The 69,213-nt window shown below is 42.3% G+C and overlaps 5 protein-coding genes across 15 annotated transcripts in view; 2 read left to right on the forward strand and 3 right to left on the reverse strand.

The window, feature by feature from the left end:
• Positions 1-5,377: 5,377 nt before the first annotated feature.
• On the forward strand, positions 5,378-8,365 carry LOC125310650. 2 transcript variants are annotated; one of them, XM_048268270.1, is made up of 5 exons: positions 5,378-5,554; positions 6,011-6,372; positions 7,162-7,428; positions 7,530-7,679; positions 8,021-8,365. In XM_048268270.1, exons 2-5 carry the CDS (start codon positions 6,015-6,017, stop codon positions 8,185-8,187), a joined length of 942 nt encoding a protein of 313 aa, XP_048124227.1. In that variant the 5' UTR covers positions 5,378-5,554; positions 6,011-6,014; the 3' UTR covers positions 8,188-8,365. The 2 variants fall into 2 exon arrangements, with proteins under 2 accessions (XP_048124227.1, XP_048124228.1); XM_048268271.1 differs by having other exon boundaries at positions 5,379-5,554; positions 6,052-6,372.
• Positions 8,366-20,322: 11,957 nt separating this feature from the next.
• Positions 20,323-38,742, forward strand: LOC125310271 (protein SON). Of its 3 annotated transcripts, none has more exons than XM_048267535.1 (13): positions 20,323-20,434; positions 21,551-21,669; positions 21,789-21,978; positions 24,336-26,089; positions 26,262-26,887; positions 29,631-29,765; positions 30,371-30,619; positions 30,857-30,967; positions 31,254-31,370; positions 34,571-34,718; positions 35,791-35,856; positions 36,144-36,259; positions 38,031-38,742. In XM_048267535.1, exons 1-13 carry the CDS (start codon positions 20,352-20,354, stop codon positions 38,187-38,189), a joined length of 3,873 nt encoding a protein of 1,290 aa, XP_048123492.1. In that variant the 5' UTR covers positions 20,323-20,351; the 3' UTR covers positions 38,190-38,742. The 3 variants fall into 3 exon arrangements, 2 of the variants coding, with proteins under 2 accessions (XP_048123492.1, XP_048123493.1); XM_048267536.1 differs by having other exon boundaries at positions 21,816-21,978; XR_007196281.1 differs by lacking the exons at positions 35,791-35,856; positions 36,144-36,259; positions 38,031-38,742 and adding an exon at positions 33,324-33,412 and having other exon boundaries at positions 34,571-34,703.
• Positions 38,743-39,194: 452 nt separating this feature from the next.
• LOC125310272 lies at positions 39,195-46,500 on the reverse strand. Its single transcript, XM_048267537.1, has 7 exons — positions 46,386-46,500; positions 44,420-44,487; positions 43,742-44,065; positions 42,688-43,035; positions 41,566-41,664; positions 40,669-40,716; positions 39,195-40,342 (listed from the first exon to the last, which is right to left on the reverse strand). Exons 2-7 carry the CDS (start codon positions 44,463-44,465, stop codon positions 40,230-40,232), a joined length of 978 nt encoding a protein of 325 aa, XP_048123494.1. The 5' UTR covers positions 44,466-44,487; positions 46,386-46,500; the 3' UTR covers positions 39,195-40,229.
• A 3,769-nt stretch (positions 46,501-50,269) lies between these two features.
• Positions 50,270-58,248, reverse strand: LOC125310274 (protein downstream neighbor of son homolog). The gene is made up of 10 exons (XM_048267538.1): positions 57,687-58,248; positions 57,162-57,242; positions 56,791-56,997; positions 56,277-56,455; positions 55,049-55,227; positions 54,605-54,704; positions 54,220-54,357; positions 53,736-53,934; positions 51,668-51,883; positions 50,270-50,837 (listed from the first exon to the last, which is right to left on the reverse strand). Exons 1-10 carry the CDS (start codon positions 58,092-58,094, stop codon positions 50,703-50,705), a joined length of 1,842 nt encoding a protein of 613 aa, XP_048123495.1. The 5' UTR covers positions 58,095-58,248; the 3' UTR covers positions 50,270-50,702.
• Positions 58,249-61,788: 3,540 nt separating this feature from the next.
• Positions 61,789-69,213, reverse strand: part of runx1 (RUNX family transcription factor 1) — a 53,087-nt gene continuing 45,662 nt past the window's right edge. For 6 of the 8 annotated variants that reach the window (XM_048268067.1, XM_048268065.1, XM_048268069.1 and 3 more), the window contains 3 exons: positions 68,135-68,290; positions 63,312-63,437; positions 61,789-62,664 (listed from right to left, as the gene is read on the reverse strand). In XM_048268067.1, coding sequence (XP_048124024.1) covers positions 62,153-62,664; positions 63,312-63,437; positions 68,135-68,290 — 794 coding nt within the window. In that variant the 3' untranslated portion in view covers positions 61,789-62,152. The remainder of the gene's footprint in view (positions 62,665-63,311; positions 63,438-68,134; positions 68,291-69,213) is intronic. The other 2 variants (XM_048268070.1, XM_048268073.1) reach the window with 1 other exon arrangement.

Raw genomic sequence — 69,213 nt, forward strand, 5'->3', positions numbered from 1 at the left:
CGAATGTGTTCACACATTTTCATTGGGTTCACACATTTCTCACACCCTTTTGCAAAACAGTTAACACAGGTGTCATTCAAAAGCCCCAAACTCTATTGGTTTTCCCATGCTAAACAAAAGGAAAACATCTTTTCACAAGTGGTATATATTCCTTGCATAAGTCTGAATCTCTGATACACCTGTGTGAAACTCCTTTGCACAATTCTTCAATCAGCAATCATTCATTATACATAAGAGATGTCTGTTCTGTGTTGCTATTTAGGCAAGTATCATCTAATGCACATTTAGACAAAGTACTGTATTGCCTATTTGGTGGAGAAAAGGTGTTTACTGTAGGTCTATCTCGATGAAAAATGACCAAGTTGTAGTTCAATGAAATTTACTGTATCTTGCTATTTAGGTATCTAGGTATTTACTGTATGTCTTACATGTCAATGGCAGTTACATCTTGGGAGGAATGAATAAATTATTTTTTATTCAGTACATTTAGTCTTTTCACAGTTTTTTTTTCTGATACCAGAAAAATGAAAGCAATGGAACAGACATAGCAAAATGCTCATTTTGAGAACTAGATTTTGCATTTTGTTGTCCAGTGTGTAATGATTGATTAAAGAGTGTTTTTAATTGGCAAGAAGTTGTAGTGTTTGAAGGCAAGATTTGCTTTTTGCTGCATGTTTTAAGTGTTTTGAGAGAGTAACAGCCTTTTGCAAGCAAAATGTGTCATTTTGTCCAGAGTGCTTTTGTTCAGACACGGGTGTTAACTGTTTTGAGAGCGTGATTTCAGAGTTGACACAGGTATCAAAACGATCGAGAAAAACTGTAAGATGCATCATAGACAAGTATCTTCCATCAGCAAACCATCACATTAGCAAACTTTAGTGTTGTGGCTAACTAACTTAGTTCCTGTCAGTATGGTCAGAAAATAATGGGATGACAGTCGAAAGAGCCAGTTCCAGTGTTGTTATCAATTAATTATTGATTAACATCAATTACCATGTTTATGTTTCACAAATAATGTTACACCAACAATCAAACTAGCCTCCATCACTCAAACAATGCTAACGTTAACATTAGTTTACTTATGGATATGACATTAAGCTGGTGTAAGACTAGCATTACCTGCAGTAAAACCCAAGCATGTCCATCCAATAAACATGCAACTCTACCCCCACCCGGTCTAAGCTACAAAACATACCTTGTGTGGCAATTAAAGTTTCTATCTAAACATTCTCAGGTTTATTTCGGCATCAAGAAGAAATGGGAATTAGATTTCACGTGAAAATCCTTTTACCATGAATACACAAGCCACAGAGCTGTGAAACCGGCTGTTATAATTGCCGATACCGGTAGTATGTGCGATTGTATGTGCGTGCCTGTGTGTGTGTGCATGTGTGTGTGTGTGTGTGTGTGTGTGTGTGTGTGTGTGAGTGTGTGTGTTTATATGTGTGTTTTGTGTGTGTGTGTGTCTGTACGTATGGATGTGTGTGTGTGTGCATGCGTGTGCGTCTTTGCGTGTGGATGTGAGTCTGTGTGCGTGCGTGTGTGTGTGTATGCGTGCATGTGTGTGTTTATGTGTGTGTGTGTGTGTGTGTTGTGTGTGAGACAGTCCTGCCTTGTAGCTCATCTTATCCCCCATGGATGAAATTCCATGAAACTTGGCATGCCCCCAGTGGTTAATCATACACATGAGTTTTGGGTTGAGTGGCCCCCAGGGACCAAACAAAGATTTTCTGTAAAAATCTAGTGGGGCTACATGCCCACCAAGTTTCATGCTATGCTAGTGGCGGTCATATTGATCCGACTAAATGGCCGAATATTCTGTCTTTTTCTTTACTTCACTGAGCTGATGTGCTCAATTCTAGTATGATGATGCTTATACCTTTGACACCTTCTTCCTTCACTAAACAGCCAATAGCAACGAACAACTGAGTTTGCAGCATTGCAGCATTTGCAACATTATTTGCTTGGTTTGTTTTTTGTTATTAGCAAAAAGCTTTGAAAGACAGCCATGTGTGTTGCAATGAAGACTTAACAGCTGCATGGCCACGGAGCACATCTGATATTTAGTCTGATCTTTTCCGTATACAGTCACACAGGACCCATCTCAAGAAGCCAGGAAGATGACCACATATGTGTCACTGATTTGCGTGTCCCTATCCATGGGTGGAGTGCTTATCTTGCTAATTGCACTTTGGCGATGTGGCCTGATTTGTAAGGTGGGCTGCCATACTTATTTTTAGTATTTATTCAGCCTTGAAGGGTTATTGTTGTGGATATTTGTGCTTGAGTATATTTGTGTTTTAGAATGGTTTACATAAGATATGCTGGTCACATCCCCTAGACTCAATATACACACATTCTAAGATACGAACAACAATATAACAACAATTTCACATTGGACTGTATCTCATATGTATTTCAAAAAAACTTGTATTTAACCCTTGTGTTACCCTCAAATCTTACCGACATGCTTTATCCTTGGGGTCAATTTGACCCCAGCTAAACTAGATGTACCGCAGAGCGGTACAAAATATGACCGCCGCCCAGTCCAGCACATTTTTTCCACAAAAAGAAAAAGTGTGTGTGCGTGCTTGTGTGTGTGCCTGCGTATGTGCCTGTGCATGCAAGCGTACATATGTCTACTGTGTGAGTATGTGTCATACGTATGATTACTGTGAATGTATGTGTGTGTGTGTGTGTGTGTGTGTGTGTATCTGTTTGTGCACATGTGTGCACATGAAATGGGTTAATATGACCCCTGGAGGCAAACATACGGAAAAAAATGGTCATCCTAGGTCCTACAGTTCTCAAGATATTCACAGAGAAATGTGTCTGTCCTACCCTCCTTTCGGGGGGTCCAGTCCAGCGGGGGGGCTACAGATCAAAACGAAAAATGACTGTTCCATGCTATCCATGTGGGGGTACATGCCCACCAAGTTTTGTGTACCCCGGTCTTTCAATGTCCCGGGAATCCTTGTTGGTGTACATCACTAAATGTACACATAAATTATTTTATTGTAAGGCCCCCCATGAACGAAAGTACACAAAACTTGGCATGCATTCGGTGGGTGTCATAATGATCCTACACTTTTAATTTCGTGCAGTTTTGACCTTGTCAGCCAGAGATATTGTGATGAAAACACCTAATTTTTTGCTTTTTAATTTTTAACTAGGTGTCGCTATACATGAAATAAGTGGTAATGGGATGGGTTGACATGCCCCCTTAAGACCAACATACATAAAAAAGGTGGACCTCCTAGGCCCTACGGTTCTCGAGATATTCACAGAAAACTGTCTCCGGCCACCTACAGGCCAGTTGGTGTATAGTAACATAAATTAATTTATTGTGTGGCCCCCCATGAATGGAATTCCACAAAAATTGGCGTGCATACAGAGGGTGTCATAATGATCCTACATTTCCAATTTGGTGCAGTTTTGACTATGTTAGGTCACAGATACCTTCAATTACAACACCTCATTTTTACTTTTTTGTGTTTCACTAGGTGGCGCTATACATGAAATGAGTGGTTATGGAATGGGTTGACATGGCCCCTTGAGATCAACATACAAAAAAAAAAAAAGGTCCTCCTAAACCCTACGGTTTTCCTTTCAGGGGGGGCCAGTCCAGCGGGGGGGCTACAGATCTAAACAAAAAACGATGGTTCCATGCTATCCATGTGGGGTTACATGCCCACCAAGTTTTATGTACCCCGGTCTTTCAGTGTCCGGGAATCATTGGGAAATTTGGGCGAAAAAAAAGTAATAAAAAAAAAAAAAAAAAGCTGACTAAACCTATATGACCGCCGTTTCGCTGCGTGGCGGTCATAATAAACCCTCAGAAAATGATTATAATTCATATTGTTACCCAGTTTTTTTGTGATAGGTATTTAACAAGAGTGTAATAACCACCATCAAAAGCCCTACAAAACAATCCCACCCCCCCCCCCCCAACACCCCTTTACGAACCTTGGAACCCTGGCTGGCAATATTGCCCATCCAGTGTCAGCAGCCCAAAGGCTTGCTGTTGCTTCCCCTTTTGACTTATACAGTCCTGCCAAAATGACTTATATGCAATATGTACTTGTGTATGTAATAATGATAATAACAATATGTTCTCATGCTATTACAATAATAATATCCATAATGTGTTAAATATTCATGTATCTTATGTTTCATACAGCTGGGGTCAAACTGACCCCAAGGAACATCAATGTACAAAATATTTGTACAGGACATTGAAAACATATTATTGTACAAATTTCATGCTAACTCTGTTGTACCCTTCAATTGAGGAAAAGTCATGAAACATGAAGCAAAAAAAAAAAGTTAGCCCATTACTGGAAAGTTTCGGTGCTCTTCCGAGCTAAATGTGGTGCATGAACATTGCTGCTGTCGTTGGCATATGGCTAGTGTTGTCAGAGTTTTAACGTTATCTCCATCAACCGTGACACTAAGTTTACATGGATTTATAATGTTCCGTCTATTGACTTTGTTCAATATCGACTTTGACGATATTGTGATTATGTGGTTTATGGGCATTGTTAGCATCCCTTGTGTGACAGTTCTCTAGGCTATGTTTTTCTCATGGGGTTTAGGCTGCTCAAACACGGCAGCAGCCTTTTTTTGCAGGACATGTTGATCTCGCTGTTCTTTAGACCTACAGTAGAGCCTTTTCGCTTTTGAGCCCCGCTCTAACTGGCATGCGTAATATTTCGGCAAGGTAAAAGCAATGACAAATGCAGAGGCAGTGTTGCAAGGAGTGTATGAAACATGTTAAATATGCAAAGTACCACTGATTCTGTGCAAACACTGCCCCCCCTACTTGCCTACTTCAAGGATACAAGGATTTGTATTTGTCACATACAAAGAGACACTTTGTAAAACATAGTGAACTAGCATTTAGCTGCTCAACTTTCCTGTGCAGAGGTATCACTAACTATTAGTAGCACTAACTATAAAGTATAAAGAATAAAGATATCGTATTTTTTTTACTTGCATAAAACACTGTCCTGCGGTTTATACACAATATTTTTACACAAAATGAAATTACTGTAGAAGAATGTAAAAAATAAATTGAGTGAGAAGGGGGTAAAAGTGCAGTGTTTAAGTGTGGCAAGTCCATGTAATGTATCTCTGTTTTTCTCTGTAGAAACGCCTACCTGACCTAAAGGTCTCTGCACGGCCATGAGGAATAACACAGAATAACACTGTGAAAACTGTGAAAACTCTAAACAGCATGGGATAGAAGCGCGTCTACATCCCCTATTTAAATGTATAATTTTGTCCATAAGGGGGCAGCAGAGTACTAATATGTTGTCCAGAGCCGCACTGGGACTAGGCCTAGCATATCACGGGAGAAGTTTGAGCCAATCGAAATGCGTATTATTTTCACAACAGGAAAAACCCAGCAGATTGACCAAAAGGGGACTTCGGCACAATCAGAATGGCGGAGGACATCCATGCATTGACTTAAAATTCGTTCAAAATGTTTCGGAATATACCCATCATCAAAGCTACAATAGATCTGTGTAACTCGAGCTCGCAGATTATTCAGGTTTGTAGGCTTACTTCCGCGTTTGTTTCTTGTGTTTGTGTCTAACCAACCAACCAACGGTGGTGTGCTGTGCTGCTGTTGCTGCTTGTAGGCTACTGATATGCTAAAATTAGATTACCTTGCAGCTATAGCCGAGTTTGGGAATGTCATATATGCCCTTCATGTGCCATAGGAAACATCTTAAAGAGGTGGTAGCACATTAAATGTTTAGTCATTCTAAGTGCTGATTATAGGATACAACTGTAGCCTATTTTTCTTGTGATACACCGAGTTGTGACGTTGAAGGGGCGTGGCACCGTGTCATCCATGTTGTCTGATAACTAGATAGATGCCTCGAGGGATAAACTATTTTTTTTTTAATGTTATCTTTGTTAGACTAACTTTATTAAACTAAACTTTCACTGAATGTATGTCCCTAATGCCATTTTCACCTATACTATTTAAATCCTTCAAAAGGACTATGTTCCAAATGGACACCCTACTTTGTTTGTCAACAGTGTCTGACTCATTGAATATGGAAAGGGGGCCAGCAGATGGTGGACAAACAAAGGCTGGGTCCAGGGACTCCCTCTCTGCCCCCGACCCAAACCAGGAAGCAGAGCTGAGTAGCATGGCCATGGTGTGGTCCATCCAAGAGGCGGTGGAGCGGCAGACCCTGCAGATTGGCGTTTCGGCTTGCGGTGCCACAGCAGTGGTGGACGTCCTGCAGGCTCTGGGCACCACTGTGGCAGCTGAGTTGGTGGACGGCTGCGTTAGGACACGCCTGCGGCGGAATGAATCCCCTCTGCCAGACTACCTGCACTCACGGAGTGAAGCAGGTATGTGTAGGCACGTGAGGGCCCTTACACACACATACACACACACATACATACACACACACACACACACACACACACACCTGCATCTGCTTGAAAATTACATGGACACATGTAAACAAGTCTTTCGTTTATATATGGATTGACACCAAGCCCAAGTTACTGACTGTAAAGAAACCCAAGTACTGAAGTTAAAGCGTAACTCTTGCCAAAATGCTACCTAGGGTCAATTTTTTTGAATGTACCCGAGTCGACTTTCGTTTAAAAGCATAATTAGGACAGAAGCACCAATTTTAAGATTGACCGTATTGTCATCTATGATCGCATCTAAATCGCTATTTTTATAACACTAAGAAGGCTCGACACAACATGGAACTTTGCTCGAAGTATCACTAGGGTCTTTACACATGAACTCAAGCATTAAGAACATTGTTTGTGTACATAGAGTTTACTAAAAAGAAGGGTTTTGAACAACTCACTTGGTTTTTCCGCTCACCGCCATCTTGTCAAGAAGTGAGTTGTTCATGTTGTGTCGAACCTTCTTACTGTAGTGTTTTAAAAATAGCGATTTTGATGTGATCATAGTAGTGACTCTAGCACTCCCATTCAAAAGACCATTTGACCCGAAAACGACAATACTGTACCTTCCGTCATAATTTTGCTTTTAAACAAAGGTTTGACTCGGGTACATTCACAAAAAGACCCTAGGTTGCATTTTGGTGAGATTTACGATTTAAGCATGTCTATTTGATGTGTGTGTGCGTATGTATGTGTGTTTGTATTCTATCTCAGGTGCCACCCACCAGCAGCTGATAGCTGGCGCAGAGCAGGCCAGTGATGGCATGGTGCTGGGCCGATTCTTCTCCCTGCACCCCCAGCGCAAACTGAGACTGGCGCCCTGGCTGGCCAGTTGGATCCGCAGGGGCGCTGTGCCCGTGGCCACCATGAACATGCAGCGGGCAGTGCCCGCTGGAGAGGAGACACCTGATGCCTGGCACCACCAGCTGATATTCGGGGTGGGACCCAATGCTGTGTTTATGACCAATCCTCTAGATGTCGGTCAGTATGGGAAAGCATTGTTGAACACATGGTCAGTGCCACATTTTTGCCTTTTGTATTTGACTGTGTCTGTGTATATCTGCATGTGAATCCATTTTCAGTAAGTGAGGGGGAGGTGCATGAGCGTCTCTGCAGTGAGTCAGTCCTTCTGATTCGCAGAGAAGATGTGCTGCAGAGATTGACAAGTGATATCCCTCTGTCAGCAATCTCAGATCACCCTGACCCACGGTGGAAAGGTCTCGATGTGGAAGGTGGGTTTATACGCGTGTGTGTGTTTGGGGGTTGTTGTGGTGGCTCTCACTTATTTGACATCTCAACCAACATGAGACTGTTGTTCCAAATGCATTCTCTACCAATATGTAATCTGCAGTATTTTTGTCATTAAAACATCCGAAGCTAGGATGGGACACACAAAGAAAGGATATCTGAATCTTAGTGTCAGACTCTAGCATGTCTTTTGAGGCAATTGGGGGGAAATTGGGATCAAATAATCAAAGTATCAGTCACTGGCGACAATCACTGCATCTCTTAAGGTGTAGGGTAGATATTTATAGATAGATCACATCTCACTCTTTCCTTATTGTTTTCACAGGTCAGGTGAAGCAGATGGTCACTGAGGAAGATCTGAGTGATGAACACTCTAAAAGGACACATATTGTGATCCCTGCTGCTTACAAGTCTGGCATCACACTATTCGCCCTTAGAGACTCTGAAGTCGGGTGCAGTCTGCTCCAGGCCCCTGATCTCCCTATGCAATGATCGGACAATCTTGCTCTTCATTAAATGTGGCACAGTGATGACTTTACCTTTGTGACATTTACTATCTGTGACATTTCAATTTTTGCCAGTGATGTTAAGAGGTCAGTGGGGCTTGCTAAATGTGCCGTACATATACTGTGTTTGACATGCCATTAAAGAGAATGTTAATAATAACTTATTTACATCATGCAGTGGGGGCATTCTGTGTCAAATCAGACCAAATCCAGGAAAATGGTTGCTGAACCGTCTCAGATTTTGCTCTAAGTTTATCTGACCAATATTTAGGTCCTGTAAAATAATTTTGTTAAATGTCAATGTTTTCACCCTCAGACAAGTCTTATTTGAGGCCATGTTTGGGCATTCATATCTTGACAAGTTTTATTCCTAGCCTGCCCAACCTTCTCGGTATGATTGGAAAGTTTAAAGTTAAATGTTTGTACTTGCCCATTCGTTTTATAGAAGGCTCTCAACATGGCATCAATCATTATTTCGTCTGCAAATACAATACTTTAATAATGTTGAGCCAATATTTGAGGTCTTGGTAACAAATGTACATGAAGATATTAAGGATAAATCAAGGTATGATGTGTATATGACTAAAATAGTATGTGGGGTAGCTAGTAGGAACACAAAAATCAACATGGGAATAGCTCAGTATAGTCATTTTGTGTATAACATCTCAATTGTTTACCATGTTTCATTCATACATAAATACACTTAGTTGGTTACATTGTATACCTATGGGTTTTCATGCTTGGCCCTGAGACACACAAGGATTTTGACTATTTATTTATCTATGGTACAACGCTGGCACTTTAGTACACTGCCTATACACTGAGCTACCTTCACATACATTTTCAAGTGCCTAGCTACCCCAAATAGCATTTTAATCCTATATAAAATACTGAAAAACACAACCTCCCCTTGTTTAATCTTTAAGCCTATTATATGTGGAGAGTTCAACTATTGGTACAACATTAATAAACTAGTATATAAAGGGGAAAAAATGATTGATACTAAATGCATACAAAACAAGTTTATACCACCCTTAATGAAAATCAATGAGAATGGCGTACAAACTTTAAATGTTTCAGTCATACTGAGAACATGTTGTGTGTCTTCCACCCATAGACTGTAACTCCACCCTACAAAGCTGCATACAGTGTTTCCCATACATTGACTTATTTGTGGCGGCCCACCACAATTTCAACATTGACCACCACACAATGATTTTCCAGGGGCCTATTGCACAAAACTAGGACAAGGGATTAAGCCGGGGGGGGGGGGTTTCCATCAACCTCGCTAAAGGCCAACCCTGGCTTATTTCGATAAGTCTCGCTAATTTTAGTGAGAATTCCGTTCCATTAATGAGGTTAATGTGAATCCCAGCTTGGTAACCATGGGAATTTATGCCACAGAACTAACCTGCTCCGTAGGTTAACTTTCAAGCTAAATGAATCTGTGTTGCAGAAAAAAACAATCAGTCGGAAAACGAGTCCAAAAAGATGGTTCCGTTAACCTGTGCTCTCGTCACCTGTAGCCTACAACTTAAAAAATAGAAAAAAAAAATGAAATCGCACTATTGTTCATCTTAATAAATCCTCAAAAAAATGAAATCGCACTATTGTTCATCTTAATAAATCCTCTTTCGTAGGATTTACAAAACAAAATTAGGTGTCTAAGGTGAAATTGAGTTGGTTGTGTTATTTCAAATCAATAATGCGTTTTTGCTGATTAATTTAACATGTTTGCATTGAATCTACACAACTTTCTTGAACAAAACGCATTAGATTAGGAAATTTGTCCCTCTATGGTTGCCGTAGCATTATTTCACAATTTATGAGGACCATGGTGAGGACTCCGCCAGAGACGGTTGAGAAAGTGAAGGTCCGCCATTTTTTCCTCGCTTGCTCATGGAACATTTTTGGATCCTGTAATTGCAAGGTATGTATTTGTGGCTGTTCATAGTGTTTTTGTTTTGAGTTTAGCGAGTTTGTCGTAACAACAACTTGAATAATCATTTTAGCAGATCTTATGTGTAAGTGTAAATGTGTTACTAAACTCGAGCAGCTAATGTTAGCTACTAAATCTGTCATGGTGGCTGGCGAGCTAACGTTAAGTCATCTCAGGCTAGAATTCTATCATGTTTCCCGGGTTAGTTTTGCTCCCTACTGAAGATAGACAGGGGTGGTGTCTTGATGGGGTTATTTCATATAAATCACAATTGAATGTTCATAGAAGTGCCAAGGTCAGGATGACTTCATGTATTTAACTGCTAAGGTAAGCTAGCAGCTAACGTTAGCCCCATACAAACCCTGCCTGGGTTTATGTGAATACTAATAGTTGGATCAGTATTTGAAAAATTTAATGTTTAAATGTAGGTGCACCCCACTCTGTTTGACCAAATTATCCTTCTGTGTCATGAACAATTAGCTAGGGTTGATGCAGACTCTAAAGTCCGTCAAGAAACATTTGAATCATTTTAATGTTCATGTAGCAAACTCTGCCATCTTGCCTAGTCTCTCTGTAACATTAGCCACGTGTAGCTGCAATCTTTGAAGGACAGCAGTTGCAGGAACATCAGACTTGTCATTATTTTTGTATTGCTATCATAGGCTACTTGGCTCTCATCCGGCTTATATATCAGTTAAAAGAGCAAAGCAAATGGCAGTTTCTTGCATGGAAACTTGCCCATTTTAAGCACACACATTTGTTGTCAACCACTATATTCAGGAGGTAAATAATTTTAAATTTTACATGCTAGAGGCTGCCTACTCTTCAATGTTTGAATGATTTGTTAATCACAAACAAGTAATTAATTAAATCACAAACAAGCCAATCTAATTAAAGGTTTTCTTCCTAGTTCAATTTTATTAAAATTCTGAACTGATTCTGTGATCCAATATTATTATAGTTTTACACATTTTAGTGTAAATTTGTTGAGTTTGATATACTTTCTCATCTCCCCACAGGCCTTTATGTGGCAGTGCAAATGTGAAGCGCAAGACCGGAGTGTCATCAAGGTCTCATTTATTAAAGTATTACAGGTTAGCTCATGGTTACTTTGGTCGCAGACACCCATACCATATGCTAATTGTAATTCTTTCTGTATTTCCAAATGCTGGGTTGTATTGTTAGTTGATCTTTCTATCTCCTCTCCCCTCATAACGTTGTCAGAATGTCAGAACTCGACATCATCTGCACAAGGCTGTCTGCTGTGTGTGCGTAGGAAGGGAGGAGATCATAGCTGCCATTGACCAGGTTAGTGAGAAGTTGTTTTGTGCCTCCCACTTTGAAAACCTGTGATCCAATATTAGGCCATGAGCTATCGGACCTTGCCATGCACCTGCTTTTTTTTTTGAAAGGTCTTACCTTGCTGACATGACATGAATTTGAAAGTTAACATTGACATATTTGGGGTGCACTGCCTGTTTCAACCCCATGAATAGATTTACATTGAAGATCAGTGCATGGTAAGACATGGTAAACATTAAGATCTAAAAAATCTCTTAACATTTAACAAATGAAGGGGTTGCATGGTAAGACATGGTAAACATTAAGATGCTTAATTTGTAAATGTAAGTAAAGTAGTGTTCATTTCCCTATTTTGCAGAATTATACCATTGGCTTGTTGAGAGCTTGCAACCTGAAAGCACTTGTGTACTTAAATGAAGGATCTGAGAAACTCATTAAGGAATACCTGGTAAGTGTAAATGAATATCAAAAACAGTAAAGCATTACAGCAGCTGTCAGCTCGGTTGCATAACTGCAGGGGCTGGGTGGAACTGTGGCTATTAATGGTGCCTATAGGTTGGTAATCAGAGAGGGAGTAGCACTGGTACGTCTAGTGGAAAATGGGTATGAATGAATATGGCTTCTTATATTATTTTAGTACCCATGGACATTTCCTTTTTCATGTTTTGGTGCTTTTAATGTTTTGTTAAGGCTGTCTATATGCATGTTAAAGCAGAACAAGTCACCATCGGTCTGTTTGACCACGCATAAACCCTTTACAGACAAAGCTTCCTAGTCTGTGTTGGTAAAATACATAGACGTTAGAGGGATTTTGGAGAGCAGAGAGTCTAAAGCAATGGTTCTGAGTGAATTTCACCAGAAGTGTATCTCGTAAATTACCCCACTAATAATGTCCGGATTATTACCAAACTTCTACAGTAGTACAAAAAGGGTCTGTACTCATAAACAACACCTACTGCAACGCTACGTTGACGTCACTTCGTGATTTGGTAAAAGCCTGTAAAAGTCCTGGCAGAAAGCGATGCATAAGTTTTATAAATGCTTGTATTTTCAGGTCAACACTTATTGACCTGAAAATACAATTTAAAATATCATCCAGTTATCAATATATGACTATGGAGTGTTGAATTAACTAGCTTTTCTCTTACACTTGTGAGTTTTGCAAAGGACTTTTACAAGCTTTTCACAAATCACGGAAGTGATGTCGACGTAGCGGTAGCAGCAGAGAGTAGAAGCTATCAGGCAAGTGTTATTTAAATAAGCTCCAGGTGTAGGCTACTTACAAACTTTCCAATGCCTCGTTTAATGAGTACAGACTCTTTTTTGTACTACTGTAGAAGTTTAGTGATATTCCGGACATTATTAGTGGGGTAATTTACGAGATACACTTTTGGTTTTGGCAAGCCATTGGGCTGATACATAGACTGACAGCGCAAACTCGACCAGGAAAAACTCGACCAAGAGTTTTTCCTGGGGGTTTGGCGCTCGCGATGATCATGCAATGACCCAAGGGTGAAATTCACTCAGAACCATTGCTTTAATTTAAAGGAGATGGGAGATGCGAGGTTAATCCACTGAATTCAAACATATCTAAAAACATATACTTTTGTTTGTTTTTGGTCTGTGGTAAAGGACGCGGACTGATGCCCAGAGCCAGGAGAAAACCACCATCGGGATCTTTGTAATCAAACATGAGGGTGCCAATGCCTCCACTAGAAGATGTAGACATTATAGTTGAATCCCTAACAATGTAACAAAACTAAACATGCTGTGTTTAGCAGAGATATTTTTCTGTTCATTGCATTTCTATTTTACTAAAAAATGTCCCTGATGGATTGATGAGAATGGAGACAAAGGTTGCTGCTAAATAAATGCAGATTTGTTTTGAAGACCGTGTGTCTGTTTGCTATTTCAACACATTTGTTCAATTTTAGACATTTTATTTTATTTAGAAATGTTATGCAGAACAAATTCAACTTGTTTACTTTGGATTTACTTAAGAACTTTGTGTTTAGGATGAGTTTACTTAACAAAGTTGTCAAGTGTGGTTCCACGTAACTGTATCACTTAAACGTAACTTCAAAGTCAAAGTCAAAGTCAGCTTTATTGTCAATTTCTTCACATGTTCCAGACATACAAAGAGATCGAAATTACGTTTCTCACTATCCCACGGTGAAGACAAGACATATTTTACCAATTTAGGTCCACAGACAAACATAACATTCAAGTAAACAAAAAAGTAAGTAAATAAGAAAATAAGAGGGCACATATAATAATGAAAAAATAAGAGCAGCAAAATGTGGTTGAAATTGTGCATAGACAGTCAATAAAAATACTAGTGCAAATTCAGGCCAATAAAAGGCTTGGGTAGTTCTGTTTGACCTAAGTAAGAAGAAAGTGGCATAGTGGTGCAAGTTATGTAAGAGCAGCAGAAGTGTTGTGTTTCAGGACAACAACACCAGTTGTAAAGTGTAAAGTGTGCAAGTGTGCAAGTGGAGTAGTGCAGGCGGCCATTTTGGGTCCAATGTCCAGGATGTTATGTAGCTGAGGGTGGAGGGGGAGAGGAGGGAGAGTTCAGCATCCCACGGCTTGGTGTATGAAGCTGTTGGTGAGTCTGGTAGTGCGGGAGCGCAGGCTTCTGTACCTCTTCCCAGAGGGCAGTGGATCAAACAGATTGTGAGCGGGGTGACTTGCATCACTCACAATTTTGGTCGCTTTTGGCGGGTGAGGTGGGTGGTGTAAATGTCCTTCAGGGGGGGAGTGAAGCACCAATAATCCTTCCAGCTGTGTTCACTATGCGCTGCAGGGCTTTCCTGTTGTATTCAGTGCAGCTTCCGGCCCCACACAGCGATACAGCTGGAGAGGATGCTCGATGGTGCCTCGGTAGAATGTGGTCATGATAGCTGGTGGAGCACTTGCTCGCCTGAGTTTCCGCGAGGAAGTACAGGCGCTGAGCTCTTCGCCAGTGATGCAGTGTTGGTGGTCCAGGAGAGGTCTTCACTGATGTGCACCCCCAGGAATTTGGTGCTGCTCGCTCTCCACCACAGCACCGGCGATGGTCAGTGGCAGGTGTTGGGTGTGACTTCTCCGAAGTCAACAACAATCTCTTTGGTCTTGCTGACGCTCAGCAGGAGGTTGTTGTCCCTGCACCACGTGGTCAGATGGTCGACCTCCAACCTGTATTGAGTCTCGCCGCCCTTGGTGATGAGACCCACCAGAGTTGTGTCGCCAGCAAATTTCACTATGTGATTGTTGCTGTAGGTTGCAGTGCAGTCATGCGCCAGCAGGGTGAAGAGCAGCGGACTGAGCACGCAGCCTTGGGGCCCCTGTGCTCAGTGTGATGCTGCTTGAGGTATTGTTGCCAACACGCATTACTTGGGGCCTCTGACAGAGGAAGTCCAGTAGCCAGTTGCAGAGGTAGGTACTGAGTCCCAGTTTGTCAAGTTTGCAGATGAGTTGTTGTGGTATTATGGTGTTGAATGCAGAACTGAAGTCTATAAACAGCAATCTCACATATGAGTCTCTTTTTTCCAGGTGGGTGAGGGCTGGGTGGAGGGCAGAGCAGATTGCATCCTCTGTAGACCGCTTGGCTCGGTAACTTAATGTGGATGTGTGCTAGATATCTTTTTAACTTAAATTAATTGAACATAACAATGTGACTTTGATTGAACAGGACAGTATTAAGTTGAGTCAATGTAAGAATGCTGAATTAATTGAACATAAAAGCATTAAGTTGGTTGAACACAGCCATATTAAGTTGGTTCAATGTAAGAATACTAAATAAAAATAAAGGAATTCAATTACTTACCATCTACTTTATTCACTCTTGTTCAGTTAATGTTATTTATTTGAGTCGATTGTAAAGAATATAGTATCTTTAGAGTTATTTAATACAGTTTCGTGGAACCAATTGACAAAACATTTTTAATTAAATCCAACAAGATATTTTTTTGAGTGTAGGCCTAGAAATATTTTTTCAGACAGTGCACCAAGCATGGATTTACACATTCACTAGCTCCAAAAAATGTATGAAGATTATGCGATTAAAAATGTTTTAACTTCACATGCGTGTGGTTCTAGGAATCGTGCTACTCTGTGTCACGTATACGTTCGGTGGTGGTGTAACGTGCAGCGAGACGGCATAAGTAAGGATACATTCTTGCGTGTTCGCTGGTTCGCTTCCCATACGAAGTATTAAGGCTACATTGTTTATCACCTTGATAATGGCATTTTTAGTTATAATCTTTGATGAAAGACATATGTCTACTGCTGATAAAGGGTCATGCACATTTGGTAGGCTGTTCAGTGACAGCTTTGCCAGTGGGCTATATTATATCTGATACAAGCCAAAGGATAATTATTCTGTAGCCTAGGCAGCTAATAATTAAAACTGCTTCATGTGGCTATAGGCTATAATTTATGTTGATACTTATTTATTTTATGACCACCTACACCTATACAATAATTTGGAGCGAACACTTTTAATCTAAGAACGTAAGCTATAGATAGTTTTGAATATCCATATGCATATCCATACGTTGTTTTTGAGTTTATACTATTTATTAATTCACTCGTTTTGTTCAAGCATAGACTGTATAGTCTGTGTTCAAGAGTGAAGCCAATCAAACTCGCAATTGATTTCAAACCATACCATTGCGGTTTTAAATGTATGCTTTCATTATTCTCCAATTTCTGTAGGCAATCTATTTTTTTCTCTCGATGTTAAATTTGATGACTTTCGATGAAAATCCTGTAGATAGCGCTTGCCAAATCGAACAGAAATCGTCTATATTGTCTTAATTTTACGACATATATCCTCTTTTCGTCAATCTACTATTTTGGTCTACTGTTCTACCTCGTGCACGAGCAGAGATGAAGCTGAACTAAACCTCGCTTGAATAAACGAGGCCAAGATGCCGCTAACTTGAGTTAATGGAACGGCTTCAGCCCCAAGTGAAAGTCTACGCTAGTTCAAGCCAGGCTATTTCTGTTAAGCGCCATTAGCGAGGTTGATGGAATATCCCACGGGATATCTTGGTTATCCTGGCTCAATTTATCTGTGATCCAGTTGCACAAAAGCGGGATAGGGGGCAGCAGGATATGTTATGGTATAAATCACCATGGCGATTTAATCTATGGAGCTAGCCTGCTCCAGACCAGGCTAAATTCCAGGATCTATTTAATCTCAGCCCTTATCTCAGTCAGCAGTCACCACAGATGGACACCAATAGTTATTCCACTGCCCACTACACATTGTTATCACATATAACTAGACCCACTGTCATTATAATAAACGTTTGTGATCATTAATTAACTTTTACATATCGCCATTCCCGACCTGTCATGCGACAATGTGACGTCACGGGAGTGCCTAACCATTTTGCGAGTGGTGGTTGCGGCACTAGTCACAATATTCTCCTAAACAGAGGTGTTGCGGTTTGTTGCTGTTGTGAAAAGGCTATTCGCTACCTACTTCACACTGTAGAAGAAGCAATGAAGCCACTCTAGTTGCCATGGTGAATCTGTGATCGGTGGCGGGGTCTATTTGAGGGAGCCGTGAGCGCGCACTTATCCAGGATAGGTTTCACCTGGCTTGATGAATCCGTGTCTGCTCATCCTGGCTTGCTCGTTGTGCAACCAATTAAGCCTGTGCGCTCTTGTTTTGGATTCATTGAGCGCAGCTCAGTAACTTATCCCGGATGTCTTAATTCTGCTTTTGTGCAACAGGCCCCAGGTGGATATTCCATCAACCTCGCTAATGAATACTAACTAACCGGAGCAAGTATAATTCCGCCGCTGCTAAGAAACTAGTCCCTCAAAATGTAATGCGATCGTTGAAATGCAAGGATAGAATAACGTTAGAAATAACACTGTCAATACAGACATTTACATCGATAGTCTGGCGTTATAATTTATTTGCCTCAGGTGTACTTTGGAGTGGGTAAGACTGTCTTTAGTGGCAGGCTAGCACATACCGTTGACTTCATGTTTTAGCCTAGCACCTCTGAACTCTGCAATTAGAAGGACTGGATGAAACGTGCTGAAAACGGTCTCCACTGATAAATATCACACTTGCTTACTTGGAAATAAGGTCTTATGTCCAAAATCCTGAATCACCCCTTTAATGTCAAAAGCACAATTAAATAATTCACTGGACATCACTTGTAGCCTATTGACTGCTTTGAATGATGCTTTCTTAAACTAGCCTACCTTGTCACAGATTGAGTGGGCCATAGAATTCTTTGAGAATCCCAAATGTAATTTTCTATTTTAACACGGGTTCTGCAGCTGTGGGCCAAGTTAAACTTTTGCGCTCCATCATCGGAAGGGTGAATGTCGGAAGGCATGGGTAGCCTATTGGACACATTTCAGTGCACATTTGGAAAATTTAATAAGTGATGCTGACCTGCCAGTTGGTGAAACTACACATTAATGATCCTCGTGGGTTTGTGTCCAGGAAAACGAATGAAGTTAGCATGCATGGGGACTGCTTTAGCGCAAAGGCAAACTTTTACGCACCGACCGACAGCTTGTCGATATGCTCTGCGCCTCCAACACTACAAAAACTCCCAGTCGGAGAGCGTGTAGCCTAGCCTAAAAAAAATATTTTATCCCAAATGCCTTCAGCATTCTTAACCAACTTAGTGACAACATGCATAGCCTACCCGGCTGAGCTGTACAGCTATATTTAAACTTATTTATCAATTTTCTATAGGCTATGTTTCCCCTTTTTTGTACTGTACTTGTTTTAATTATATCTTCAATGTGTCTGAGATGTTGTTTGTCCATCTGTCTGGTGAGCCAAACACAAATGTCCACTATGGTGTAGGCATTAAATATTTATTTTATTCTATTCTAATCCACCATGTGCTTTTCAAGTAGCCTATGTTTAGGATTCAGCTGAAAAACTCTAGCGCTCTTGAAAAACTCGTTTGGAAAAGAATGGATAGGCTAGGCCTATCATGTGATGTCGTGGTCTTATCGCCCTCTCACGGTGAATTGCACGGATGAATATTCCATGATTTTGTGCTTCTTTGTCAATCGGACCTTCGTCAAAATGAAACGTCATTGTGTGACAAGTGTAAAAATAGCGGCCTGATTGAACATGCACTGAAATAACCGAACATAATTGAACATAACCTGAACAAAACCTGAACAAAACCTACCCCCTACCAGGTTAAGTTCAGAGCCTATGTTACCATAGTTACTTACATAGCCTGATCATTTTTGAGCTTTCTGGAACTGAAATCCCAGGTTTACCGTTTACTCTGGGTTTACATACCCAGTTCAGTTCAGAGCCTATGTTACCATAGTTACTTACATAGCCTGATCATATTTGAGCGTTCTGACTGGAACTGAAATCCCAGGTTTACCGCTAACTCTGTGTTAACATACCCAGTTAAGCCAGTAAACCTGCTTTCTGGAATACCCCTCAGGCCTACATCTATGGCCTACATACATCTTCTTCTTCTTCTTCTTCTTCTTGTGGGGTTTATTGGCGGTTGCATTTACCGCCACCAACTGAACATTTACATAACTACGGGTATGGAGTTTCAACAGAGGAGTGACAAAGAAAAGGAATAATAATAATTGAGTAAAATAAAGGAAAAAAGAAAAAATAAATAATACTCTATGTGAGTAGCATTAACTAAATCCTAACAAAAAGTCCTGTGTTCTTGAGAAACTTAAATACAGATCTCCAGGCAGACGGCATAGAGAAGGAGAGTAAACCCTCAAGAGAGCCTGGCCTGCCCCAATTCTCTTACCTCTTCTAGTAATATACCTCTTTCTATGCTGTACGCTGGGCAAACTAATAAAACATGTTGAACTGTCTCCATTTCCCTGCAGTTATCACAATGGCCCGTGGCATGTTTGCCAATAACATGAAGATGATAGTTCAGCCTAGTGTGGCCTATCCTAAGCCTTGTTATTATTTGCTCTTCTTTTTTCGGCTCCAGCTGCACTGTCTTCTGGTGGGCACCTGTTTTTGTATAGTGCGAAGGAAGCTACCCTTACTCTCCCTGTCCCACTGCCCCTGCCATTCGCCAATCATTTTAGTTACTATGATATGCTTAACTTCTGCTTTACTGAGTGGACTGTTAATCTGAATCTCAGAATTTAAAGCATCTTTAGCAAGCTGGTCTACAACCTCATTCCCTTCAATACCTGAATGAGATGGAACCCATACAAAATTAACAAAAATATTTTGCTGATGCAGTCCAAAAAAGACTTTGAAGAACATCATACAGTAGGTCAGGTCTGCACACTGACTTGCCGTGCAGAATACTAGTCAATGCTGACAATGAATCAGAGCAAATAACATTAGACCGGGTCTTAACCTCTTCAATCCATTCTAGTGCAAGGCAGATTGCAAATAGCTCTATTGAATAAACTGCAAGGTGGTCAGAGAGTCTCTTTTGAATTTCTTTCTTATACTTTGGGATAAACACTGCAGCTGCAGTCTTCCCTGTAGCAGGGTCTTTAGAACCATCTGTAAAAATGTGAACCCCGTCAGGATATTCGGTGCGTATATGCACATTAGTGAGATGTTTCACATCCCTTTCCTCCTCAACCTCATCACGCATTTTGACTAAAACGATATCCACTGTGGGCATAACAAAAAACCAGGGAGGGTTAGGTGGCAGTGGAACCAAATAACTATGAGACAACTTAGTTAGTCCAAGTTTTCAAGCTTGGCTATTCCCAATCCACCCAAAACTATTAAAGTTTGCTTTGCCGTGTTCCCAACACTGAGTCAGAATATGCTTAGTAGGGTGATACATACATTTTCAAAGAAGGTAGTTGACCACACTTGTTTGCTGACCACCTATGATGTCACTTTAAATTTTCAAAAGCCATTGCCGCTATGAATTGTGGGAACATGAGGGGACGTCCGACCTGGAGTTGTAATGGCGACGAATATCGAGCAGATTTTTCGGGATTTTGTAATGAATAAAATAAAAGAAATAGAGGATGAAGGTCACGATAACAGGTAACCTGGAGGGCAAGATAGAGAAGCATATGAAGCACTACGAACAGCTTGCCTTGCCATATTAACGTTTCAGATTGTTGGTTGCTAGCGTTCATAGCTAGATTCTAGCTATCGAAGGCAGGCTAAAGTGTCTAGCTCTAACCAGAGAACGTTAGGTAACGTTATTTTCGCTAACCTGAACTAGCCTTCTGGCCGCCGTACGTGGCAGATCTAAATTGTCGATAAATAATACTGTGCTTTACTTTAAACTGAAACAGGGGTTTGAATGAAACAGAAGTAATCATCTACTACTAACCCTAACGTCATTTGTATGGACAGTGATCCGCTAACGTAACTAGCCAGCCTGACAACCAGCTAAAGAAGCACATGAGAGTTAGCAAGCAAGCTAATGGTAAACGTAGTTAGCCTAATCAAGAAGCATCCGTTTAATAACATCTTGCGTCTGTCCATGGGTCGCCATTTATACAGCCTGCTGCTGTCCATTCAATTTTTTTCTACAGTGAAATACAATAAGCTATTGATTTCCTTAAACAAAAGCGATATAACGATATGATTTTACAGAGATGACCAGAAACGTAATTATTTGCACAATAAATGATATGCTAATGATGATGCGCTAACATCGCAATGTTAGCCTATGTATTGTGCACCGATGTGTGTATAACGATTGTAGAATTGAGAATTGAATTAACGTTAAATATTTATATCAGATAATGGTAATCCCCCCAGTTAGCTACATTCCGGTGCAATTATGCGTAAACACTATAAATTAAACACAGTTATCATTTCACCCCATATCACCGTATTTTCTTAGTTTTCTGGAACAGTGTTTGTAAATGAATGGAGAAGAGTTGGTGAACATGAATATCTATTACTAACGTAAATATGGAAGCTGGACATTATTCCTATATCGTGTAAATGGCGACTCTGCCAACTGTTGAGTTATATTGGTTAGTTGGTACCCATTTAATTTCAGGCACACTTGACAAATAATATTATCTAGTAGCCTGATGTCTTACTGTGATGAGATATAAAAGAGAGGGAGAAAAAAACATATTGACCTTTGACCTGTTATATCACTCATTTAAACGTATTAACTGCTGCTTACTCATGCAGTGTAACAGGTGAAGAGCATTCCAAATTGGGAGAGAGTCTCTCCAGCTGTACCGTAGGCACAGAGGACACCAGCAGTCTACCCCTTGCCTGTTCTGCTGAAGCTGCTAGCACACAGACAGGTGAGTCATTCAGATTTACATTTAAAACCTGCGTTTCCTTTTTTGAAGTCTCTTGATGATGTGTGATGATGTGTGTTCTGGTTAGAATTGATGGCAAACCCAATTTGTCAAACTCGCAGGCACTGACAAAATCCCTGGCTCTGTAGAAGCAAATAAGGACCCAGCCAGCAGAGAGGCGAGCAGCACCCCACGCAAGAAAAGCAAGAAGCACAAGCGACACAAGAGCAAGAAGAAGAAGAAGAAGCGGAAGGAGGAGAAGGAAAGCAGCTCAGACTCACTATCAGAGTCAGATGGAGAGACACAGGCCAAGTAAGAGTTTTCTGGGGGGGGGTTTTGTATGCCAGTGTGCAGGTTTGCACTCTGAATCAATATTATAAAAAAAAAGACAGATCTTTAATACAGACAATAGAGCATTGGTTTAGTATCAGGACACTGTAATAAAAGCATCACTTTATAGATGTAAAGATTAGAAGTGGACATGATCTATAAGTGCAGTGTATGCATGGACTGTTGGATGTTTGGCAGAGACAAACACCAGTGTTGTGGGACATGTGGGAAATGTTCTGACTTTGTGATAACATCAAGACATTCTATTTGCTGTTTATTCTGATATATGGTTTGTCATGTGTTGTCATGTGTTAAACGAAAGGTTCGTGAAGTATTGCACCGAGAGCAATGGGTAGGGAGATGGACGCAAAACCTTCAGTAGAATTTATGATTAAATTGAATTATATTATATTATTTACTTTTCTCACGAACCGTTCACCACAGCAATTCACGGCTAACATCGTTTAAAAGCTGAGAAAAAGCTCTTTCATGTGATACTTGTGGTGTCTGTGATGAGTAGGCTACTTTGCGAGTAGTTCAACTGAGAAGAATGGGTGAATTTAGACGCACTTTCTTTCTTGCGCTGTCACTTTCTCCACTGCATATAAGACTAAATTAATTAGCGCTGTGAATATTTTGACAGGCCATAGGCTAAATAAAAATCGCTATTAGTAGGACGCAAAGCAGAATATTGAAAGAAGGGCACCAAGGCCACCGTGGCCTGTAAACCTCTGATTTTCAAAGCGATATTACGGCCAACGCAAGGGGCAACGACGTGGCCACCGCGAAATTCCTACCCTGACTGAGACCAAATTAAGTGTTCGAAATAAAACTTTAGGCTACTGTGTTCTGATAACGTGAGTGGAATGGATTTAATGTGGACGCGAACATAAAAAGATGCAGAGTGGTGCTAAATGATACAGTGCAAGTTTTGCGGTGAAAATGTTGCGCCTTTTAAAATCAGTTGTAGCCTATTCCAAATAGCAGTTAAAACCAGGGTGCAATTTGTAGGGGGGGATTGTGAGAATTTCCCCCCTCTGGTTTTCCTATCCCTACCTCTGCTAAATTATTTTTATCGTCCCCCTCTGCCCCTCATATTGATTAATGCTACTTAATATAAGTAAAGCGCTGCAACGTGAGAACTGTCTAGTAGGCTAGCCTACATAATAATCTGACATCAGAAACGCACCGTCACCGTCAGCACTGATGCTGCTGACACAGTGGCTGCGTGATAACTTAATTTGGCCTTGATCGTGCAGGACATTTCAGAATGTTGAATGTGTAATCCATCATAAATGACTAGGTTCAATGGAAAAGTTAGCTGGACAAATGAAAGAAAACGAGAAGGATTCAGTGAAGCATAATAATGTTTTAGAACCCTCAAAATTAGAAAACTGATGCAACTGAGATGGAGGACAACTGCACGTAGAGTAGAACGTAGGCCTATTGTCCGAAGGAACTTACATTAAATTAAGGGAGATATTTGCTGAATGTTACAAAAAGTGTTACAGAAATTGCTTGGCACGCTTTTATTCAATGGCTCTCACCAAACACCTGTAGTTTATGGAGGACTAACGAGAAAGCACTCGCTTGATAAATCAGCCAGTAGTAGACAAATAACTTTTAGAAATAATCTGTACTGCAAAAATTAATGTTGGTGGGTATTTAAACTATCTAGCGGGTGTTTTAACAGCTGCAAGAAATAGAAGCTTCATGGTCTTTATGTTCTGGTTCGTAAATTATTTTCATAAAACTTCAAGTTGCCCTATAACTTTACTCTCTAAACTCTTCACTGCACTGTAGGCAATTAACTGACAGTATGATGGGCTATTTATTTTCTGTAGGCTACAATAAACACATTTATTTTTTCAACTTTTGCAATATTACACACTTGGCTACTGAACGCAAATCAGCAGGAGAGAGAATGCACGTAGCCTACGCAGCGTGTAGCACAATGTGTAGGCTATTTGGTTACCAACTAACACTGTTAGGCAATTCACTAACTAACAAACTTATTCAAAATCATCCCCCCCTCTGGTTTTTACACAAATCGCACCCTGGTTAAAACCATCAATTAGACAACAGAATCATTAGGGTACCAATTTTGCTTCATTGTACCAGGCCTACTGTATGTCAAATGCAGGCTCGGATGAAGCTGGGAAGGATTTAAATACACAATATTTCAAAAGAAAACGGTAATTGTTATCGTCAACATTTTTATCACGGTTTATCATGCCAGTAATCGTTACATCCCTAATTGGTGGTGTAATGGGGAAGGTTTGAGTTTCCCCCATCGCACTTATTTACCTTTTGTCTGTCTTATTTTTTAAACCCTAAAGCACGAAGAAGAAAAAGAAGAAAAAAAAGAAACGACGGAAAGAAGGAGAGAAAAAGTCCCGATCGCACTCACCCACAGAGAGTACATCAGCATCAGGGACCGAGTCTGAATCGGAAAACAAAACCTCTGTGGCCACCTCTAAGAACGTTTCGGAGAAGTCTGGAGGCCAGGAGAAGGGAAGACCTCAAGAACTACCTGACATCATTCCAAAAGTTGATAATGCTGCTTCAAAGGCCACAGAAAACGCAACTAGAGACATGAAAGAAAAATCCAAAGACAAAAAGCAGTCCAAGAAAAGCCGCAGTAGGTCTCCAAGAACAAAATCCTCTCGAAAAGAAAGCTCAAGAAAGTCCCGATCGGCATCGAGGAGGAAATCCAGATCTAGAAGTAAAAATGGTCACAAATCGGGAAGGCACAGGTCTAGGTCTCCATCTGTCAGAAGATCACAACGCAAGTCCCGATCTCCTAAACGGGGGAGACGCTCAAGGTCAGCCTCTCGGCATGGCAGGAAAACAAGGTCCAGGTCACACTCTTCACGACGAAACAGACGTTCGAGGTCACAATCACGGCGCAGGTCTCGATCAGCAAGGCGGAACAGGCGGACTCGATCAAGGTCCGTCGTCATATTAAGAAGTGAAAGGTCACGAAACCAGAAGAGTCAACGGTCACGGTCCAAGTCATTGCATTCTCCACGGCAGTCAAGATCCAGGTCTTCAGACAGGACTTCCAGGTCACATTCTCCTCATGCTGCTAGGCATTCTAAATCCAGGTCAGGGTCTCAATCCGCAGACAAAGAGCAGGTCCAAAGGGCACCGTCAGACTCTAGGGAGATCAAAAGTTCTAGTGAAGCACTTGAGAAGGCAACAGACCAGGATGTGTGTCTGCCTACAAACACCACTGAACCACCTGCCACCTGCAATACTGAGAAAGACAGCACAGGTGCCGTCGATAACGCTACGTCTAAAGGGTCTTGGAAACCGGTGCCCTTTGTTCCTGTTGGCTCAACGCCTGTAGCGGGAGATTCAAACAGCACTGCTGAGGACCCAGCACAGGAACGAACAACTGCCCAGGTGCCTTCAAATGAGCAGAGCTCAAATGTGAAGCCTGTCTCTGGAGAGGCTTCCTCTCTTCTCATAGACTCTTGTGTGCCTCAAGGTGATGTCCCCACTAAAATGTCGGAGAACCCAGCTGAGAAAGACAGTCATGTCTCTGCACCCCCTAAGAAGGAGAAAGGCTCAGCGTCACCGTCGCCCTCAGGGAGAGGTTCGAAATCCCCAAATCGTCAGAGGCATTCTGCGTCCAGTTCACCAAGAGGAAAACGCTCCAGGTCAACCTCGAGGAAACGAAAGTCCAAGTCAAAATCTCCAGAGAAAAGCAAGAAATCAAGGTCATCCTCACGCAACAGAAAGAAGAAATCAAAAACTCCTTCGCGAAGGAGGAGGTCCAGGTCTAAATCCAGAACACGATCAAAGCGCTCCAAATCCAGGTCACCCAAGAGGAAAAGGTCAAAGTCTCGTTCTCCAGGACGACGCAGACGCTCCCGATCTCGCTCCTCTGGCCGGAACAGGAGGTCACGGTCTCGCTCCGGGTCCAGGCGAAGAAGGGGGGGTGGATTCGGTACGCAACGGTTTAGTGGACGTGACCGGTGGAAACGTGAGCCAAGCCACTCGCCTGTGCTCATTCTGCGCAAGAAGCGGTCATCGTCACAAACACGGAGAAGCGCCAGTAAGACACCACCACGTCTCACTGAACTGGGTAAGCTCTCTTTTGAAAGCCCAATCTCATTCAATGTGACCAAATGCCTGGTTGAAAACAACTGACAATTTTCCAGATGCAATCTTGGGCTTCACTCCTCATAATTATCAGAAATGTTTTTTGTTGTTGTTGTTAAAGATGATGTGCTGTCTCTTTCTCTCCTCTAATTCAGATAAAGACCAGCTGCTAGAGATCGCCAAGGCTAATGCTGCTGCTATGTGTGCCAAAGCTGGCATGCCCATTCCTGAGAGCCTGCGACCCAAAGCCCTCCAGTTGCCCCTACCCACCCCAAACCAATCATCTCTCTCCTTACCACTGCCCTTACCTAATATGCCAGGGATGGGTATGCCATCGATGCAAGGCATGGGTGGCATGCAGGGCATGGGTGGCATGCAGGGCATGGGTGGCATGCAGGGCATGGGTGGCATGCAGGGCATGGGTGGCATGCAGGGCATGGGTGGCATGCAGGGCATGGGAGGCATGCAGGGCATGGGTGGCATGGGTGGAATGCAGGGCATGGGTGGCATGCAGTGTATGGGAGGGATGCCAGGCATGGGAGGGATGGGTATGGGTTTGCCAGCTGCTATGAACGCTGCTATGGCCAGCACAATTGCCGCCACCATGACTGCAGCCATGTCGAGTATGGGGGCCCTGGCAGGTATGCAGCCTTTCCCACCCCTTCCCACCATTACCAACAAGCCTCCACCGGCACCCACTCCGAACTTGACTAATATTGAGGAGGCTAAAAAGAAGGTCACTAAACAAGTTAACAGCATCAGCATCAAGGAGTTCACAGAGGTAAGGAAAACACAGATACAGTAGGTCATGTATCTCTTGTGTTGGAGTCTTTGGGACCAGCTGGTCAAAAGCTGTTGGTTGTAACCAAAGATTCTAGAGCAGAGCTCTGTTCTAGAATCTTTAGTTGTAACTATCAAAATAGTAGTGTAACACAACAGAATACCATTGCAAAAGTATGAGGTAGTTTGAGAGAACTAGAACTACATAACAAGAAGCTAATCGGCAGAGGTCCGGCTCTAGAAAGTAAAAGTCCTAATGTGTTTTAGTTCTACCTGTGCACTTAACGAGGGTGATTTCACTAATTAGCTCATCCACTTGGCTGAGAGTTGTGCCAGTAAAGTCTGTTTTATGTTGCTGCGTCAAATCGACAGCATACCCCTGGAGACCCCTCTGTGTTGCCGCATACCCCCTCCAAGCCCTCCACCGTCACTCGATGCGCACCTCCATAAAATTCTAACCTTGGGCCATCCTTAAAAATATTCTTGTTTGCAGTAACAGACAAAAAAATAAAAAAATGGGTCGGTAGGTAGGTCAATATTTTTTTTTTTCAAGATTCAAAGTAAAAAAAAAAAGTACAATTTTGGTCATGGTGATTACGTAGATGAATTTAAACAATTGTGCATATTGTGACTTAACTGACCTGGTCCTCAACCCGTGCCTTCAGGCGCATCACTGCAAACCTCAATCTGATGCAGGTTATGTAGACCAGCCTTTCTCAAACTTCTTTGACCTGAGGCCCAGTCATGGCAGACTTTGGGGCCATAGGGCTCATCTACACGTACCCAACCCCACTCCCTCCAAATCAAATTGTCATTATCATTATCACAATCATTATTATGCCTAGATTGTTATACAAGCACTTTCACTTAAATATTTTGTGACATACACATCAGAGGACTGCTTTAGTAATGTAAGATATAATTAGTTTCATTACTTTTGCATGGTTACATGATGCTTGCATAAGAAAAGAAATACTTCTCAAAACATCAACAATTATATGGGTGCTATTGTTTTGGGATGTTTCCCTCATGCAAGCATCATACATTGGTATGGAGAAAAAAAAATACATGTTTTTTTTTTTTTAAATGAAGTTTAATTTGAATGCCTGAATGTAAGGATTCAGGAAACGCAATACCAGCTTTTTTGGCGAGCAGATAGGCGTAAATCACTGATCTGTTGATCTGTGACTATACAATACTCAGTGCTATACAGTGTATTATGCAGTCTCTGCTCTGTTTCTATGGAAGTTCCAAAAATCAACGTCATTCTATCAAGTGTCGTTAAACAATTAAATAGCATTCAACAGGTTGAAGCGAAGCTTTGATACCAACGTTATTGATTAGTTTCAGTTTCTCTCGCGCAGACGCCTGCATTGAATGAACGCTCATACCACCACTTTATTGTATTGCTCCATGTTTAATGACATCGATAGCAGAAACGTTTGTTTTCTTTTATTTGTCGGCCCGCGGTATCTTGATCAACTTCACAGCAAATTATCAGATGAAGCACCGGGCCTAATTTCACTCCACGACTCCGCAGACCATCAGTCTCTACGTAGCTGACCCATATTTTGAGAAATACTGAATAGACCACAACCAATTTCAATTCTTCAACACGGTCACCGTTAGACTAGAGGGGAGAAGGGATGGGAAAAGATCTAGGCACAGTTCTTACAGAACTTCGTGCCAAGTAATGAGCGTTGTCGAGATGTTTGTGAATGAAACGGTTTATAGGCCATAGTGTGACATGCGTAAACCAATGGTGTACAGATGACGCCACAGGGTTTTATTTAAGAGAGCCTACGTTTGTATGTAGGCAATTTATATTCACAATACTAAGGCCTATTAAAATAAATAGTATTTTATTTGTTTTGGTTGTTTAGAGTAAAAAAAAAATCGGTCGGTCTTAACGGAAGTTTACATATGTGGTAAATATGTAATAAATATGTGGGTCGGTTCTAAATTGACAGGGTCGGTCGGGTTACGGCAAACAAAAATATTTTTCAGGATGGCCTCGGGTCGAGGCGATGCAGACCGCAAGGACTGTGATTGAGTGACTCGCCGTGTCTGTTGATAGCCAATTGCTTCAAGCATCCTACTGTGGGGAGTAGCAACATGTTCACTGACATAGCCTTTGTGAATAAATTCAGACATATTTTGGTTACAATGACGTAATGAAGTCTCCATTTTTCAGTAACGTTTTGAAATCAGCACTTCATCAGCAAGCAGTACTTTGTGGGCACACCGGGCAGTTGTGGTAAAGTGTGCTTGCTAACAGCATAAACTGGCTGGCAGACACCTCGCAAATAACATCAGACTTATTTTTTGGTTACAATAACTAGGTCATTTGAATGTACTGTGTATTTCTCAACAACTGTTACAAAATCTAAGCAAGAAAAGGCCAAACAAATAGGATTAATATATCAGCACGGCAGTCTATGGAATTTGCCATTCTGACTGCTGAGAATTTCGAAAGAGTCACTGGCGTCAAGGCAATGACGGACGTATTGTGTGGAGTCGATGCAGAAGCGTAAAACAGCCTTTAGAATCAGTTGGTTTAGTCAATAGTCAGAGCGAATATGTGTGGCAAGACTTTTACTTTCTGAAGACAGACTTTTACACCTCTGCCAATCAGTAAGGTATCTGGAACTGCCTGCTATCACAATGGATGTACACATTACAGTCTGGCAGGTTTCAGATTTTTTTTTAGCCCCCCGATTTATTTAGCTTTTCTGCCTCAACAGAAATGCAAGAAAATATCGGAGAGCAAAGAGGAGATGGCTGTTGCCAAGCCCCATGTGTCAGACGACGAAGATGAGGGGAAGATGTTTGCTGGAGGAGCCCTGAAGGAGAACAAGGGCATCTCCTTCAGCCTCAATGTAAGAGCTCTGGCACCACACACACACAACTTCAATCACCCAAACATCACAGGTGGCTTGTGTGTAGCAGGTCCCTAAAATCATAACATCACTAGACCCTGCCATATTGGCCTTTAAGCAATTGAAGTGAGATGTGTTTAATTCGGCAAATGGTTGAAGTAAGCTGTATTGATTTGTCCACATTTAAAGGAAGAGTGCATATTTAATTGTATGGTGAAGTCATTCAGCCCCAGTCTAAACATATATGTTGTGTTATTTTCAGCAACTTTTTGTGTAGTTTTTGTTTTAGTTATTTTATATATGTTTTATCTATGAATGACTTGGGCTGTTTTGGCATAAACGGCAGCACTTGATGGCTGTTAATGCATGCTGCTCTTCTGAAAAGTGTGTCGCTTCAACCATTTGTCCTGTTGAATGCATCTCTTGTTTTTTCCTTTTGATTTTTACAGTAACCCCCTTCCCCCTCCACACCCCCCCATACCCACCACCACCCCACCCCCAACCCCTTCCCCTTCCCCCTCCCCCATTCCCTTTATCCTTCCTGTGACGCTCCACTCCTCCACCCACTACACACAACTTCCCCCCTCCCCCACACCCTTCTTCAGAACGCCACGGTGAAGCCGGCCCCGCCGCGCACAGACGCCGCCTACGCCAAGGAGTTCCCGGTGTCGTCCGGCTCGCAGCACCGCAAGAAGGAGAGCGAGGGGGCGTACGGCGAGTGGGTGCCCGTGGAGAAGAGCGACAAGGCCTCCGCTAACGCCGCTGCCTCGACTGCCGCCGGAGGGTCGACTGCCGCAGCCCCGGAGGAGCCGGTGAAAGACAGCGACAGCGTGTTTCCGGAAGCACCCTCACAGGTGAGGATCAGTTTGGTTTTATCTGGCATACAGTTGCTAAAGTGCACATCCTGTGTCTGAAATCAGTGTGAAAAGGTTAAGAAGTGGATAATATAAATGTCACAGAAGCAGTTCAACTTTTAAGTCAAAAACATATTTTTCCATCCATTGCATTTATATTACTTCTTGCACATTACTGCTGATGTTATTCTGACCAATGATGTTTTATCTTCCCATGATGCATTGGTGTACTTGTAGCCAGTGGACATTACAGTGGCCGTGAGCGAACGTGCCGAGGCTCAGAAGCGTCTTGCGGAAAACCCCTTCGACGTGAGCGCCATATGCATGCTATCCCGAGCGCAGGAACAGGTAGAGTACTTCCAGACAAATGCCCTTGCATGTGATCATACGCTCACACATGCCTAGTTTATTACAATTAGGTTCCATGAAATTAGGTTTCTGAGTGTCTTTTGACGCAAGTTATGACCAAGGTTGAACCAAGGTTATTTTTCACACCGCGTGTAAGCTTCTTGGCTGTTTTGTTTGGAACGTGGCATTTGAGAAAGCAATCACACCTATGGGTAAACAGTAAAATGTCACTGTCTTGCTTTAAGTAAAATTGATCCATGTTCTCCTGCTGTGTGACCGTGTGCAGGTGGATGCGTGGGCCCAGTCGAACACCATCCCAGGTCTCTTCACAGGCTCCACGGGAGCGCAGGTGCTCTCCTCAGACGAGTTGTCCAACAGTGGCCCGCAGGCTTGGATCAAGAAGGTAAAGCCCAAACCAGGGACCCCTCTTCTGAATCGGACACCAGGGATATTATTGCTCGTCTCAGTTCTGCCCTAAGTCCCCAGTGAAGTGTATATGTCTGTTTGGATGTGCGTGTGTTTCTTCAACTACTATGGGTCAAAGTCACACACTTTCATTTTCAAGTCAATATTTCAGTATTCAATTATCATAGAAATAAGTACAGTGGCATATAACGACATGGGTAGGATTGCTTTATCACAAATCCTTCAGTTAATTTACAAAAAAGAGAGGGAGAGAGAGAAAGAAACATTGCTGTCTAGTGGCACACTCCCCCGTACGACCCTCCCAGAATCTCTCACCCTCTGCATGCTCTAACCTCTCCGTCACATGTAAGCTTAAGTGACAGAGTGATAGGAATTGCATCACTGTTGCCGAGGAAACCTAGTATGTACGTACAAAGCGGGTCGCACTGTTTGCCGATGTCGTCAGGTTTGGCGTCAGCAGCAGGGAGTTTATTTAATAGAATAAGAGAGAGGGGTGATGGAGGAAGAGTATAAAAAAACGAAAGCTCTATTTGTTTTACCTCGCTTCACCCCCCCGGTACAAGCAGCATTTTAAACTTGCTAATCGGTGATGGATAGGGCTAAGGCTTGTTCTTTTGCTTTTGATACATTGTCGAGCATCACACAGAAATTGTGATAAAACCCTGGCGAAGTCTTGAAGTGTTCCTTGTGCATCTAGAACATCCATCCATCTGTTAAAAATGGACTGAAATTACACAGAAAACAACTATCAAGTCCTCCATGACAGTTTTTCGCTCCATAACTTCTAAGATGATACTCATTTTGGCGGTTGTGTTTTGATCCAGGTTATTTCATTCATGGTCAATAACAAAAGCAAAAAAAGGGTGCAGACCCTGTTTGTCTGTTTTTCATTATTGACCTGACATTGACCACGCATAGCAGAAGAAAAGCACTAATCTTTGTTGACAGGTATTCTTAAACAGTTTATTCATTCTTGCTTGATTTCAGCACCACACATATTTTCAGCAAGTTTTATTTATTGTTATTATTATTATTATTATTATTATTATTATTATTGTTATTATTTTGTTGTGTAGATTTACTGTTAACCGGACACTGACTCGCCGTGTAACTTAAGTCCAGCTGATACTCAGGTGGTAATCTCAAACCTCTAATATAGGCTCGGAATCCTTCTGGCCGGAATAAACAGGGGTCGGGTTAAAGTAGTCATGCCGTCCTCTCGAACAACAGCAGGACATTCCCACACCTGAGAGGGGACATGCTTTCGTCCGCCTGCTCGCCCGCCCCGCTGTGCTGTCACCCTTTTTTTCTAAAAAAGACATCCATATTTACCTTGTCGTCATAGCCGATCTTCCTTTAACCCTCCTCCTGAGTCCTCCTCTGTGCTAGCCGCTTGGTATTATTTATATGTCGCGGGTACATCTGGGGGGCTATATGCTGAGCTCGCCCAGTGGGTGGGGTGGGTTGGGGTGTCGGTGGTCAGAGATTTTTGAAATGGCCACACGTTAATAAATCAGGCTGTCTTTATTTGGCCTGGATCACACAGACCAGTTGCTGCCGGCAGTGTTGAGACTGGCGTGCGTCCAGCAAGGTCCTCCGCACTCTAGTGACCTCCACGCACCTCCACACCCCACAGGAGTTTGGTTACAGCAGCAGCCCGCGATCACAAAGAGACCCGCCGATAAACCGAATTGTGTGTACAAGGTTCCCAAGATAGCTGGCGGGTGGGGGGAGGTCTTTGTGTCTCAACCGGGGAAGGGAAACACATGGATGGATGAGTGGAGAGAGACTGATGAATGGCTAAGTGGATGACTGACCGTCTGGGCAAACGGATGGATGGGGATGGGAACAGGGGAGGATTGGGCAGGGGGGTGTGGGTTCACAGTCTGCCCTGTGAACTCTCACCCCTCTGTATGGACACTTGTTGCAGGCTCAGTCCTTGTAGCTGCCTTGTTGCCATGGTGTCTGTCAGGCCCCCTTCTAGTCCCGTCTGAGGCCGTGCCACTGAGCGGGGCCTAGGTACGTACTCCACCCTGCACCATTACTCTCTACCTGTGTGTGTGTGTGTGTGTGTGTGTGTTTGAGAGAGAGAGAAAGTTAGAGATGGTTAAAAAAGAGTAAAATTTAAGTGTATGTGTGTGTGTGTTTTCACACATTTATTGTATGTGCTTGTGTGTAGGGCTGGGACAGTAACCGCAATATTGCGGTCACGTGACTCCTACCGCGGGTTTGTTTTGTAAGGTTACACATTCCTGTTTCAATGTCGTCAACAGATCTTTGTGCGGTATGCTGTTCAAGGTGTTCTATTAGCCTAAATGTAAAATGATAAACATATTCCTTATTATGTTCAATGAAGATGTTATAAATCTGAGTCTGGAGTTTTTTCATCTAGATCTCAGTTTGTCGAGGTCACGAGTACTGTCGATACAAAAAGAAAAAAAATTGGCTTGGGTTAGCAAGTTAGCAAGGCAGCTACAGTGATAGATGATGATCTGGGGACAAGCTCATGACCCATAAAAATAAATGACATGCATGTTTACTTAACCCGAATGTTCAATTTTCTTAGTCTTGGGTGGGGGGGGTGGGGGTTTAAAGCGGTATACCGAGAAATCCTGGGAATTTATTGCATTTTCAACCGCGTTAAGAAAAAATCAATACCGTCCCAGCCCTACTTGTGTGCTTATGTATCGAGGGGGGGTGTGTGTGTGTGTGTGCAGTTTTCCCAGCCCTGTTTGGAGGTCTGTGTATCTGTGCTACTAGTGTAACACTGACCTTCTGTGTTGATTAACATTGTAAAGAAGACCTCTCATCCAACTCCAAACACTGATTCTAATTTGAGCACAACTATAAGCATAATTACAGACAGGAGACACATTCTACTAAAGACCTCGATAAAATCTCAGTAAGCTCTTTATGTCAAGTCATGAATTTTTCAGGCTCAATTTTTTTAGTGGGAACTCCTACATCGTTTCTCATGTGAAATGACGGAAGTCTTCTGATGGATCAAATGTAACCTAGATGATGTTTTGAAGAACAGGAGTGTTGAGAAGCTGACCATCACCATCTCGCGACGTTCATGACTCTCCCTTTTGGTCTGTGTGCCCCTCTCTTTCCCTTCTCTTCCTCCTCCACTTCGTCCTCCTCTTCCTTTCCTCTTCCTCTCTTCTGCCGTATCAGGACCAGTTCCTGCGGGCGGCGCCGGTGTCGGGCGGCATGGGCGAGATGCTGATGCGCAAGATGGGCTGGCGCTTGGGCGAGGGCCTGGGCAAGCACCGCGAGGGCACCGTGGAACCCATCATCATTGACTTCAAGATTGACCGCCGAGGTTTGTGGACGTTATGGAAAATGTAACGAAGCGCTCTGCCTCAAAGTCAGAGGTCCTACTTGTAAACACGAGGCACGTCCCTGAAGTAGCTCTTAACCAGTGTTGTGTTACGGTAACGTAACTACTTTTTCGAGTAAAAAGTAGTGTAACGCGCTACTACTGAAAATTTGGTAACGTAACGTAGTTCCTTTTTCATATCGGCGCAAAGTTACTTTTCCCAGGGACAGGTTTGACAGCGACGCTGTTCTCTCAGCTGCGCACTTGTGCAATAGGCACGAGCTCCAAATGGCAGCCTACATGACAGAGGAAGTGCAATCATAGCTCCACATGGTACGTGACGGGCTGGTGGCAATGAAACAAGACGCTGTCCTCCATAGTAGAACTTTATGTAGGCCTACACATTTAGGAACAGATATTGGGTTCTGCCCAAAGTCGAGCAACATAAAATAACGTAAAAGTAACGAGTAACGTAAAAAGTTACTTTCCATAGAGGGTAACTAAGTAAAGTAACGGGTACTTTTTAAAAGTAACTTCCCCAACACTGCTCTTAACTGTGTGCTTCAACAAAGTCAAAGTCTGCTTTATTGTCAATTTCTTCACATGCCAAGACATACAAAGAGATCGAAATTACGTTTCTCACTATCCCACGGTGGAGACAAGACATATTTTACCAATTAAGTCCACAGACAAACATAACATTCAAGTAAACAATAAAAAAGTAAATAAGAAGGCACATACAATGAAGAAATAAGAGCAGCAAAATTGGGTTGAAATTGTGCATAGACAGTCAGTGTAATAGTGCAAAGTCAGGCCAATAAATGGCTTTCAAACAATGTCTCTATGCTGCTTGCATGTTGAGAGGCCTCTGATTTAGTGTTTCTGGATGTGCTGGTTATTTAGGAAGTGCGTGTTCAGCCTGTTGTGTTTGGTGTTGGGTTACTGTATTGTGCAGTAAGAAGAGTACTGGGCCATGGTGGGAGTCAGCATTTTTCCTATAGGTCTAATGGAAATGCACTCAGAAGTCAGAAGTTTGAAGGGTCATGTCACGACAAAGTGTTGTCTTGATTGACAGGTTTGGTGGCAGAGGGGGAGAAGACCCAGAAGTCTGGAGGTCTGATTGTGATGAAGGACCTAATGGGTGAGTCACTCTCACAAAACACACACACACACACACACACTTTTTTGCAAACTTAAAATCTACTAAGCCTACTTGCTAAACAAGCAACCAATGCCATCAGCTATTGTCCAACTACTATGGCCATGCCATTAGCTTTGTCTGTGAGTAAATAAGTCGATTTTGATTGTTTGGTTTGATGGTGCATGTCATGCTCTCGCCCTTATGTGGGTCAGTAGCCTACAGATCCCAAACTAGTCCTCACAGTCTGAGGACAGATCAGTAACAAGCACTATTTTGGACCTCTTTAGGGAAGCATCCAGTGTCTGCCCTGATTGAGCTGTGCAACAAGAAGAAGTGGTTACCCCCAGATTTTGTCTTGGTGCATCACAGCGGCCCGGACCATCGCAAGAACTTCCTCTTTAAGGTTTGCACGGGTTGATTTCTGACATGACCTCACCAAAATGTAATATTCCAGCTTACAGAGGTCGTCATCTATTGAAATGGAATACACTTGTTGTACAGTCCACACTTAACAGAGTGCGCCTGGCCCATGTGGTGCACACTTAACAAAGCTCTGCTGTCCTGGCACTGTAGATGGGGAAACAAACTTAGGGTTTGGGGGCGGACCAATACATTGTTTAAGCCACTTAAGAGCCTGTGTTTCAGGTGCACGTAAGGGGACGGGTTGATTTGATTGGCTGTTGAGTTCAGATACAATCGCACCAGGATCAAGGAGTGCCCCTTTGCATGTTCTATGTTGGTTTGAATCAGCTAAAGTGGGCAAGTTTTTCATCTGACGTTAGTATGACTACTGGTATGACCCAGTGTCACATCTCAATATGCAAGTGAGATGAGGGGTCTGGTTTCAGCTGGTTCCACACACACGCTGACATGAATAGCACTAGGCACAGCTCCCTGACATGTTAAGTAGTCAGGGCTGCCATGCAGCAGTGTTCAGGGGTGTGATTCTTCCGTTTTTAAACGGAATTCGTGTTTTTGGACTTGAAAATGAGACCCACACAATTTGTATAGATCCGATGAGTTTTTTTTTAAGAGGGGTGGGGGGGGTCTGTCGGTCAGAGGTAGGCTATATTTATGGATAACACAGGCCATTGTTATAACAGGCCGCTGACAATGACGACGGGTTTTGTGCTTCATATCTTTCTGAATATCACGCCGCAACTAGTGTATTCCGTTTACTAGTGGATTTCATTGAAAGTGAAAGTAGACGGGATGCGTTGATCAGCTGCGTTCTGAAGAATGCTTGATAAGTTCAGTGTGTGTGTGGCGAACTAGTTTCTCAGCAGAAGCAATGAAACAAAGGTCAACAAATTGATTTAAAGACATCATGTATGATTTTTGCCCCATGAATTTTATGAAGTGTAGGTGATGGGTAAATTAAATATATATACGGTAGCCAACACTATAGTGCACTAAAGTACTCCAACCATCGGGGGTGTCACTCCATGCTTTGTATATTTTCCTCTTTTTTTTTTTACCTTTGCCAATCACACCCCTGAGTGTTATGGTGGGGTCAGTAGACCATAGGGCCTCCACACATCCGGCTCAGAGAGAACGCACCAGTCTACACTGCTGTAACAGTATGTTGTGATATTATTATACTATTAATTTGCCCATCCAACCTAAATTTAGCATACAGTAAGTGGTAGACGTGGTCATCAATAATGATCAGAATAAAAGATGCATGTCTATACACTTAAATTTAAAGTGCCTTTTTTCACTGTTCCAGTATCTGTATCTGAAGGCATCAACAACCAACTAGATAAGCAATAGCTGTGAAGAAAAAAAATATTTTGTTTATGTTAACTAAATGAATACATACAAGGGGATGCTTACATTTGGAAAACAAGTGAGAACATTTCACCAGGTCAGTTTGCCAAACATGAGAAAAGGCCCACTTTACGTGTATATTTTATTTATTTTTTTCCCAATGCTGCATAAAGTATTTTACATTTTTATTTATGCGATTGTGGTCAATGCAGAAAATGAATAGGTGATGATACCAGTGTAACTAATAGACAAACTGCACCAAAGACCTTCATGGGGGAGACCATGAAGCATTTATTGTGCATGTAAACGTTTGAGGGTTCGTGTGCTCATGACATGTGGTGGACTCTGTTGATATGTGGCGTGTTCTCTCTTTGCATGTGTCCATCTCGTCTGTCACCGTGCAGGTGGTGGTGAACGGGAGTGAATACCAGCCGCAGACGCCCAGCCCCAACAAAAAACACGCCAAGGCCATGGCCGCCACCGTGGCACTGCAAGCCATGGGCGAGGTCTCTGGCGACAGCGTCCCCACCGGCCCTGTGTTTACCGCTGCCTCGACAACCTGAGCTCTCAAACACACACACACACACACACACACACACGCAGACTGTAGACTATTCACTCAGCAGCTACACACACACATAATGTATACATACATGGTGTAAAGACAGAATAACTCTCCCACTCACCTGGACAGCCCACACTCAGACGCATATGCTCTCACCTGGCTGTGAGACACACACACACACACACACACACACACATACCCTGTTTAGGGCAGAGCGAGTTTGATGACCATGCTTACTTAGATCAGCACCTCTTTGGGTTGCATTTCAAAAACAAAATGGTAATGCATTCTGCATTTTTTCACAGAAAAACAAGTGAGTATATATTTCCCCCTATATCACCGGGAGATTTTTTTTTGCCCCTTCACCCCACCCCTACCCCCTTATTTTTAAAAATGCCTCGTCCTTGTTTTAAGAAAAAAAATGTAATTTAGATGCACATAGGCATTTCTTTGAAGAGGCTCAGACCTTGTGTGGATAATGGCAGAACTCTGTATGTTTTTATTAATTTGTTCTTTGAACTGCATTAAAGGTTGAATTGTGTCTGTTGGAAGTGAAGTTGCCTCTTTCCTGACCAGAGTGCATGGTGTTCACTGATGACACAAATAATAAATAAATATATAATGATAAGTTTATTTTATATAGCGCCTTTCTCAAACCCAAGGTCGCTATACTATCTCATACCTAGTAGAAGGAAAGCAGAACAACAGACAAACAATAACATGATTAAGCACACTTTATCAAGTTTCACATCGTCCTCACAACTACTGAGGACGTAGTACCCACATAGGCATTCACACTCCTTTTTCAGCAGTCGTGGTTATCACTCCTTATTCACAAGGGCTCGTGTTCAGTAGATGAAAGACAGCCTAATGCTTAACACTTATCAGAAGACTGATACTAAGGCATGTGCACATATACGTGCATGCATATATATATTCACACTCATACACAGGCCCAGGATCATATGTTGGTAAAGTCGATACAGGACATGGCAGGTATGCATCGCTGGCCCTGCTGTGTTCTTGCAACAGGTTTGTGTAAGAATCAGACACACTCAGTCTTCCAACATATGATCAACTCGCGGTTAACCATTTTAATGTACACTTTGCAAAGTACAAAGCACAAAAGAGATCTTTCTCCAACAAAAGAAAGAAAAACAAAAGTTCCATAGGTTGCATTGTCCATTTCATAAGCATTGCCTCTATCCCACCCAGCAGCACATTCAGAGGAGCTCAAGTATTTTTAGTTTGACTAGCATTACTCTCTCAATATCTGTTTCCCTACACGAGAGGCCACACGTAAATAGGCCTGATGGATTATACATAAGGCACTGAGGCACTGTTGGGACGAAAGATAATACCTCAGTGGTGCAATACAGCCAAGTCTTGTGTATCACTACACAGGGCTTCATGGGCGACGTTTAGCCACTACTGGTAACTATTTCTACATAAGCATGAAGCGGGTAATTAAAAGGTCAATGAGGTAGCAAATTGGACAAAACTAAACATTGCCATTATATCCAGCATGCTACTTGGCCAAGGCCTCCTGCTTAGACATATAATGGTCCAGATGAAAACAGTTCACTTTGGATGATCTATTTCAGGGTTACTTGTAAAGCTGCAGCACCTATGCTATAAAACTGAGTAGGAATGAGAATGCTCTTCTCAGCCCTTGTCACAGAGGGCCTGTAATCGTATAGCATCACAATGGACAAATCCAGCACCACATTAGCAGGTTAGCTCATGATGATTCAGGTTCACGTGAAGACCAGAACATTCTGGTCCCAGAAACCATTACAGAATGCTTTAGAATTACAGGTCCTGACAACTTTAAAGTCAGCAGAATTAAGTCCCAGAATTGTTTTTTTTTTTTTTCAACAGGAAGGAAAGAAAGATTGGTTGTTTTTCCTTGCCTACCACTGGATGAAACAGTGACATCTCTGAGCACACATAATAAAGAAATAATTCTTAGTTTGTGAATGTTTAAAAAAAAAAAAAAAAAAAAAAAACGCAGATCGCCTCTCTTCTAAAAGATGTGTTAAATCTTTCCCATAGCCACCAGTGGTCCCATTACGAGAGCCGTGATGATCAGAACCCCAGAGATTATTCCGATCCGAACCCACGGCAGTGGGGGTACAGTCTCCTCAGCACCTTGGAGAAAGTGAAAGAAAAAAAATTCATACCTTTAATACAACATGGTCAAGACAAAATCTATGACAGGATTGTTATAGCTATAGTGATGTGTAAGGTTGATAGGTAAAGAGAAATATAGGATCATCTGTCACATATGTCTAGATTAATTTGACACATTTTACACATCACTATTAATAGTCAACCGGAAACATATTTGTGATTGCTTTCGTTCCATTCAGATATCTAGAGTCTGACGTGGCCAATTGTGTTTAGTCAGTGTGGGTTTGTGGTGCTATGTGGAAGTGTCTGGTTCAGCGCATTGGCCTCTGTGAGGTGTGTCTTACCCGGGCTGGTTTCTGGAACTGATGTGCCCTGCATTTCTGGCCAGACTTCTGTTACAATGAAATAAACATATGTATGCACTTGTCAGCTACCAATAATCAAACATATATAGGCCTACAATACATTAAAAACAAAAGTTGTATTTTGATTACTGTCCCATCCCACCCCGTCCCATATGAATGTTCTAAGACAGTGTGAACACAAACAGAAGTGCCCTTGAGGAGTGTTATGCAGCATTCAGACTTACACATCCCTATAAATATGAGTAGGACATTTAGCAGTAGACATTTAAGGCTGTGTTTATTAGCTATGTTATGGAGTAGTTCTTGCGCTATTGACCTATTTTAAAACACAGTCGCTTACTCATTTAGTCATCTGGCCCACAGGACTATTCTGCATTTGCATAACAGTGCAATGTACTTCACATTTATTCATTTAGCAGGCACTTTTCTCCAAAGCAACTTACATGTCAATTACATTACAAGGGCCATTCTACCCACAGCAATCATCAACCCAGAGAATGCATCACCCAAACTTTATATTTAAGGTGACACAATGTAGGAATAACCCATTTCATCAATTTCCAATGTACTGGGTACTCATTAGTGCTAAAGGGGTACCCAATTTGTCTAAAACCATCAAAAAGGATAATGGAAAGTTGCTTATTATGAAACGAAAAGGAGTTGTATGAAATTCCTCTGGACATCCATCCATTAGTGACCAAAACACCAAATGAAGTTCTCATACTATTAACATCAGCTTATGTACAGAACAAACAAGCCAACTTGTTCAAATACTATATGTCATGTTTCATTATTGCAAAGTCGCAGACAGGTTCCTCTCTGAATGGGACTGTGTGGGTGACAGTGAGCCTGTGTGTCCCCTCCATGCCTGTTTACCTTCCTGTTCCTGGTCGGCCATGGTGGGATAGGAGGTCGGGCTGGAGCTGCTGTTGTCGCTGACGACAAAAGGATCTATCTCAGTTGGGAGTATGTAGTCTGTAGGGAGGATGTCACAAGCAAATCACATAACAGCACGGAGCATCCAAAGCGTCTACTCTGAATTTGACCATATGGACATTTTAAAAAGAGAACGCTTTGTTTTTCTTACATTTAGTACATTTAAGTAAATTTTTTCATGGTTTCTACCAGAACACATCACATAGCATCAAAGAAATCAATAAAATTAATGTAATTTCATATAGGGTTAAATATGTGGTCTTTCACAAACTAATATAATATAATATGCATTGTGCCGCATAGTTGCTGAGAAAGATGACTCAGATGATCATTTTCATCCATTAATGGGGGGTCAGCGTGTATTTGGGTTATGGTGATATAATGCTCGGGGTAGGTTTAAGCTAACAGTTGATAAGTGGCTGACAGGCTGGCTGATACATTTCTTAAGTCCCTGCACTGGCTTCCAGTCACAGAATTGACTTTAAAGCACTACTGCTTGTTTATAAATCACTTAATGGAGCAGGACCTAAATACCTCTCAGACATGCTTCAGCAGTACACACCCTCCAGACCTCTCAGGTCTCAGGAGAAAAGCCTGTTAGTAAAACCTGCTGTTAGAACTAAACATGGTGAAGCAGCTTTTAGCTGCTATGCGGCTCAGCTCTGGAACCAACTTTCGGATGACATTAAAAAGGCCCCAACTGTAGCCAGTTTTAAATCTAGACTTAAGACCAAACTGTTCTCAGATGCTTTCTGCTAACTGCACTGAGTTATAATTTCTGAATCTGTCTTGAAAATTATTCTACCTTGTGTCTTTTATTTTGTCTTTTTAATCATTCTTTATTTTTAAATGATTTTACCTTGTGTTTTATGTTTTCTTTTTATTATGATCTTTACCTTTTGAACTATTCTTTGACTATATTGCCCTTCTATGCTTTTATTTGTTATTATTATTTGGTTTTATTTATGTAAAGCACATTGAATGACCTCTGTGTATGAAATGCGTTATATAAATAAACTTGACTTGACTTGACTTGAAATGTAGAAGGACGTGTCTCCTTACCCAATACTGTAAGTTCGACCGACCCTGGTATCCCAGGCACTGCAGCGAAGTTGTCGTCACTGTACCAACATTTATATGTTCCAGTGTCTTCAGGTGACAGGTTTTCAATGAATAAGGACAGTTCACCATATTCCTGGATCAGGTCCTGGCTCATAAATGCATTGTTGTACATGAAGCTGGGGGGATTTGGGGGCCTCCCTCCAACCAGACTGTAGAGGTCCTTGCCATTTTTCTTCCAATAGACCGACACTTTTTCCAAAGTTCTTGATTTAGAAATTATACCCCAGCAGGGCAATCGGACACTGTCGTTCACATAGCGAACAAATATGTCTTCTTCATAATAAGTTTCTTCATTGAGGGAAAATTGAAAGGAGTGGGTGTAGAGGGTAAGATATGAAGGAAGACAAAGGGACACAGAAATGAGCAGAATGAAACAAGGGCATTATCTCTAGGCTATGGCTTCTTATCCAGTTGTGTTCCTTCCTTAGAAAGTAAAGATCTATAACAGCAGCTCAATCAACAAAGCTATGCCTGGTCAATATAAAGCATGCCAAGTAATCAATAAATCCAGTCCATGTACTATATTTTAATGTTTTCAAATTCAATGGTAATTCTTATGTGTGTGCACACGCCTCCTGTGCATTGATGATACCAATGTTGCACAAGTCTGTTGGGAGATACACTGCCAGTTTTTTGTATTTTGGGGTGCATATCTTTGCCAACCTGTTCAAAACTATAAATATCATTGTATGATATTGTAAAAGGTTGTGTTCCATTCAATCATATACTGTAATGATAATTTCATTGAGCTTCACATTTTAGACATCTAAAGGTACATTATGACTATCACTCTCACACAATAATCCAAAGGAACCAAGAGAACACCTAGGTCATGCTTTAGCTACCCAATTGAAACTGGACCATATATATGTGATACATGTGAATTACTGGATTCATAGATTTTAGATTTGCGGTAACACCAGGCAGCCTTCCCTTTGAAATGGATTTTGCATGTAACAGCCCCTGAAGAGCAGGCCTTCTTGTCCGTACTCACCCAAAACCGTGATGATGACCGTGCGAAGAGTCTTCCTGCCATGCCACAAGCACTCGTAGACGTCCGCGTCACTCAACACCACTGGATGCAGCGTGACCGAGAGCTTCCCATCGTCCCAGGTGGCTGAGGCCCTGTTCTGAAACAGCGACCCATAGTGCATATTTCCATCATACCGCACCACGTCCTTGCCCATGGCCTCCCAGCTGATGTTCAGTGGCTGCTGTGCTGCGATGTCTGTGTGCATCGTGAGGTCACATGTCAGTGTAAAGTTCTTCCAAAAGTCTACAGTCACATGTTGCACATCTTGGGCACTAACAAGAGCTGCTGAAGTGTGGCAAGGAGGAGAGAGAAGGGATGGGAGAAGGAGAGAGAAGGGATGGGAGAAGGAGAGAGAAGGGATGGGAGAAGGAGAGAGAAAAAACAAAAAAACAACAAAGAAATCATGTGTATCATTTATTTAAGGTGTTTTGGGTCATGGAATAGTTTTGCATACAGTTACTTGTCATGTGTTCACAGATCCATATGTCTTATAAATGCTTTTCATGGTTTTTACCTCTACAAAAACATAGTCCTACTAAATCATCAGGAATGTGTATTACCCATCACATCAAGGGAGCCATGTGTCATCTATAAGCCATACTCTACAGTCTAGACCAGCTCTACGTTCCAACCTCTTACCAGCTGAGAATAATATCACAGTCAGAGCCAAGCAAAGAACCTTCATCCTGCTGCAACTTAGGATTCCCCTGAAAAAAAAAAGGACAAACTGCATGTAACTGCATTTTCTTTTACATCACGTGGGTTGGGTTGCCGGGTGCGTGTCTGTCGTTTACCTGGGCAACACTTCGCACCAGGATGCACTATGAGAAAAGGGCAAGCTTGCGGAGGCAGTGTGACACTTTGGGCAATGTTCTACTGGGGACTGCCATTCACGTGGCTGTTACTTTGGCATATACCACATACCTAAGCATTCTTACAGACCATGTGCACCCTTTCATGGAAAGGGTATTCCCTGATGGCAGTGGACTCTTTCAGCAGGATAATGTGCCCTGCCACAAGGGAAATCTGGCTTCAAAATGGTTTGAGGAATACAACGAGTTCAAGGTGTTGACTTGGCCTCCAAATTCCCCAGATCTCAATCCAATCGAGCATCTGTGGGATGCGCTGGACGTACAAGTCCGATCCATGGAGGCCCCACCTAAGCTATCTGCTGCTAAGGTCTTGCCAGATACCACAGCACACCTTCAGAGGTCTAGTGGAGTCAAGGGGTCAGGGCTGTAATATGGCAACAAAAGAGGGACCTACACAATAAGTAGGCTATAGGGCCAGGCGGTCATAATGTTCGGCTGATCGATGTACATTTGAATGACTATTTTTCATCCAGTTTTATCCATCTAGCATATCATCCCGATTAAAGGCAGAGTCAACAATCCTACGCAATTTTAAGCCCATCACATTTTTTGTCACGTTTAATCATCTCCTCAGGACCTGGTAGATGCCCATTATGTGAGCGAAACCCTGTGTGGAGTTTCTCTGGGAATACAAAATGGACGGGTGAGCTGATGTATTTCGTTTGGTCGTTGGTTAAATATAATGGACATTCTTTTGAGAAAAAGCGTCTGCTAATAAATGTACGATTTGCTGTACAATCGCTGACTGCACCTTTAACATGCTTGCTGAACAATATCACGAGTAACTGCAAGAATGATTAACTCATCGTAAGACAAAGTCTAGAAATAAAAATTTTCTGAGAGCAGAGTGCCCATTTAAAACGTGCACTGGGTCCAAATAATTTACTACGCTTCCTAAAATGTTACAGTGGTGTCATTCGTGGGCTAGTGCCAGCGGAATAGCTCGACTCGAATGGACTATACGTCTGCCAATACGTTGAAGGGCGAGGCGGCGGAACAATGTCAGGTGATCAGTAACTCAATCCTGCTGCAGAATTCTCTGGCTCACCAACCGCGCAGCTGTCCGCGATGCGCACGAGACGACTCCGGGATCCCCGACAGATGAAACCCTGAAGTGTTACTGTTACCCTGAAGTGGAACTGTTTTCCATGTCAAACCAATGTCCATGCAAACCGTCCGATAAGCAGAAAAAAAAATATCCATCAATATGTGTGGTGAGGCTATTTTAACCTTCGCGTAATGAAAGCGTTATTTTTCTTCATAAACGAAGAAAACCCATTTTAAATAGCATCCAAAAATGCAATCCAAAACAAACATTATACTATAGCCTATTTTTTTGGTCATACAACGCATATTATTGAACTTTTCCATGTAACTGGATGTAGCCTGACCTCTCTCTGACAATAAAAGATTAAAAATCGCAAGGTATGCCTATATGCTTACACGTAAACAATTCAAAGTATTTTTTGTTTGCTTTTTGATGTATTACTCCCCACACAATCAGCTAAATTAACAAAACGCACAGGCAATGAAACTGAGAACTCAAAAAAAGCCAGTTTACAACAAACAGCTATAGGCCTATGTTACACTAAAATCAGCACGCCAGTCATAAAAAATATGCAACAACTATTCTCTTGGCAGAATCCCAGACTGCGATTAACTTTATTTGCATGCCATATCGACCGTCGCAGTAGACCGTGAGAGATTAAATGCGTAACCAAAGGTGTACTCACCAAATTGCAAGTTATCACGATGAGATAAACGAATCAACGTGAGAGGTGCGACTAGTTGTATGCCTCACTTGCAGCTTTCAAACGTTGTCTTTTTTTAGCAGTCATCGCCCATGCTTTTCTCGCCTCTCGAATTTCAATATATTGCATTAAATTACAATTAAGTTACCCAATAGCAGCGATAAATGCTTAGCTGGCTACAGGGTAAAGCACGTGTACCCATACCATCATAGTTGGCGAAGCGATCGGCCCCCACATAAATCCAGAGTCGCACTGTAAAGCGCGTGCACCACAAACCAATAGCAAATATTACCGTTGAGTTCTTCCTGTCTGTCCGTAAAATAAGTAAATAAATGTTTAGACCATCTCACCCCGTCTAACCCTTATTTTATCACCCATATTAATGTCAGATCAATTAGAAAATTCTTGCAATAGCTAGACTGTAAAGTGCAAGCATGTAATACAGAGCTGTCTGCCTGACAGGAAATATTAGATGGCAACTAGGGCCCAGAGGTCTATGAAGACTGCACATGGGGTGCAGGTTGTATGACAGGACAGTGTGCGTCAAGTGATTTTAAATTTTGCACTTGATGTTGTTTTGTTATGGAAAACGAGCTGGATGCTATGGCTGCCGAATAAGCATGGGCATTACTTTGATATAGAGGGCATTAGAATAATTGATAATTATTAATAGTATTCATAATTAATAATTAATAATAGTTTCCTGAACAAACATTTATACCAAATTGTAGGTTGAAATATAGTTCTTTTTAACGTTTTGAACTATTACTTTGTGTAACACTGATGATTAAGATTGATGCATGTGGAATGTTGACATGTCATTATTGGGATCAGGTTCTTGTTGACTTTAGCATTCTCCCCCATGTTGTGTTACCTATGATATGATTTGCGTCATGGTAAAAAAAAAAACACATTTCATTGATGAGTCACACTAGTGATACTCTAAATCCAGTAAAAGTCAAAAAGAAATGTCACCCTATTCAATTGGAAAGACTCACAAGATGAAGAAGGCATTGTGATCTCATGGTGACATTGAAAACATGAAATCCTGAAAACTCATCAGGGATACCACTGCCATCTGTTTGTTTACAGAGATAACATATTGCAGGATTTCTTTCTGAATTCTGCAGGGCTGTGGCAAACAATCTCTTGTTTATTTTTCATTGTAAAATGCATGATGTTCATAATCCTTCAAGGGGTTCAACTGTTTCGACCATCTTAGAATTTAACCTACCAATTGAAAGAGAGTTAACTTGTGTGTCTTTCCACTTGATTGTATGTCTGTTTATTACTAATGGTTCATGTTTGTACTATTTTGTCATATCGTGGCTAGTTGGAAATATTCAGGATATTTATGCACGTTTGTCAGGCAACTTTGTCCAAGTGAGAGTGAGTTCACTGAAGCAGGTAGATGATGGCATCCTCAACACTCAATGGCAAACTGCAGTGGGTCTAGAGAGGTGGTCACCTCTACTGAGGTTGGCCAAAACCCACGACTCCAGGACTTTCAAGATTGTAATGGAACACCAAGGAAGTATGAAAGAGAAGCAACTTGACACCGTAAGTTGTTACATGACACATGAAAAACCATGATGTTGGTGTTTGACACCATTAGTGCCTATTGTAGCATAACATTAATTATATTGACACTGTGTATCACTTCTTTTAAAACTACTGTCCACATGTTTTATCATTTACTGGAGTCTGATAATTAGGTAACATGGCTGCCTATCTATTAATTTACTTGATTAACTGAAATAACTGCTTTTTACCTGTGACTAATCATATGATGCATATCATCTGATCTTAAAATCTAATATAGCAATCACATCTCATGTGTGTACCTTTGATGTGTAGAAGGCAAAAGTGTAACATTTAGTAGCTACACAGAAGTTCAAAGCCACTTTAATGCAGAATCACATTCAGGAGGATATACATATTAAATTAAATCTTGCTGGGCATTTATGCTGACTAGCAATACAAATAATACTTTCACTTTCGTTAGTGCTCTGATCTAAGTGGATGCTGAGACACTGGGACTGGGACTCAGTGATGGATTCCTTTATGAAATCTTTGTGCTCGGTCTTTGCCTCGGAAGATAACACCTGCATTGGAGAGGCAGAGGATGAAGAAAGCTTTAGCTCATCATCTGCCAGGAAAAAGGAGGAGGTTGTATGTGCTCAAATAAAACCAGGCAGATGTGAATCAGGGTGGCTCCCTGTCTCGGAAAAGAGAAATGGGGTTCAGGAGTCCTCAGAACTGACTGTACACACTACTCAACCAGCGAAGGGTATGTGGTATTAATTATTTGAGTCACTTAATGTCAGAATGCAAAATAAACAAATAAACAAACATAGTTTGAATCTGTACAGAGAAGCAATATGCTGACTCATATAGCCTGTAAGGGAGGAGACTATACATCAGATAAAGGGTTAATACTTTGTGTTCTTTCTGCTTGACTATCTCAGATAAGCCTGACATTTAAAATAAAGATATTTCACCATATAGCCTATGAAACAACATCAACATGGCAGTTAATTTCCAAAACTTTTGCTATTGAAAAGCTTGTAGGCATTAAGAACATCCGGAAAGGGATGCAGAATTTACGGTTGGTTATCTAACAACCCCGGGAGGGTTGCGGAAAGTGAAAAGCTTTTTTGACCGTGTCCATGTACTCAGCAACAGCACTCCATTTATACATGTGTAGCAGACAACTACTGGCAATGACACATTTTTCATGTTTGTTAAATCATGCAATAACATGGCTGCATTTATATGTGACAGGTTCCAAATAAGTAATCTTCTAAAATTAGATTAATTATTATTATTTAATAGTTATAAATGTCAATCTGCCCTTTTCACCGATAAATGCTTACTTTACTCTAGGGGTCTCTGAACTTAAACTCCTTTGCTACATTAAAGAAATGTTGACAAAGCATCAGGATGGAGAAAAGGTGAATGTGGAATTGAGAAGACAGATTGAAAAGGAGACCAATAAGCTCATGTTGGAGATGATCCGTGCTGAATGATGAAACAATATAAGAATAAAGCTTCTTAAAATTAAATTGTGAATAATGTGGGGATATCATCATCTACAGTACATCATTAAAATCTTTGAAAACAAGCTACAGGGCTGAAAAACAATATTGGATGGTCCTTGATTGGTAACAGATCTGTGTGGTCTATCCACATTGGGCTGTTAGACGCTACGAAGCTAGCCTAGGTTCCATGGAGTCATATTTTCTCCAGAGTCTACCCCACTCAGCATTACACTTGTGGCTCAAAGGCCAATAACCCTGCAAACTGACCTCAATAGTGGAAGCTAAATGTTACAGCATTCGTTCTCCGGACGGAACTTTTTTGGCAATGCTTATTCGCCTTATTCACACAGACCATTGTAAATCAAAACGAGGCTATGGGGTATGCAAACCATTTCATTGTTGTGTTCTATGATAGCCAGTGTACCCCATCGCCTCCTCTTGGTTTACATTATGGTCGCCACGTGAATAAGGCAAATTGTGACACATTTATAAATGAAGAACAGTTGAAAGAGCATCCCTGATGTTGCAGCATACCACTTAACTGTATTTAAGCTGCACAATAGGAATGTATTTGCATGTATGAACACGTGTTGTCATTGATGTGATTATTGAAAGGCATGACATTATGAGTAGTAATGTAGAAAGGCATTGTGTATTAATATAAGAAGCTTCTGATCTGTCTGGCAAGCAAAACTAGGCCTTTTTTCTCAACCATAATTAAAAACTGCCATGAATTTTTGACTGCAAAACTGGGTGGAGGTGAGTAAACAGAGGGCAACAGAAAGAGACAAAACACAAAGGGCATAACAACCCATAACAATAAACACCAAAAACCATATTTCATGACACAAAAACCAACTGCTCTTTTTAATCACTCACATACAGGGCGCAATCACAAATTCATAAAAAGACTTATCAAAACTTCTAAATACACATTAAGCTGTGACATTAAGCTGTGTCCTGAGACCACACACACACACACACACACACACACACACACACACACTCTCTCAACTTTACAAAGGTAAAGGGACAGAAAGATTGTTGAATATTTTAGTTACTGCATGTCTAGTGAAGCTCTGGTTCTCTGTGAATAAAAGAGCTGTGATGTCCTTTAGTCACTTCCCATATTACTTTCAAATGGAGAACCAAGTGCTGAAGTTGTGTATCTTGTGGCTTTGTGTGCATTTGGGCAAATATGTGTGCATTAAAAACTAAGATGATATATTAAAAATGTATGAGGGCCTTTGCGCACGCCTCAGCTTTTCCAGGTGTACCCGTAGCCTCTCAGGTGTAACTGGCGCAGGGCGGATTTACCCAGGGACGCTGGCTCCACGATCTGCTGTAGTGTTGCTGGAGACAGACCGCACCCAGAGGGAGCTCCCACATCGACCTGGTAACGAGGAGGAAACAGGCATTAGTAAAGAGCAGAAATGCACTGAAGGAAATCTCCAGCAATTTTTCACATAGATCTCGGTTTCTGGAGGTCAGTCAGTACTGTCGGTACAGGATTTTTTTTTTTTTTTTTATTCAGTGCTACCTAGCTCAAGTTGCTGCAGCTAACAGTTAGGACAGCCAAGCAGCTACAGTGCTACACTCTGGGGACATGATTTTAAAAATGCCAGGGAGAACTAGAATTTAAATTTGCTCTGCAGGTTGGTCTGGGAAGGAGCCGAAATTATTTGGTAACAGTTTATTGCACCAATTTAAAGTGTAAGTTCAGTGCAAATTGACCCATAGCCCTGTTGTATAAGCTAACCACATGCAGCCCATCAGAAAAAGAATAAGACAATTTGGGACAATGTAGGCCAAGTTATGGACAGGCAGCTTAAAGCAGACCCATAAGGCCATCAAAACTGAAACTGAAAGTAACTCCCCACTGCCCCAATGGGTCTGCTTTAAGCTGCCTGTCCATAACTTGGCCTGTTGTCCCAAATTGCATCATTTTTTTCCTATGGGCTGCATGCGATGAGCTTGAACAATAGGACTATGGGTCAATTTTAAAATGATACCAAGATATCACCAACCTGTGGTTTACAAACCACGAAAAAGTGTATGTGTTCTTGGAGCAAGAATGAAGAATCTTACAATCTAAAATTCATATTCAAAGATGTTTTTCACATCGCTTGTCTTTGTTACTAGGTCTTTATATTTGTTAAGTAACATTAAATGTCTTACTGTGCAATTGTGTGTGTGCTCATGTGAGGTTGTATGATATCTAACCTGTTCTTTAGGCTCCGCATTCTTGCAGACAGGCACGTTGAGGACGGCTGTGGGCTCGTGCGTGTACAGTCCAGCACTGAAGGACCCTTTCTGGGCAGTGCGCAACAGTTGAGTGAGCATGTGAAGGGAGTGAGGCATTATGGGTCCTGTGACCTCCAGACTGCACAAATCCTGGTAGCCTGTCCGCACTTGTGTCTTCACGTTCACACTGCGTGCCTGTGGACAGGAGTCATGATGAATACAAATGTCTAAACGACAGATTATCACAAAGTGTGTGTGTGTGTGTGTCAGGGATGGAAATTAGCAATTAGCACCAGCCACGCCAAATGCTGGTAAAATATGAGTGTGGCTGGTAGACACAAAGTAATATTTTAATATTGAGTGGCTGGTGAATTTGACGAATTTGTGTCTGGTAGACGTACACATTTTCAAATTTTAATTTGAGTGTGTGTGTGTGTATTCTTCTACCCACCAGTCCTCTGAATTAGCAGAGATGAAGTGTGTGTACATGACAAGTATGTAGAATTTAGTGAATAGACTTTGTGCTTAGATGATCATATTCAACCCATGGCCATGCACGGTCCGTCTGCACACTGAGGTGCTGCACATCTGTGTGTGTTCTTCACTTGGCCGCATACAGTGTGCTCAGACATAAGGTGCTATACATACGTACAGAAGTATCGAGCTCTGTGTGTGTGTGTGTGTGTGTGTGTGTGTGTGTGTACGGAGTGTGTGTGTGTGTGTGTGTGCGTGTGTGTGTAAGCGGTGTTGAGGTATGTTGAACCGACGAAATCACCCAATTGCAAAAGCTACAAATAATTCTGCACAGTTAATTTTGTCACATTTCTGACTTCTATATTAACTTCATCCTCCTTGACTATGCCACTTCTGGTTGGTGGGTGTGCGTAGTGTGTGAGGGGCACAGAAATTCTGATTGGTGAGCTTCACAGTCAGTCAGGGGTGCTGTGCTTCTGGTGCACCAGGCGTGCTCACCAATCAGGGGTGGCAAATTAAAGAGACATTTGGGATATTGAACCGAATCAATTCATTGACATTCAAAAATCATATCGCAAATTGACCGCTCGCAAAACTCCGCCCATCGAACGAAGATGAGCCAATTACAGTCCAGTAGCTCCGTGCAGGCAGACATGGCCCGTCAACTCCACCTTACGGCTCCATAGAAATGTATTGGGAGCCTTGACTTTTGTCCGGTTTTATGGGATTTTATAGTGATGAGTTGAAAAGGACAGTCCAATGACATATGTAGGATTAACGCAACACCGATACACAGAAAAATGCCTTTCAATCTTGATTAAGTTTTCTGTAATTATGTTAAATTAGATTAAATTCTCTCGTCCCAGATCTCCACTATTTTAAGCAAAGGGTTAGCCTACTCCAAACCATAACGAAACAGTGCCCTACCACATCTGTGGATTAAGCCACAGTCAACTCAATGCATTGCCAGCATTGTGTATAAAATGATTGTCACTTGGAGGAGACTTGCATATAACTAACGTTAGCATAGTTAGCTAACTGCTACTAATAACGTGCTAGCTTCGTCACGTCAGAGAAGCTTGAGGCTGTGCACAGTAGTGTAACATTATTCACCATAAAATAATAAAGTTGAAGTGGCAATGTAGGCTATGTTTCCGTTTTTTGTCAGCACTATGTTCCTTACATGACATGGCCCAGTGTCCTTGTAACATGCATGCAAGTCTATCTAGCACAGCTAGCTAATATTAATATCAGTGCATTACACTCGCCTCCCGTTTAAGCTTGTCACCCAACAAGGCTAGATATGAATTTTTATACATGTGTCTCCATGTCATACTGCAGTCTTTCAAAGGATTGTAAATGATTGTAAATTCTTTTTGGACCTAGGTACGGGGCTCTCTAGAAGAGCCTCTTGTGCTGCAACTTTTACAGACAGTAAATTAACACTGCAATCACGCAATCACAATATCAGTCAGAAAAATCGCAATTAGATACTTTTCCCAAATCGTGCAGCCCTAGAGCTGTGTTTAACTGCGTGCGTGTGTGTGTGTGTGTGTGTGTGTGTGTGCCTCACCTTGAGCGTCTGTAGAGTGGCCCCCCTGAAAGCACTGGGGGCCAGCAGCGTGGGGGGCAGGCCTGCCTGAGAACCAGCCGCCGCCACCAGGCTCTTGCAGTTGATGAGGAAGTTGATGAGCGTGTGTGTGTGCGCACCCTTCACCAGGACCACAGACTCGGGCTTGTGGTCCAGACACACGGAGCTGCGCTCTTTATGACTGAGGGACGCAGGTCAAGGAGGGCTACTGCCACGTTGCAACAGAAACAAAATGGACGCCCTACACTGAGCCATGTTAACTTAGACTTAAATGGTAAACCTCCTAAAAGATTCTCAATTGTTTTGTTTAGCCTAGCTACATGAAACCACTTACTCTTGAGTTAACTTATACAGGAGCAAGAGATGGGTAACACTTGCTATTTCAATTGATTCCTAAGAATTAAGACGCACATCCACATACACAGGCGCACACATACAGGCACACACATAAACACTAAAAGGATACAGTTTGATGGTGATGGAGTCTGGCTTCTTAATCTTATCCTGAACTCCCATCTCTTTAAGCCAGGAGAAACCACTATCATCATCGTCGTCATCTTCATCCACACCATTGTCCACCTCTTGGTCACTGTGCTCTCCAGAACTGTAGCAAAGAATAGACCAGGATAGTCAGAACATGTGACCTAATCACATCATTTTTTTTTTCAAATGGAACTCTAAGGATTTGTGTGTCTGTGTGTGAGTGAGTGAGAAAGACAGTGAGAGAAGAGAATGAGAGCAGAGGGGAGAAATAGAGAGAGAGAAAGAGAGACAGAAACTAACAAAGAGAGAAAGAAAGAAACAAAACAAACAAACAGAGAAAGTAAGAAGAAAGAAAGAAAGAGACTCACGCTGAGCTGTGTGGGTCCTCTCCCTCAGCAGACTTGCACTCATCACTGTGTTCCTTGCTCTTCCTTTTATCTTCCAGTAGGGGCAGTGTGAACTCAATCCCTACACACACACACACACACACACACACACACACACGTTTAACAATCTGTTCCTTTACTACAACTTACTAACCACTTCAAACATTCAATTCCTCATTGTGAAAATTGCACGATTAATAATAACAACTATAATTGCAACCTTTTATTACAGTTGAATTGCTGTTTTTATAAGTTTAGGGTTGGTGTGTGCATGTGGTAGTGATCTGGGAAAACACGGGGCGGGGAATGACACAAGTGGACATTTCCAGTAAATTCCCAGTGTGTTTGTGCATCTGTGTGCTGCATGCAAGCCAGCAATAACACTAGCGTCTGTCACCGCATCAGCGTGTGCCAGAGATCTCTCACCGTCTGCCTTCATGGCCTCACGCAGCCCCCTGGTGGTGGGCGTGAGTAGTGCAGTGAGGCCCGGCGCGCCGCTGAGGCCGGAGGCGCGGAAGAGCACGGTGAACTGGTAGGAGCACAGGTAGAAGTAGGGGCACAGGCGCGCCTTCAGCAGGCTGTACAGGGACGTCAGGCTCACCGACCTACAGCACAGGAGCAGGAGCACGAGGGAAAGGACCAGGATGGAAATCATTCTGTCAGTCTGTTTACAGTCAAGGACAAGTCATCTGACAGACTAGTGCTCTCCAGAATTATTACCCTTGCTGTTTATCAAACGTTGTCTTAAAGGTGCTCTAAGCGATGCCACATGTTTTTTAGGCTAAAACATTTTATGTCACTTACTGCAAATATCACCTAACCAGCCGCTAGCTGTCTGTGTTCTGACACTGTAAAACATAACAAACTGTTCCAGAAAATCACAGACGAGATGCGCGTTTAGGAGACTTTCAATTGCACGGGAGCAGCACGGGAGGGAGGGGGAGGAAGTAGCGAGCTAGCTCTCCGTTTTGTTTGAAAGTCAACAGATGTGGCGTTACCCAGCATCGCTTAGCAGTGTTTCCCATACATTTACTTATTTGTGGCGGCCCACCACAATATCAACATTGACCACCACGCAATGATTTTCCAGGTTGTACTAAATTGTGCTTAAATCTGGTTAGCACCATAACCACGCTGCACTAATTTGATAAAAACTGTTGCATTCAAGTTAATTCTGCAAACCTACCACCACAAATAGAATTCAATTCTGAGGGAAACACTGCTTAGAGTACCTTTAAGTCAGCAAATAAATTAAATATATAGCCAGCCAGACTCCATCACCATCAATTAAATAAATACATTTTATTCTGAAAATGTTGGAGTTAGGTTGAAGGTCTAGATTTTGTGTTTACTTAATCATTTGAGTGAATACCGATCTGTGCTTTGGACTGCCTTTCAGCAACCATTACCAAGTTTTACCAACCATTTATCAAGGCACCCAGAATTAAACTAACCTTAAATAAAGGTGCTTTTAAATATAATATTAAGATGGATTTATAATAGTTTTTTAGTAAGTCTTTTCAAACATCTTTAGCAAGTGTGCTAAAAATTCTGGAGAGCAAAGAAGAAAACTAAAACTACAAGAAACATCCTCAGTCTTCATCTAAGCATTAAAACACACACACACACACACACACACACAGTCTCTCCTCACCACTCGCGCATCATGCTCTGCTGCAGCTCCGCATCCTGGCTCCATGGTGAGCTTTTGCCAGCAAACTTGCGCTCAGCTCCGATCCGCGGGAACAGGGACAGCCAGGGCAAGGACGGGTGCTGCCAGTACTGCAGAGCCTGCTGAAAGCCGCAGCGCAGCTCTGGACACGATCGAGGATCCTACACACACACACACACACACACACACACACACACACACACACACACACACACACACACACACACACACACACACACACACACACACACACACACAGAGGAGCTGTCAATTAATGAGCTGGGGATATTTCCTTCAGGAGGTGTTTCTTGATTTCTGATGCACCGAGTAAAACTATCTTGCTTGATTCCAAGTAAATTTATACACAGTATATTTTTCATTTTCTCATTGTTAAGTTAAGAATGTGTAGGATTTGTTGGAGTGCATGTAGTGGTCTTAACCATGACCTCCTATCTGTTTCATGTTTAGGGGAGCAAGTAAGTAGCCTAATCAGCACCTGTATGTTCTGAGGAAGACAGGCATATTCTGCCCTGCAGTGTTGGGTCAAGCCCTGCGCCTCTTCCTGAGCTTTGGGTTGCTCTGCCCATGAAAAGGCATGAGATGAGGTGAACAGCAGACGCGTCTTCAGACTCCAGTCGGCAGGGTATTCTGGACACTCAGACACTGGAGGAGTCTCTTCAACAGCAGCATGGTGCTGGGGACTCTATAGAAAAGACAGTCCAGGCAGGCGACATGGTATTAGTAACAGGAGTCATTGAAAACAGTGAGATGATATTAGTAACAGATGAGATTACAAGAGAGATATTAGTAACAGGAGTCACTGAAATGAAAACAGTCAGCTAAGAGTTGCCTAGCAAGACAAATTACCTTAACCAAGGCAGTGGTTTTCCCGTCTTCAAACAAATCTGCCTCAAACAGGGAATCATCTTTGGAGATGGAAATAGGAGTCTGGAAAATATTGTAAGGCGTTCGAGAATTCAATACAATGCAAAAACATGTAGTCAAACGACATATTTATACAACTAGTATCTTGATCACCAATTTCAAGATAGATAAATAAATTAAACATTTAAACAGGTAATTAAGAATAATAACGTTAACTGTGGTTGAACTAGATAAAGTTACATTTCATGACGTGCTGCAAGCAACAGCAGAGCACAATACGTTTTTGACTGCTTATCTAAAAGACTGGTTTTAAAGCATCTATGCAGCGGTAGGCTAAACATAACTTTAAACCGGTTTCAGGGTAACGTTAGCAATCTTTTCGCTAGCTGCTAGTTACCCACTTGTTTACAGTGAAACCAACCTGATAGGTATTTTACATAAAGTAAAGTTGCACTCCTGCGAATAGGTTGCTCTTATTACATAATTTGACTAGTTAGTTAACGTTACCTCCAGCAACTTTTCACTGGTTTTGGCTTCTTGTACAAACTGGTCCAAGTAGGATAATGAAGTCGTGTTTGCATAATGTGCCGAGTTCTCCCCGTCTGTCTCGACAGGGGCACGATTTTTATAATTTAAAAAATCATCCACATCTCCGTCGGATCGAAAAGTTGCTCTCTTCTTCGGGCTGTTGTAAGTGTTTTCGATGTTCGCGAAAGGATTCCTCCGTTTTTGGCCTCCTCCACCAGGACGATTAGGAGCATTTAGCGATGGCCCTGGTGAGAATGGACGAGTCCCAGGAACCGATAGAGATTTACGGACGTTGGGGCTAACTCCCTCACTCCTTGCTCGCTTCCTTCTCATTCGCATAATATCAGCAGGTTTCTTAAAACTTGGGGAGTACCCGGCCTGTTCCATTGCTGCTGTAAGCTTAAACAATACGTTAAAACAAAGAGTTGTAGTAAGTAAACTGCTAGAAACTAACGTCAACGTTACTGTTCGTGGTCTGATGTTGATGTTTTCTTTCTCCGGTGGTTCCTGTTTGACACAATACAAATTTCGCGCGAGACGGAGTGGCCCGCTCAAATTTGGAGGCGGGCTATCCACAACAGACATGCGCACTAAGCACACTTATGCTAAATTGTCCTAATGTTGCGGGACACCTAAGCTCCAGTGGTTGTGGCTCTTCCCCAAACTAATGAATGTCACTGAAACTTTGGGAAACTGAAAACAAAGCTGTAGGGTTCTGCGATCAAAATTGGATGTGGATTTAATGTGTTACCTTCACACTGTAGCCTAGTATAGCCTACTATAGCCTAAGTCCAAAAACAAAAATGTCCCACATTAGGGCAATCCACCCTATAGGCTACAGAAAGATGTGCAGGGGAGATGAGTGGCATCATAGATAGGCTATTAGAAAGCTAGATACCACATTGGGCTCCAGAACGTACGCAGGGATGGATTACTGCACGGGCCTACCGGGCCCAGGCCCAGGGGCCCAAGGGGTCAGGGGGCCCTGAAGCCCAAGCCTTTGCATGGAATCATTGCCTCAATATCAACAAATCAGGATGTAGGCTATGAATCTGATTGAATTTAGTATTGGCCATCCCCAAAATGCACCAGAATACAGGAAATCACATCAAACAAATTAAAAATGTTCTGGGGGAGGACCCCCAAACCCCCCTTCCACATATACAACAATAAGTGGGGGGCCCTTAATACATCAGGGCCCAGGGGCCCGAAAGTTCATAATCCGCCCATGAACGTACGTAAATAGCGCCGCCATCATGGTGGGGGCAACGATCACTGGAGGCCAGTGGAGATACAGGTGTCTCTGAGTCTGATTGGAAAACAGACAGATGTCTCTGTTTGCTGGCAAGTGTTTTGCCCATAGACAGTAAGGTGTTTGCCCCCAGCAATATGGCGGCCGTGTTCACGTATGCCACTTAGAACTTGGATGGACAATGGCGTATCTAGCTTTCTAATATCTATGAATGACATGCTGGTGGCATGTAGGCCTAGGCCTAAATTTGGTTTAAGTAATGTTTTCATTGCGTAGCCTAATTTGATGTTGGTAATTTTGTAATGTTTTGTAGCACTAATTCTGTCTTTTCATCTTAATTGTTTCAGGAAGCCTGTTTTATCAGGCTTAATTAAACATACTTTTTAGGTTGAGGGATTTATGTAGTAGGCCTAGGCCTATTTAAATGAATTAATACATAAAATCTTAGACTACATTTGTTTAGGATACAATTTTGAGGTGATAAAGGTGTACATGTCACTCACAGACCTGACATGGAGAAAACACGAGTCATAAATGTAAATGAAAATACCTTTGCACTGACTTATATTTATATAGAAAAGAGAAGTTGACCCTGTTTACAGGAAATATTAGAACTCACCATATCATAATGAAAGTAGGCTTGACACATTGGACTGTTTTGCACAGACCCAAACATGTGTAAAAGTGTGTTGTTGATGATATGGATGGGTAGCCTACGATGTGCATAGACAACTCAAATAATTTAATTTCCTGCTGTTTATCATTACCATGCCATTACAGTTGTGATTAATGACCGTCATGTCTAGTGAAGATGTCAGCAAAATGGCCATTGATTTCTCTCTCTCTCTCTCTCTCTGTGTGTCAGGCAGAATATTGTAGGTCTACTTTCACCCTTCACTGGTTGATGAATGTCATTTAGTCATGCACCTTTCAACCTTGATTTAATTGAAATGATAATTGGAAATATTTCAGGACATACAGACCACTTTCTGCATATTAATATTCTATCAGTGATTTGGCCCTTTCCCTTACATTTTGTGCTGTAAGTAAACATTAAAGATGATGATGTAGATGTGAATGTAAACTTTTGAGAAGAAATTAATTTTGTGTGTGCAGCAGCTGACCACCAGGTGGTAGTATTGTGCCACAGTCTGTGATACACTGTAGCCTAACAACTGATCCTTCTCTTGGTGAAGCTCATTGTGAAGGCTCTCCATTTGTGTCTGACAAGGATCAAATTAATTTCATTTAAAGGACAGAGGTTGTTTCAGTTTAGTTTCATGTAAACACACCCAAGTTGTGAAGTTGTGTTATATCTCTTGCTCACAACACACACACACCACACAACTATAAAGAGAGTCCCCCTCCCTTTTTGCTTCTTCAAAAGCACACACACGCACACGCACACGCACACGACACACACACACACTGCACTGGTATTTGTGTGGGTGGTGTGGTGGTGTCCTGCTGCTCTTTTTATAAAGACTATTTGATTTTATGGCCATTGGCTGCAGTCCTGGAGCAGGATTACAGTTAAGGCCTTCCATCCCTCAGCCAGCATCCTCTGAGCCCTGGAGTTCTGCAGCCCCCCACCTCTTTCTCTCTCTCTCTCTCTCTAGTATGTCTAGCACTCATTAATATATTGTGTAATTTCAGACATTTGTGTTTGTGTGTGTGTGCCATTTTCTCCCCCTTCCTTTAAAATAAAATACATGCCTGTACTCAACAAACTGAGAGACAATTAAAGTTGGTGTGCGTGTGTGTGTTTGTGTGTGTGTGTGTGTGGTGAGGGTGTCGGTGAGGAAATGGCCATGGGCAGAGGGCAGGTCAGGGCTTGTATACTTGTCTGTGTAAATTCTTGTGGGGTCAGGAATAGCAGTGTACAGCGGGGCAGCTGGGTAGGGTGTGCTCTGTGTTGGCAGTTGGCACACAGTCAGCGGGCTGACCAGATCTGTCCCATCAGCACAAGATGACACTACTAGGAGAGGAGAGATCGAGAGATAGAGAGAGAGAGAGAGAGAGAGAGAGAGAGAGAGAGAGAGAGAGAAGCAGTGGTGGGGGTGGTTGTTGTGTTCCCCCTTTGGTTATCCTTACATTCCTATTTTCATTCAATCAGGGTTCTGAACTCTTATAAAAAATCCCGACAGAAACAAATACATCAGTCCAATCACAACAAAGTTTTATATTTATGTATAAAGCAAAAAAAAGGAATATTTTACATTTACATCTTGTGACGATGTCAAAGCAGAAACAGTGTGTCACGCAACCAATGTAACAAACAAACCATTATGTCACAAAGTGTTCATTTACAGTCAGTTGCTATTTACATAGGACAGTGCATCATGGGAAATTGCAATTCATTCATACCCTCAGAACCAATTTTACCCTCATAACATAAATGCATCTTGTTTTTGACGCTGGAAGTTGGAGAAACCACCCAAAGCAATTTACACTCATAATTATCTGTGCGAGCGAGTAGATGAAAAACAGATTGTGGGTTAAAAACGAAACAAGTGCATCTTGAATGAATTAAAGTGTGTGTTTATGCTTGGAGACGGATCAGGTTGCTCCAGCCCTGAGCTAACCTCCAATACTGGCAGACACAGAAAGGGGTAAAATTAACTTCCAGTTTATGAATGAGCCGCACAATGAGCTGGAAATGAGGAAAGACCCGTTCGCCCCTTATCGTCACACACAACATTCAAAACATCCTCTTTAGGCAGTCTCTGTTTTCTGAGAAAGTGGGTGAATGTGTGTGGGAATTTGTGAGTGACTGTGTGTAAATGTGTTTGTGTGTGTGTGTGTGTGTGTGTGTGTGTGTGTGTGTGTGTGTGTGTGGGGTGCATGTATAAAAAGGAAGCAGTGTTGACATACATGGGCAATCCATTAACACTCCTAAAATAATCCACCATTATCAGTAATAACAGTAATAATGATGACAATAATAATAATAACAATAATAATAACAACAACAATAACAATATTAAAAAATAATTAAAACAACAATATTAAACACAGACTATCTGCAACTCTTTAGCAAAACAAATGCGAGTCTTACATGCTCCTCAGTGTAAAATACAATCTACAGTCCTGGTGTCACACATCTATAGGAGTCTATTCCTCTAATGGGAAACCACCAGCTGTTTGGCCAGTGGTCAGTCCAGAAGTCCTTCAAAGCTCAAAGCTATGGCACTCAATATGGCCGCCACACCGCCTCTGCCGACATATTGGTGGGAGAGCTACTGTGGCTCCCCTCCGTCTCCACGACAACGTCACTCTGATTGGGCAAGGAGGGGTGGAGGAGGGTGGAGCCAGTGGAGGCATTGGTGCAGGGGGGCAGGATGCGAGGAGGTGACCGTTCCCCGCCACCTCCCCCTGCCATCATGGAAAATTGGTATGACCCAGCTGTTGTGCTATAGTAGAGGTGATAGGGAGACGAGCTGGCCTGGAATGGACCACCTTGACCTTGGGAGGAGGCAGAGGGGTAAGGCGGAGGCAAGTAGGTAGGGTAGCGGCCGGTCGGGCCCGTCATGGCTGACATTCCGATACCAATGGCGTTGGTGACCGGCGTGGGAGGGTACGGGAAGGCTCCGGTCGGGTAGTGCATGCGTGGGTCTGAGAAGCGGCCATCTGGAATTGTGGACAGTGAGGTGAAAGGTCGTTCCAGGGTCATGCGGGGGTCACTGAATGCTGTTAGCTCAGAGCCTGTGTGACGAAGGAGGAAGAAGCTGAGTGCTATAGGCAAGATAAAGTTATTTAACAGAGTAATCTCAGCTTCATTTTAGTCTCAGTTCATTCATTAGTTGATATACAGTAATACTTTATATAGACCCTTTCAATCTGTTCCTAGAAGGTTTCCGGTTGAAACAAAACCAACGCAGATACTTTGAAATTAACTTTACCGTAATGCTCTACAAAATGTCAACTTTAAAACTTTTTTTTGTTTGTTTTCTTTTGTCCCCAATTTATCATTAGCTCAATGTTGTTTTCTGTACCACCGGAACGTACATTTCTTTATGCAGTTGAAAGGGTCTACATATGGATGCCATTCCTGATAGCCATGATGTCTGCAATTGCCTTATCTATGTAAATGAATAGATAACTAAGCAACAGAAAAATGCACAGATGGATACAATGTCAACATTTGCTTCTACATTTGGTGAATGGCATCTATACAGTTTCTGTCTTGGTGTGTCTTGTTATGATCAAATTAGGGTGAATGGGCATAGGAATATATGCCATTATGTGAATGCAAGTTGATTATGTGTGTGTGTGTGTGTGTGTGTGTGTGTGTGTGTGTGTGTGTGTGTGTGTGTGTGTGTGTGTTTAATGCTCCTTCAAGCATCACTTACAGTGAATAGAGTTGCGACTGGGCGAGATGGGCGTTGTCGGGTGAACAGTCGGCGTGGAGATCTGGCTCAGGTAGGGGTATGGCTGCTCATAGGACCAGGACGGAGACGTCTGCATCTGCCTGGAGTCTGCAGTTGAAATCAACCAATTAAAAGTCAGTGCACTTGCCCCCAACAAAAAATAACCCTTGTCTCCAATAAACACACGGTCACACACACATACAGAAATAGACCAATATAATCAGCCCTAAAAATAAAGTTACAGCACACCTCCTCTGCTGTCCTACACTCTCTCCACTCCTAGCCGCCCTACCAGACACAATGAGAGGAATCGAGATGGTTTCATCTTCAGAGGTGACATTGTTATGTGATTAGCTGTTGATGGCTGTAGCCTATATGTTTGAACTCCAATTATTCTACGTTATTTGTCATTTGTCCATGTTATTCTCTTTCTGTGAGTCACTTTGGATAAAAGGGTCAGCTAAATGAATAAATGTAATGAAATATTGTAATGCTGCTACAAAGAATGGGCACAGAAAATGTGCCAAGAGACTGGAATAGAACTGGACTGAGGAGGTGAACAGAGGTAAAGCATATGGGAGGAGAGAATGTGTTTAACATTACAGAGGATGAGAAGAGAGGATAGGACATGAGATTTGAGGAGATAAAAAAGGAGGTGTGTGTGTGTGTGTGTGTGTGTGTGTGTGTGTGTGTGTGTGTGTGTGTGTGTGTGTGTGTGTGTGTGTATGTGTGTGTGTGTGTGGGGGGGGGGAGGTCAGGGGAGGTGATGGTGGTTTGGTTCAGCCTGTGTGTGGGGTTGCTATGCCTTTCCCCCAGTGGTCCAATAAACACCCCAGATCGGCTGCAGGCAGGCAGACAGTGAGGCCACTTGCAGAGGAAGCAAATTATCCTCCACCGCCGAAGCACCCCCCAAAAAAAAAAAACCCCCTGTTTCAACTGAAGCCAACTTCTCCCCAGGCCCGCTGCCAAGCCCCCTCCTTGCCTAGCTCCCCTCCCCAGCCACGTCGCTGTGATTTGGGCTAGGAGTCACACATGGCTGGGTGGGTGGCTGGAGGCGGATTCAGCATCCGGTGCTGGGGCTCATTCATTTTTACTGGGCTCCCACACACACTTCAGCACGCTATATGTATAAGTCTACACCCCCACCACCACCACCACCCACCTTCTTCCAACATCCTCACAGTCTGCATGCAAACACAGACTCACTCTATTGCCAAGAAGAGAATGAACTCACGGGTACTGACATTTTGTACTGCAGTCTGATTCATTCTGATGAAATTCTTGAATTTCTTGAATTTCCCCTGGGGATCAATAAAGTATCTATCTATCTACAGGTAGGTCTTGCTGGTATTGCAATCCACTAGACGTCTACAGATTACTTAGATACAAGCAACAGTGTCATAAGAAATCTACTCTTGTTTTGCTGGAAAGCCATTGGCTTCCATTCTTTCAATATGAAAAAAACTTTTTGTTGTTTAGATCAAAACTTGAGTGGCGCTCTCTCACTGTGCAAGGTCTCTCTCAGGCTTTGGAGAGAGAAACGTTTCCTGCTGCAACTGGTGGTTACACACACACACACACACACACACACACACACACACACATACTCACACACGGAAACACACATTGCTCAGGGGACGGTTGGTTGGGTTGGGGAGCACAAAGCCGGTATACACCCATCACCACTAACGCACACCGCAAACCTCAAGCTGCAGTCAGACCTCAACCTCGAAACACGCACTTCCTCAAACGTGTGCTCGCTCGCAGACACATAAAAACGCAGACACAGTCACTCGGGCACACACACACACACACACACACACACAAACACAAACCAACATTCACGGCCACACACACACACACACACACACACAGACACACACACAGAGAGCCTGTTGCCCCAGCTGCTCCTGATTTTCACTTGTATGAAAGGAGAAGTGGAGGGGGAGAGAAGGCGCTTTTGAATGACTTAATAACGGTTTCCGTTGGCAACCCTCCCGATGCTATTTCTGGCGAGGGGATCAGAAGCTTGCTGCACGCGGCAGGAAACACTCTGTTCTCTCTTTTTCCTCTACCTCTCTCTTTCCCCCTCTCTCTTTCTCTCCATCTCTCTCTCTCTATCTCCCTCTCTCTATCTCCCTTTCTCTCTTCATCACATTTGCTTTCTCTGTCACTTCATCAGTTTATCTCCCAACAAACCACTCAACTCAACTTCCTTGATTCCCTTTCCCAACTCCCTTTGATTTCCTGCCATCATCTTGTAATGTATCTGTAACTCTGCATCACTCTCTACATGCTGCTCAACCTCTTTCCTCTTTCCCCCCATTTCTTATGTTCACATTTCTCTCTAGCTAAGCATCTCGCTTCGATCCACATGCACTCATGACAGTCTTTTTCCAGTCATCTATTCTTCCCTAAAACACCACGTACCCATTTTACTGTGCTGTTTCCATCTGTCTTTTCTTGCCAGCCTTTTCCATCTTCTCATCTTCCAGGTTGCTAATCAGATCACTATCCTTTCATCTCTCTCTTAACCTGTCTTGGCTGGCCTCACCTGTGTTCCTGTGGTATCTTACCTGTCACAGGTGGTTTGCACTCAACTCCCTAGCAACAGATGATGCCATTGTATGCGGTTTGACTCAGCAGCAAGTTAACCGCAAACTAAAGGATAGGTAGATGCATTTGGAAAGCCTTTTGAATAGGGGATTTTCTCACATAGCTACTTCCTGTCAGCTGACTCTCACTTCCTCCTTTCTGTTGACTACTTCCTTTCTGGACTAATCAACATAGGCAAACAGAACACACCATCATCTTTATACCCATATACTCTTGTCACTTTATCGCCCTTGAACAGAGAAACACATATAATCACACACACACACACACACACACACACACACACACACACACACACACACACACACAAACAATCTTCCCTACACACAATTCCCTCTTCTCACATCTGCTCCGTGGCAACAGGGAAGAGAAACTGGCTGTGTGTGTGTGTGTGTGTGTTTGTGTGTGTATGGGTTGTGACATACAAACTAAATGTTGGGAAACCTTTGGCACAGTACAAAAACGAGAAGTGCCTTTACGTCCACAGTTAGATTTCAGCAAAATATAGGGTACAGTACAGCAGTCGGCCAATGAGAATGGAGAGTGGGCATATATTATATATATATGAATCTACATGATATAACATTGAGATGGGTGATCCAAAAATAAATGTTCTGATATTTGCCATGGTCTTTTTTCTCTGAAAGGCCCATAGGTGCCAATTGAACTGACCAAATAATTCAGTGTTTGCATGGTGTGACTGCTGTTTTATACAATTCTACTGGAATTGCTATTTAGTGGATTATTATCTTATGCTATATCTTATATACTGATGAAGGAACAATATTTCACTTTCTGGTCTCTCTAATTCACACACATCTCCTCCAACCCCCACTCTGTGTGTCTCTCTCTCTCTGTGTCTCTGTTGCTTTTCAGGGTGCACAACCACAAGGTGTGCTCTGTGATGTGTGTGTGTGTGTGTGTGTGTGTGTGTGTGTGTGTGTGTGCTCTGTGATGTGCTTGTGTGTGTGTGTGTGTGTGTGTGTGTGTGTGTGTGTGTGTGTGTGTGTGTGTGTGTGTGTGTGTGTAAGCATGTGTGTGTGCCTGCCCATGTTGTGCTGTGTACAGTAGGGTTATGCTCAGACTTGCTCCCCTGTCCACCAATCAAAGCCACCCTTGTTCTCTGAAAATGTTTTGTCTCCATATCCGTTGATGGGTGAAGAAAGACTCACACACACCCCTCACAAACATCACTACCAGGAATATCCTGTGAAGAAAGGCTCTCTCTCTCTCAAACACACACAGACTCTCTCTCACACACACACACACACACACACACACACACACACACACACACACACACACACATACACACACCCCTCACAGACATCACTACCAGGAATAGCCTCTGAATAGGACACACACACACACACACACACACACACACACACACACACACACACACACACACACACACACACACACAATAAATGGTAAAAAAAGTAAATGGGATTTAGCAGATTTAGCGACTCATGGAAATTAGACACAGGCCAACTGATATCACTGCTGCTGCACCCTCCCTCCCCATTTTAATTGCCCCCCAGATAGTGATTGCAGAATATCAGGAGCTGAGATACTTTCATGGCACCCTTTGAGATTTGGGGATAGGATGCAGTGACTACATCTTCCAAAAAGCCAGTCTAATGAATGCTTAATGGCTAATAGGCAGTGCAAAGATAATGGTAAAATGTCAGTTTTACCTCAGTTTTGTAGGGTCAAGTGAATGCATTTTGTTTTAGGTGGCATACTGAGGAATGTTTTGCTGCACCAAAAGCTATCTAATAAAGCAGTGTTTCTATTAAGACAGCCAGACACAAGATCGTCAGCATAAACCTGTTTTTTTTTTGTTTTTTTTGTTTTTTTCTAATTCAATTTCATGTCGACAACTCAATTATAACTGAAGGGCTCTGATCTTAAATTGAATGAAACCGTTTACTTTACTCTGGGGAATTTGACCGGCAGATAATGTGCGTAGACCTGTATACTTCTGTAATACAAAGTATGTTGTTGCAAGTTGAGTAAGGATGTCAGCACGTATGTGTATGATTCTGTGAAGATTCACCAGCCAGAGGTGTGTCCGGAGGGGGCTACTTAAGGACATCATTTATACGTGTATATAATGTTTGTGTGTGTATATGTGTGTGTGTGTGTGTTTTGAGTGTATGTCAGCGTGCGGTGTGTTTACTCACCGGGCAGCTGTGTGTGTGCGGGGCTGCCGAAGGGTGGCGTGGTGAGTGTGTTGCGGGCGTTGGGGTTGGGGCTGCACCGCATGGCGCTGCGTCTGAGCTGCTCAGAGAAGGCCAGCGTGCCGGGCTTCACTGACTCCTCCAGCTTCTGCCTGTGTCCTATACACACGCACACACACACACACACACACACACACACACACACACACACACACACACACACACACAATCATACAGTTCTTAGTTTTATTGATGGGCTCATACATGATATCATATTTTGGAATATGTGAGATAATTTAATAGTAAATTGGAACATGCACAAATCGGTTAAGGTTTTGCTCCCTCTCCTAGCCATGCCTGAGACTCACCCGTACAGATACACTGTAGGGCTATTAATTTCTCACATTCTCTACAATACGGAGTGCATCTATGAGGGACTATTACTGAGAGTCTTTCTATTACTTTTTGTTTATGTGAATGTGTGTGTGTGTGTGTGTGTGAGTGTGTGTGTGTGTGTGTGTGTGTGTGTGTGTGTGTGTGTGTGTGTGTGTGTGTGTGTGTGTGTGTGTGTGTGTGTGTGTGTGTGTGTGTGTGTGTGAGAGAGAGAGAGAAAGAGAGAGAGAGAAAAAACTGAGAGAGAAAATTGTGATGAAAGTTTATTTGGAAGTGTGATGCTCAAGAAAGGTGTTTTAGCCTGCATGTCTGTGGCTGGACATGGCTGAGAAGAGAGTGTTGGGTGTCAGGCATCTACTGCTGTGTGTTCATCTGGATGTGTGCGGCCGTGTGAAAATGGCCAGGCGCTGAATGAATGTGCAAACTTGCGCATGGCGGGTGGTTTAGGTGTGTGTCCTTGGCTACGGAGTGAGTGAGATCAAGTGAAGTTTGTCAGAGGATATCGTATCGTAGGAGGTCTAGGCTAGACAGTCTAGTGCCTTATGTATGTGTGTGAAAAAGGGCATGTGTGTGTGTGTGTGTGTGTGTGTGTGTGTGTATGATACCGGTCTGGCTTCAGAGAGTAGGGATTAATGATTGCAGGCGATGAAAGAGAGACTAAGAGAGAGAAAGAGAGAGAGAGAGAAAGA

This window comes from Alosa alosa, chromosome 17 (assembly GCF_017589495.1).
Source record: "Alosa alosa isolate M-15738 ecotype Scorff River chromosome 17, AALO_Geno_1.1, whole genome shotgun sequence".
Classification (NCBI taxonomy): Eukaryota; Metazoa; Chordata; class Actinopteri; order Clupeiformes; family Clupeidae; genus Alosa; species Alosa alosa.

Coding starts and splice junctions, on each gene's coding strand:
- LOC125310650 (XM_048268270.1), top strand. CDS start 6,015: ATGTTCCAAATGGACACCCTACTTTGTTTGTCAACAGTGTCTGACTCA. Junction 6,373..7,161: donor GCACTCACGGAGTGAAGCAG/GTATGTGTAGGC, acceptor ATTCTATCTCAG/GTGCCACCCACCAGCAGCTG. Junction 7,429..7,529: donor GACCAATCCTCTAGATGTCG/GTCAGTATGGGA, acceptor ATCCATTTTCAG/TAAGTGAGGGGGAGGTGCAT.
- LOC125310271 (XM_048267535.1), top strand. CDS start 20,352: ATGGCGACGAATATCGAGCAGATTTTTCGGGATTTTGTAATGAATAAA. Junction 21,670..21,788: donor AGCTGCTAGCACACAGACAG/GTGAGTCATTCA, acceptor TCAAACTCGCAG/GCACTGACAAAATCCCTGGC. Junction 31,371..34,570: donor CGCAGGCTTGGATCAAGAAG/GTAAAGCCCAAA, acceptor CTGCCGTATCAG/GACCAGTTCCTGCGGGCGGC.
- LOC125310272 (XM_048267537.1), bottom strand. CDS start 44,465: ATGAAGGTTCTTTGCTTGGCTCTGACTGTGATATTATTCTCAGCTG. Junction 41,665..42,687: donor GGTCGAACTTACAGTATTGG/GTAAGGAGACAC, acceptor TCCTCCCTACAG/ACTACATACTCCCAACTGAG. Junction 40,717..41,565: donor GGCCGACCAGGAACAGGAAG/GTAAACAGGCAT, acceptor TCATTGTAACAG/AAGTCTGGCCAGAAATGCAG.
- LOC125310274 (XM_048267538.1), bottom strand. CDS start 58,094: ATGGAACAGGCCGGGTACTCCCCAAGTTTTAAGAAACCTGCTGATATT. Junction 54,358..54,604: donor GAGGACCCACACAGCTCAGC/GTGAGTCTCTTT, acceptor TCTTTGCTACAG/TTCTGGAGAGCACAGTGACC. Junction 53,935..54,219: donor GACTCCATCACCATCAAACT/GTATCCTTTTAG, acceptor TGCGTCCCTCAG/TCATAAAGAGCGCAGCTCCG.